The sequence below is a fragment of the Telopea speciosissima genome, chromosome 5, assembly GCF_018873765.1.
Source record: "Telopea speciosissima isolate NSW1024214 ecotype Mountain lineage chromosome 5, Tspe_v1, whole genome shotgun sequence".
Lineage (NCBI taxonomy): Eukaryota > Viridiplantae > Streptophyta > Magnoliopsida > Proteales > Proteaceae > Telopea > Telopea speciosissima.
The window spans coordinates 28,692,990-28,765,078 of NC_057920.1; the positions used below are offsets into that span (position 1 = coordinate 28,692,990).

Consider the following 72,089-nt stretch of genomic DNA (forward strand, 5'->3'; position numbering starts at 1 on the left):
AAGAACATCATAGGAGACTAGTCAGGTGCAAAAAGCCGATAATGTATATATTAACTAAGAGCATAAGCTTTTACATCAGGACTGCAGGAAAAAAAAAAACACAACTGGTAAAAGAAAAAGACAGAAACAAAAACATAAACATAGCTAGCAACTCCAAAAGATCCTAAGCTCTAAGTCTACTCCTAAGGCAGGTCTTGTGCTGATGGCGGTGGATGCGAATCAACTTGAAAACGTGCATCCTAGAAATCAAGCTTCGCTCCATGATACCCAATCTGTCCTCCACTCTTGCGAAGCCCTGATCCATCAGGGTAGATATGTTGGTGAGCCCTGTACCCGCACGTCCTCCCAACCATAAACTCCAACTGGTGGTAAAGGTCCCTGTGATGATGAGACTCCAGCATGAACTCCAATAGTGGCACCCTGATGCGGTCCTCCTTCATCATCACTACCAGCTTTGTTAAATAATTGCATTCTTTTGAGGGTAGCATTGTTGATTGACTCTGTTCCCTCTCCACCTATCGCCTCATCAGTAAAATCAAACCCAAAGCATTGAAATGCTCGTAAATTCTGAATTTCCTGAGATGCTCTGTATTGATCACCGTACCATCCTCCACCTTCTTCACACGATGGGTACCCCATTATTATTTTTTTTTTGAAATTGAGTAATTTAAGAATCGGTCCTCATCAAATTCCCCCATTTTCTCTTACTCCTCTGTAGAAGTAACATATGGCTCATCCTCAGATGATGAGGATGATGATGATGGCTGGGTTGGTGACTCTTGTCGTTGGCGTTTACTAGCCAAAGTCTTCCTTGATGCACTGCCGGCTCTGCTTGAAGATATGGCTACAAGGAAACAATAAGAGATGAACAAAGTTAGACGTTTTACCAAAAATAAATAAATAAAAGAAAAAGAGAAAATTATATGATACACATAAACATCACAAACAAGAATAGCAAAGATAGCATTTAGTTCAGTTGATTATAGCCCCCTGTCGCTGAGGAGTGTGTGGAACACCGGGGTAGGGTTCAGGCTATGATTATCGGAGTCTACCCACGAGGGGATCTGGGGATTACGATCGATGTGGGCTCCATGCAACAATTGAGGTTACGGCTTGGGTTGAGTTGACGGACCCAAGTCTATTTTCCCGAGTTATTGGCGTAGTACCGACTTAGAGACTTAGGCATTGATTGTTAGGTGGAAATTAGATTTAAAATCAATCCATGCATTTAGGATTTTTGTTTTGTATGTGTGAATGCTTGTGTGTGGTGTCTATCCTTTACTTGCTGGGCTCGGTGGAGCTCACTCCTGTGGAATATTTTCTTTTAGATGGTCTTGGAGGTAGATATGATGGTGGAAGAGGGGATTACTTGGAGAACAGGGACTAATGACGAAGTCTTTTCATTTGTTTTCTTTTGGTAAAACTCTACACTTTTTGGCAGATGTATTTCCATTGTAAATATTTTAGTATAGCTTATTTCTGGTCCGATATATGAAACTATGTAAATCCAGGTTGTCAGGGAAAAAGGGGATCTGAATGTAATTAATATATAAATATAAACTTATGAATTGTACTTTCTATACACTCTAATCAATGAAATACTTTTTATCTTGATATGGTGTCATGCTTGTGATATGTATATACTGCATCGGGATCCTGGAGGTCTTCGAATACTTCGGTATTTGGGTCACTAGCCGAATCCTCCCAGGGGGTGGTTTGTGGGTGTGACAACATATCTTCCAGTTCGAAATACTGGTCCATCGCGACTAACTAGTCTAAGTTCCCTATAAATATATTTGCATTCAAGATCGACCTATTTTTAGTGACTAACGAACTATCAGTGATTGATAAAAATGGTTAGTGACTGATGAACTATCAGTGATCGATAAAAATGGTCAGTGACTAGTAAACTATCAATAACTGATAAAAACAATCAGTGACTGATGAGTTGGTAGTGATCAATAAACAGTAAGTGACTGATAAACGGACAATGATTTATGGACGGTTGTTGATCGACAAACGATCAGTGACTAACGAATTGTCAGTGACTGATAAATAGTCAGTAACTGACGAACGGTCAGCAAGGGAGTTATAACCAACCTTTAAGGAAATTGGTAGTTCTATAACTACCTGGTAACTACCAGAAACCACCTGAACTACCAAGAGTGCCTATTAAAGAGAAATTCAGCAACAAAGGAAGTGATCCCCAGATCAACACTACACTCTTTGCACTGCTTGCATTTTACAATCTTTACTTTATATAAAAAAGGCCTTACCCAGTGCACAAGGCTCCCGCGTTTATCAGGGTCTGGAGAGGGTCATATGTTACAATCTTTATTTTATCTTTTTATCTTTTTATATGTAGTTTTTGCTAGAGTTGGATTCCGGTATCTAATGTCTCATTTTAAGAAACATTCATGTAGGTCTTGTTTGGAGAATAACTCTGGCAATATGTCTTTTGGCCCATGTTTCATAAGGCAGTCATTAACATCAAGTTGTAAGCTTCAATAGTTCATGGTTGGTAGAGTTATAAAGGCTTCAACAAATTCATTACTAGAAAGTGAACGATTTGGTCGTAGAGTAATTTAGTGTTAGTGTAATTTAAATACCAAGTTGTAAGGTTCACTAGTTCGAAGTTGGGGAGTTGTAAAGACTTCAACAAAAACGTTACTGCAAGTAAGCAATTTGATTTCAAAGTTCTTCTTCTTCTTGGCATTGCAATTTTACATTTACCTTAGAGAAATCGAGGCAACAGAAAGATCTCACATTTTCTTGATTAAAAGTCGGATACGTCCTTGCAACTCTGGCACGCTTGGGCATCTTGAACTCGTACATCCGATCGCGTCGATGCAAAAAATATTGGTAATTGGATCACAACCAATGCTGATACCGAATCGATGTTACAAAATATTGGGGGGCATAATAGTGAGAAAAAAATTACAATGGTATCAGAATATTGGGGTTAAAATCGTGCGATCAGCTCGATATGTATCTATTTCAGTATTGATTTTAGAATTGACTGATATCCGATCTGATACCATAACTAAATACTTGACAGAGAGTTGCCACCAAGATTAAGGGTTAAGATCCACAAATAAAAATTGACTCCATTCGAACTGGTCTGACCATAAGAACGGGTTTGAATCAGGTTGCTAACCAAGGAAGGTGTTAGGGACCCTGGTTCACCTAGTTAAACCAAAATTTCTATTTATTTGGTATGTTATAGATAATTAATATATTTACCTACAACATATCATGCCATAACATACAGAAGCAAAGTATGAAAATAAAATACAAAAGAAAAAAAAGAGAGAGAGTGTGTGCGAGGGCTTACCTCTATGCATGGGTACAAAACAAAAGTTAGTATGTATACTATGGAAAGGTGTCAATTTTATACCAGAACTTGGAACAAGACCGGAACCAACCCACCCAATAGCTTATTGGTCAGGTTCCAGATTTACCGATAAGTTATTGGTCTGATTCCAGATCTACCAAGTAGGAACCGTTGGAACCAGTAGCATCAGAACAAATTCACATCCTAAACCTATATATTATATAATTTTTAAGACTCAAGGTCATGAGAGCTAAGGTTAAACCTTTTATTTTTTTAGTCTTTCAATTTTGGCTGGTACCATTTGTCTCATATACTATTGAAAAAATTACTTGGACACCCCCTAGACTATGGCCATTTTGCTTATTTTCCCCAATTTTTCAAACAATTACTTGAACACCCCCTATAGTCTACCATTTCTTTCAAGTAGGTCATGTCCATTAGTTTAGTGATGAAGTCATCGGTTAAATTTTTTGTAATGCCTAAACTACCCTTAAGGTGTAGTGAAGTGACAGATTTACCCCCCTTTTCCTCCTTCCTACAACCAAAAAAAAAAAAGGGCAACCATGGCTGCTATTTCAAAAACCATTAGGGCATCCAAGAAGATGGAGAGGATCGTCTTTGACGGTGAACAGAGCCATGATCATGACGGCATCACAGCTTGCGACATATGATTAGGTGAAAGAGATGATACTTGGGAATGGTGTGATGAAAGATGGGCTTGGAACCCATGTGACTGTGAGATTTGCTACTAGATTTGTGGCTGCGGTAGCGTCAAATCCGGTGGATGTGATTAAGACAAGGGTGATGAATATGAAGGTGGAGGCGAGGGCTGAGCCGCCCTATTCCAGGACCATGGATTATGCTTTAAAGATAGTGAGGGGTGAGGGTCCAGTGGCTTTGTATAGGGGTTTTATTCCCATGATATCAAGGCAAGGCCCCTTTACTGTGGTTCTGTTTGTGACGCTTGAGCAGGTTCGGAAGCTGCTCAAAGATTTCTGAAGTCTAAGAATCAAGAACTACGAAGTGGAAACTACTGTAATCATCTCATCAGTTAGCATTTCTTTTATCTCTAATTTTGTTTTTAATTGATATATGGTATTCAAAAAACTAAATGAATCTAGTAGTTTGTGTTTAGAGATTACCCATGCTTGCTGTGATGAACTAGTAGTTTCTTAACCTAGATTGGAGTCTAGGTTAAGAAAATCAAAGTTGATGTTTGCTCAAATTAACTCTAATTCCAATCAAGCAAAAAGAGAAAAACAGGGTTTTAGGGTTGTAGTGTGTGATGGGCACCTGGATTTATGGGATTTGCTGTTCTGAGGGAAATTGCACGTGGGGTCCATCATTTCCAAGGATGTTTTATAATTCTGGACTTTTTGGAGTAGGGTTCATTATTTTGGGTTCCCCATTCTGATGGTGGTGGACATGAAATGCGGCGAGGTCAATGGGAGAGGAAACAAATCAAATAGGTGGTGGGCGCCGACGATGGTGAGGTTGCGAATAGGGACACCTGGTTTGGGCATTACAGTACAAGGTCTGTTCAAGTAATTGTTTGAACAGTCATGCGGCAGATGCAATGCAATAGGGGGTAGGGGTGGTGGGGTTGCAGGAGGAGGAAGAAGAAGAAGAAGGAGGAGGAGAAGGGGGGTACATCTGTCAATTTCACTGTTTTCTATTGAATAGGAGATAAGGGTAAAATGGACATTTCAAATTAAACACTAATAGCAGACTAACACCATCAGATTTCAGGGGGTGTCAAGTAATTGTTTGAAAATTTGGGGATAGTAAGCAAAAGGGTCATAGTCTAGGGGGTGTCCAAGTAATTTTCTATATACTATTTCATCAAAGATTTGGCTGTAAATTTAAATGTCTTTTGGGAATGTTAAGAACATACCTTAAATAATCCTAACATATGAGGGTGCTGGTATTCCTACTTATTAATGTTAGTCAAATAGCAGTCCATGGGATCATGTCTAAAACCTGTGGTTGAATTTATCTGGGTCAGTCCATGGTCTCCCATGGTGACCCTAGGGCAATCAATTATAAACCAGTTAGGTTTTACATCTCCTAGGTTAACCCATGGCTGCCCATGGGTGCCCTATTTTAATTTTAGGGTTGCCCATGGTCACCCATGGGGACCTTGGTGTAACCCAATTAGGGTATGGTACAATAAAACCATTACCCAATCCTTCTCTTTCTTGTCCCATAAAATTATGGGATCCCTACGAGAGAGAAAATTCATCTCTTTTCTATCCCATGGAAAGTGAGATCCATCCTATACCCGAATGGGCAACGGAAAGAGATCGATTCAGATTTCTTTCATATCCCATGAATAATATATAATTAAAACAAAAGGAATTAATAGAAACTTGCTAACCTGATGTGTCTCAAGTGTTGCTCCTCCAATAGATAGTGGTTCTTCCTCCAACAAGCACACCAGGTAAACAGAGCTGAACCTCCAATGGTGCAACCAAGGTTCTCCAAGTCAAAACCAGATCTTCTTCTTCAAATCTTCAAGAGCAATCCTGGGTTTCCAAAACCCTAACTCTCAAAAGCTAGAGAGCAAGAAGAATGAGAGAGAGAGAGAGAGAGAGAGAGAGAGAGAGAGAGAGAGCCAAAATCGTGGAAGAAGGGGGGAGCACCCAAAACGCACAAGGCTGAAAAAGACATGGGGTTCCCCCTTCCACATTATTTTATAGTTTAAATAGATAGGGCTTCTAAAGCTCTGTTTGGATAAATCCCAGTGAGGGTCCATTTCTCTCTCTCATCTTTGACTTAAACCTGTTTAAACCTGGTGGGCTTCTAATTGGTGAAGAAGCAGAATTTAATAGGGAATAGTTTAAATAATTATTTCTTTTATATTTAATAGATAAATAAAAATAGCACCTTACCCAATAAATTAAATAAACAATTAATTAATTAGCAAATTTTAATTATACCCTCACATAATAATTAATCATTATATACCAACCCACCACTAATTAACATCATCAGTATGGAATCTAGGGCATGTACACATGTACTGCCAAACCCCATTTCATAGAACCTGTCCATACAAGAGCGTCTATGTACGTGATCGGATCCCGTAAAACACGATAAAAAATTCTTCAATAAAACTACATATAATCTATCATTTTATGTAAAATAGCTTTTGCAAAAACCATTTCTAAAACTGCACTAGATTTAGATTCCAATCCGACCATCCACAGACAATCTCTATCTTGATGTTCCCCAATCAAGTAGTGGTGACCATGTTGAGTAACTCTCTCACTCATGAAGTGTTTGCGCATTCCCAAAACACCGGCTTTGACCTTCTTGAATCTCAATCATTAATGTCCAAAGAATGCGATCATATTTTACAGTAACGTGGTCCTCTCAGGTGTAGGGTCTCGGTGACACATGTCTATCTCATCCGTAATACATGAGGGAATCGACAAAGAAGATTCTTCTCCAATGCACATCATATTGTGCACTCGCATTTGTACCCCGACATCAACATGTCTAGGCATATCCAATGAGATGATCACATAATAAGGCTGTCCAGTCCTAACCGTAGTCGTGACTACCATTTTAGGTAAAACTTACGGACACATAATGCTTAAAAAGTTTATATCGCATGTGATAATATTAAACCATAATGTATAAAAGGTTCAATACAAAGTAAACCGGACCGAACCAATTTTGATGGACACATAAATCCGACAATCTCCCACTTGTACATCAAAGCCAATTTCCCATACATTTTAAACCCATGCCCTCCATGAGTGTTTCAAACACTGCAGGAGACAAACCCTTTGTCATGGCATCTGACACATTTTCAGTCGTGTCCACTTTGGAGACACTCACGTTGCCCTGCTAGATAATCTCTTTGATGAGGTAATACTTCCACTGCACATGCTTGTTCCTATAATAAGCCCTAGGATCCTTAGCTTGTGCAATGGCCCTTCTGTTGTCACATAACAAGGGAATGGGGCCCTTTACAAGGTCAGAGATTACCTCCAAATCTTATAAGAACTACCTCAGCCAAACACCTTCTTTTGCTGCATCACAAGCTGCAAGGTATTCTGCTTCGACAGTGGAATCGGCTATAGAATTTTATTTTGTACTCCGCCACACAATGGTACCTCCACCCATTAGATATACCATCCTAAACGTGGATTTTCTGTCATCCTTATCAGTCTGGAAATCTGAGTCTGTGTAACCCAGAACTGACAACTGATCATATCCAAAAACCAAGAAATAATCCTTAGTCCTTCTCAGGTACTTTAGGATATTCTTGACAGCAGTCCAATGCTCTCGTCAAGGATTAGACTGGTAATGACTCATAATACCTACTGCACAGCAAATGTCCGGCCTCGTACACAACATAGCATACATAAGGCTCCATATTTCTGAAGCATAGGGAGTCTTCCTCATCTCTTCAATGTCTGTCTGAGACTGAGGACATTGAAATTTCGTAAGACTGACTCCATGTCGGAAAGGGACACTTCCCCATTTGGAGTTCTCTATAGTAAATCTGGTCAGGACTTTGTCTATATAGGTAGCCTATGATAAGCCTAATATCCTTTTCTGGCGATCTCTTACGAGTTTGATCCCAAGGATATAGTTGGACCAAGATCTTTCATCAAAAAAGTAGTGGACAACCACTGCTTTACCGATGAAAGAAACCCTACATCCTTATTGTAGGTCAATCCTACGGTCCATGGGATCATGGTGGTTCACCTTGGTAAACCAATAAAAATTATGTTTCAAGTTTTGTAATTTAGGGACTCCAAGGTTGTCCCTAGGGAACCCTAATCTGGCTTGGGCATCCTATTTTCAATTTTAGGGTTTTTCATGGTTGCCCATGGTGCCCTACTGGAACCCTATTAGGGTTTGGTATGACAAACCAATGCCCAGTCCATCCTTTTGACGTCCCATGAAATTATTGGGATCCATGTCATAGAGAATAATCATTCCCATTCCATCTCATGGATAGAGGGATCCATCCCACACCCGAATGCGCAGTGGAAAATAATCGATTCGGGTTACTTTCACATCCCATGAATAATCAATATAATAAATCAACAGGAATTAACATAGAATTGCTAACCTGATGAGCCTCAAGTGTTACTCCTCCAATAGACAATGGTTCTTCCTCCGATGAGCACTCCAAGCAAATAAATCTGAACCTCCAATGGTGCAGCCAAGGTTCTTCAAGTCAATCATAGATGCTCTTCAGTTCTTAAAGCATAGATCTGGGTTTTCAAAATCCTAACTCTCAACCAAAGTAGAGAGCAAGAAGAAGGAGAAGAAGAGATCATAAGAGAGAGAGGGGAACCAAAAACCATCCAAGAGGGGGGGCAGCAAAAAACGTGGAGCACTGGTGCCCCCGTCTGCGTTTTTTGTGTTTTTATAACACTAGGTTTTCTAAAACCCTAGATGGAAAAAATAAAATTGCAGTGAGAGACTCTCTCTCTCTCCTTGTTTGGCTGTTCTGTTTAAACTCAAAGTGCTTCTAATTGGTAAAGAAGCAGAATCTAATAGGGAATGTTATGATTAATTAATTATTTTAATTTATGGATAATTATAATTAGCACCATATCCATTAATTAAATAAAGAACCAATTATTTTAGCAAATTCTAAATAACTCCCAACATGATAATAAATTATCATGTACAACCCCCCCCCACTAATCAACACCATCATTATGGAATCTAGGGCATGTACACTTGTACTGCCAAATCTCATTCCATAGTACATGTCCATATAAGAGGGTCTGTGTATTTGATCGGGTCCCACAAAACTCGATAAAACACTTTATTCAAATAACTACATATAATCTATTATTTTGTATAAAATAGGTTTTGCAAAAACCATTTCCAAAATGGCACTGGATCTAGATTCCGATCCGACCATACACAGACAACTTAAATCTTGGTGTTCCCTAATCGGGCAGTAGTGACCATGTCGAGTAACCCCTTCACTCACAAAGTGTTTGCGCATTCCCAGAACACCAGCTTTGACTCACTTGAGTCTCAGTCATTGATGAACCAAAGAATGTGATTACACTTTACAGCGACAGGGTTCCCTCAGGTAAAGGGTGTCAATGACACATGTCTATCCCTTCCTACATCTGGCAGTAATACATGAGGAAATCGACAAAGTAGATTCTTTGCTAATACACACATCAATCATGTGAGTACTCGCATGCGTACCCTGACATCACATGTCTAGGCATACCCAATGCGACGATCATATGATAAGGGTGCCCAACCCAAACCCTAGTCGTGACTACCATTTTAAGTAAAACTTACGGACACATAATGCTCAAAAAGTTTATATCGCATGTGATAATATTAAACCAAAATGTATAAAGGTTCAATACAAAGTAAAATCGGATTGAACTGGACCGAATCGGGTTTGATGGACACATAAATCCAACAATCTTTCACTTGTACATTAAAGCCAATTTTTCATACATTTTAAACCCAAGTCCTCCATGTGTTTTTCAAACACTCTAGGAGACAAACCCTTTGTCATGGCATCTGACACATTTTTAGTTGTCGCCACTTTGGAGACACTCACGTTGCCCTGCTAGATAATCTCTCTGATGAGGTGATACTTTCGTTGCATATGCTTGTTCCTCTGATGAGCCCTAGGCTCCTTAGCTTATGCAATGGCCCCTCTGTTGTCACATAACAGGGGAATAGGGCCCTTAACAAGGTCAGGAAAAATCTCCAAATCTGATAGGAATTTCCTCAGCCAAAAACCTTCTTTTGATGCATCCCAAGCTACAAGGTATTCTGCTTCGATAGTGAAATCGGCTGTAGATTTCTGTTTTGCACTTCGCCACAGAATGGCACCTCCACCCATTAGATATACCATCCCAGATGTGAATTTTCTGTCATCCTTGTCAGTTTAGAAATATGAGTCTTTGTATCCCAGAACTGACAACTGATCAGATCCAAAAACCAAGAAATAATCCTTAGTCCTTCTCAGGTACTTAAGGATATTCTTGACAGCACTCCAATGCTCTCGTCCAGGGTTAGGTTGGTAACGACTTACGATATCTATTGCATAGCAAATGTCCGGCCTTGTACACAACATAGCGTACATAAGACTCCCTACTGAGAGGCATAGGGAATCCTCTTCATCTCTTCAATGTCCGTCTGAGACTGAGGACATTGAGATCTGGAAAGACTGGCTCCATGTTGGAAAGGGACACTTTCCCATTTGGAGTTCTCCATGCTAAATCTAGCTAGGACTTTGTCTATATAGGTAGCCCGTGACAAGCCTAGCATCCTTTTTCGGCGATCTCTCACGAGTTTGACCCCAAGGACATAGCTAGCTTCACCAAGGTCTTTCATCAAGAACATTGTGGACAATCACTGTTTCACTGATGAAAGAACCCCACATCGTTACCTATCAGTAATATGTCATCTACATATAAAACAAGAAAACATACTACACTCTCACTGATCTTCTTGTAAACGCATGGTTCATCTATGTTTTGATCAAAACTAAAAGATTTGATTGATTGATCAAACCTGATGTTCCAGCTTCTGAAAGCCTGGTTCAGTCCATAAATGGACCTCTGCAATTTACATACCTTACTTTCTTCCTCCAAGGAAGAGAACCCCTCTAGCTATTGCATGTAGATTTCTTCTTGAAGAAATCCATTCAGAAATGCAATTTGCACATCCATCTGCCAGATCTCATAATCAAAGTATGCAGCGATAGCCAATAAAATCTTGATGGACTTCATCATCGTCACTGGTGAAATGGTTTCCTCATAGTCTATACCCTCTTTCTAGCTATAGCCTTTTGCCACCAGTCTCACTTTGAATCTTTCAACCTTTCCATCCGCACCCTTCTTCCTCTTGAAGAACCATTTACATCCAATCAGCTTAATGCCAAGTGGTGGATCGACCAGAGTCCAGACCTTGTTGGAATGTATCATATCAATTTCAGAGCGCATTGCGTCTAGCCACCTAGTGGCATCAGCATCCTTAAGAGCCTTAGAATATGTTATCGGATCATCATCTGATTCAACCGACACCATGTGGAACTCTTCCATTGTTTGCTACTCTTCGGTAAGAAGAGTAAGCCTAGTGGGTGGTCTAATAGTCCTCCCACTGCGTCGAGGTTCTTGAGGTGTTGGTATTTCAGCGGGTATGTCAATTGGTCTCTCTTGTAGAAGTGAAGTTCCTGAGCTATCCAATAACTCTTTAATGACTACAGGTTCAGACCTCTTGGCCAACATTTCTTCCTCTAGAAATGTGACTGTAGACACCCTAAAATTGCCCACAAAAATATTTCAAAAAATAACAATAAAGAGAAAAATAAAAAAAGTCCTGAGACGTTACAAAAAGAGAGAGAAAACCATTTTTAATAAAGGGTAAAGTACACGTACCCCCTTATAATGCACCCAATATTCCTCGTACCCCCCTAAGTGGCTCAATATTCCACGTACCACCCTTCAATATTCCACGTACCACCCCTGCTTTACACCCCAAATGCCAGATAGGTCTAATCCGTTAAATACCACCGTTAGATATCAAAATTCTGACCATTTTACCCTTTGCTCCATTTTCTTAAATCTAAAAAGACTTAATTACCCTCACTTATTTGTTACCCTAAACTAATTGAAAATGACCACTTTACCCTTTGTTTTATTTTTATAAATGAAAAGACCTAATTGCCCTCATTTATGTATTACCCTAACCTAATTTGAAAAGACTATTTTACCCCTAAATATTTATTCCTAAAAACCCCAAAATGCCCTCATCTTCCCCAAATCATCATCTTCTTTTACATGCCCACCACCATCATCTTCTTCTTCTTCTTCCGCCGCCAACCCTGCTGGTGCACAACCCACCCCACTTCTTATTCTTCTTCTTCCTTATTGGTATCTATCACTTGGTGCAACCCATTCACAGTCCTGCACTTTGTGTTACACCCGCACCCAGGATTATAATTAATTATTATTTCATTCTCGTGCCGTGTAGTTACCGCTGCCATGTATGCTGGTGAGCTGTTCTCATTGGTGGTCAAACCCAGCTACAAAATTATTGACCACAGTACGGGTTTGCCTGTGGAGAAAATTATTTGGAGTCATGAGGGACAAATCATGACAATGGAGAAGTAAGTTCTAGCCCTTGACTTATTTATTTACCCTTTCCTTGATGTCCTCAAAGTGTGGGTCAAGGTTTGAATTGACCGGACTATTTTAGTTGAGTGGGAAATATTTCACTTGTGGGTCCCACATGCCTTGGGGAGACATGTGAAGAGCTTATACCCATATCATGTGACCCCATTCTTTAATAATCTTATTTCCTACTTAGAACTAATGGGTTGACCCATTTAACTTAAAATAACTCATTTGGCTTAATGACCCATCCAACCTTGGTGACCCATTTAACCTGGGTAGCCCATTTAACTTAAGTGACCCATTTAAGTTTATTTGACTCAAGAATGGATTTTATTCTATTTCTTGCCCAACCAATTGGACCCATCCTTTATTGGGTTCTTTTCTATTTAAAACCAGTGGGTCGATCCATTTAGCTCTCATGACCCATTTGACTTAAAGGACCTAAGTCACTTACTATAAATAGCACAAAAGGGGGGGAGAAGCATTCATTTCTCATTACTTCTCCTCCAACCAAAAACGTGGGAAGAAGGGGAGGAAGAAAAAGAAAGAAGAAATGAGAGAAAAAGAAGGAAGGAGAAAAGGAGGAAGGAGAATGGAAAAGCTTGGCTGGAGGCTTGGAACCTCACCTTGTGGAGCCCTCAACGTGGAGCTCATCTACCTTGGGGTAGGTAAGCCATTAAAACCCTCTTCCCTTCTTCTATTTTTGGGTTTTGGGGTTTGAAAAATGGGAAAGACTTGGCCTAGGGTTCCACTTGGAACCCAAGGATTGATTGGAACCTTTATGCTAGACTATTGTGGAGTTCTTTCACTCCATTATTAGCCCTAAGGCTCACAACTTCACTCCATTTGGAAGACCTAGGATTTCTACCCTATTATGCCCTAAATTAGGTTCTCTTTGCTTTTCCCTCTTGAATCCTTTGGGATATACGGACCTAATGAGGTTTTAGGACCCTAATGGGCCGAGGAAGTTTCCTTAGTGTTCCCTTACCTTCAAACCCCTTGAAAATGGAACCCTTGGTGAGAAATCCCTTGAATCTCAGCCCTGTAGGCATGAGGTTTTACATGCGATTTTATGTTCTAAGAAAAACCACCCTTAAAACCGCGCTTGGTAGAGACCTTCTTGAGCCCCTGGTAATCTAGGATTTACATGTGGTTTCAGGAATTGGGCATGAGACCACCCATAAAACCACCCTGCCTCTGAAACCTTATACTTAAAAGGTTTGTGGGATACCTTTTTGGGAGATCTTTTCCTTTACTTATTTAACCCTGTTCTCCCTCTTTATTTAGGTTTAAAATTCCCATCTTGTGGCATATTACTTAATCGCGACGACAACTTATAACTTCGGGACATAACTTATATTGTAAGTGGGTTTGGTTGTTTGGGCTTATTACTAATATTTGCATTATGTATCATGCTATTAGTATAATTTATTAAGCATGTTTGTGCATTTGCATACTTTATTAAATGATAGATATGATAATGTTGTGGTTGCTTTCCATTTTTTATCGGGTTACGGTGTCGGTGAATGTCGGTGCCAGAGCCCTGGATTATATATATAATATCTTTGATTGAATTTCATATTGAACTGTATGCGCCGTGCCATGCTAGTACCCAGATACTAAACCAGATGAAAAGTTGATGCACCTGGAATACCTCTCGGGACGATAGGACTTGCATGTAGTATATCTGCGGCTAGGACTTTGCACCCTTATGCTACGACCCTTGCCAACAGGGGTTTAGGTGTTGGATAACCAGAGCCCGGATTCTGTGGTGTGAGAGAGAGCTAGTCATGGTAGTGATGGTTATCAAGGGGTCTGCCACTGAAAAATTTTGGTGGCTTTATCCGGCGTAGGCCCCCAAGTGACAATTGAGGTTTCATTGTGGTGATGATAGAAGTGACCCATAGTATTGCCCGAGTTGTCATAATAGCATATACCTTTGACTTAGTTGTGATGATAGGTGAAAATTTTATTTAACATATGCATGCATCATTGGACTATGTGACCTGTGTGTTTCTGCATCCCCATCCCCTCACTGGCTCAGTGGAGCTAACCCCCTCGTGTACACACTTTTTAGATTATGATGCAGGTGGTGGAGGAGCACCGTGATCGATGTCCTCGAAATGATGTTGCCTACAGGGCATAATGATGGTTGGGACTTGGTCCCTTTTCTGATTATTTTTGGACTTAAAGCCCATGTATAAATATTTACTGTTATACCCTTATTGATAGTTATTAGATGGTCATGGAAAATGTATTAATTATAGTATTTATCATTTAGCCTTTGAACATCTTGTAACTATTTGATTTTATACGCTTCCGCAAAACTATTGATCTTTCGGAATGTAATATTCCCTTTCCGCACTCTAATATTATATTACTTTAATATTGGTTATGACTATGCGTTGGGACACTGTGTCAGTGATCCGGGCAGCTTAGTAAGATGACACGCGTCGCCCTAGTCACCCCTTATAATGTATTATATTTCTTGTCTGGGATGGGGGTGTGATAAAGTGGTATCAGAGCAATGATGCTCTGCACCGACCACAGTCTCGCGGACTCTTGATTTACTCTCCATAATTAGGTTCTAAACTAAAAATCTTTAAGAACATAAATGATGGTGTGCAAACATAGGAGAAAACTAATTGTGGTGAAACAAGGACTTAGAAGATAATAGGTAACATGAAACTTAGGACTTGAACCATAGGCTGTTAAGCTACAACTGTTTAATTGCTTGGTTGAGTCTTAAGTAGGTCATAAATAGGCAATTATATGTTATAATTCATAAACAATAATGAATCAATTATAACTAAGCACAATTGTCAACAATGATTTAAACAAGAGAGAATTAAGTAAATACATAGAGATATATATAAGATTAATTACAAATATCCAATTATTCTAAATCTTCCTGAAAGGTAACCATATCCTTCTCATTTCAACATTCATGATTTCATCCACTTCAACAAAAAAAAAAACATATGACTCCATCCTGCTTAATAAAAAAGATACAAATCTAACCACCATAATTGTTCCAGATTCTCTACTTCGGCATAACTGTGCCTTTCCCAACTCAAAATGTAAGATATCATCTGTTCCAACTCAAAACATTTGATTCTGTTTATCTCAGATTAAATATACAAGTCCACCATTTCCAAAAGGGAAAAGGAAAAACTAAAAAGAGAAAAGTAAAAGAGCTCCACAAATATCTATCCTAAGACAAGAACTAGAATAACTGATCCGAGATAACTTCAATTTGTTAAGAGAAAGTTGAGATAGTCATTTGCACCACTGCCACCATTGCGACTAAGAAAGGTGTTGATGTCATCTACCCCACTCTCGACACCCTCTAGGAGCCAAGTCTGTTCGGAGAGTTGCTTTGTGACCTCATCAAAGCCATCCACCACTTGCAGGTTCCGCCGCCTAATGGACGTCAGAATTCCACTACCTTCCGCTTGATGAAGGTATAAGGGTTCTTTCACGGCAAGCAATAGGTCTTCGCTTCCCCAATAGACACATTAAGAATCCCCGCTAACTGTACTACTGTGAAGGGTATAAGGACCCCCTTGACATATGAAATAACCCGATAATTTTGTATGCCCAGGTTCTCGATATCCAGATTTGCATAGAAATGTTGGATGAGTTTTGGGTAGTATGGTTCAGGAAGGTTGAGAATGTTGATCCACCCCAATTCCTCAAATCTCTGCTCCATTTTGAAAGCCTTGAGATCATCCAACACTACATCGTGCCCTTCCATTATATTTTTAAAGCGGAAGTAGTCTCAGTAAAGCTCTTGGTCCTCTATCTTTTGAAACCATAGTGGATCTAAGACAGTTGGTGCAACTTGTTCAACACGTGCACGTCGTGTTCTTGGAGCCATTGGATACTCTTAACCTACAACCAAAAGCTAAGTTTGATAACAAATTAGTACCTTGAATGCTAAAGCCTAAGTAGGATGATCAATGTAAATCTATGAGGTTTAAAACCTATCCTTTGATTCTTTTCCCAAAGCAATTAAATTACAGCGGGATTCTTAGGCTAGAAAATTTTGATTTTATCAAATTGTGATCTAAGAAGTTGGAAAAAATGGGAATGCATGACCACTATGTGAATGCAATCATACATGATAGAGGTTGATGGCCATATTATGTCTAGAAAGTAATGCTTTATGCAAAACAGTGACTCTAAGTAAAGCCCTTGTATAGGTTGCTTATGGTGAGAAAATGGTTAAGATTAGATTACAAATAGCCTACTAAGCAAAAATGAAGCAAAAACCCCAAGTTTCCAAATCTGAAATCGTGTTTTGGGGTTTCTCCAAGAGAAAGAAATCGATGGGAGAGAGAGAGATCTTACCTGAATGCGATTGGATGTTGTTGAGGAGTAATTTGGAGCACCAAAATCCACCAAGAAGTGAGGAGAGAGCAAGTACGATCGCGGTTGGAATTTCTCCAGAGCTTTAGAGTTGTGTTTTGAAAGGAGGGAAATGAGTCTTTAAATTGCGGACTTTAAATTTAAAGAAAAAGGCCCAACGATTTTACATACGGTTTCAACCCAGGTAAAAACCACCTAAAAATCCATGCTTAGCCGAGGCTGTTTATTCTGGTTTCAGTCTCAGGTGGATTTACCTACGGTTTCATATTTGAGTAGAACCAGGCATAAAAACTGCCCAAGCCAGAAAGGATTTTTGGCCCTGTTTGGTTTAACCAATCTATTTTGGTGTTTGTTACCTTCATCTGTTATTTCCCTCACCCCCCTTGTGACCTATCTTACCCCGGTAATTTAAGCTTTATGCTTGGCAAATAAAATTATAGAAGTGAAATGTCTACAAGAATTGGGAACTGTATTGTGGCAAGAGCATATAAGGAAAATGAGACATGATAACCATAGGAAGATGTTTGGAGTGAAGAGAAATGAATAAGATCAATGTACATGTAAAAGCTATGTGAGATCCCTAGTGCATGGATGTGAATAATGAGATCAATGTGAACAACATGTGCTTTTGGCTACCTTGTATCCCAACCAATACCAAACAAGCAAGTTATTAGATGAAAATACCCCAACAAGAGACAAGAATTATTTATTTGAGAAAAAGAGGAAAGATTCCAAGGATTTTATCAATAATCATGTATACAAGAGAATATGCTTGAAGATAAGACAATGTGATAATTTTCTATGAGATTATATGACATGCAAAAGAATTAATTTTGAACTTAAAGAGTTTTTCCAAAATATTGTGAATTAAGGATTTTACCACAACCAAAAACCTAGACATAATCTAAGTGAAGTTCAACTAGGCATGACGATATAGCAATAATGTCTTAAGTGCGTGTAGAGACTTGGAAATTTATAAAAGATGCTATAATCAAACAAGGATCCAACAGCTTAGTGCCATCGATCAAATAGGGCTTGGTTTACACCTAAAAACCCTAGTCTCAGTCGATTTGGCATGGATTTGGTGTACATGGCTATGAGATTACAAGCAAAATCAAGACATGATCGCAACTTGAGATGATTCATCCCAAATCCAAGAAAAGAGAAAGTAGAAATGAGAAGAAAGACATATCTTGAACAAGTGAGAGTTGAACCTTGAGGCTTGAGATTACAAGAAAACCACCAAAGGGGAGTTTGAACGGAAGTCCCTGTAGAGCTTTTCCTCCTGCGGTTATGTCCCTTTCTGAGCCAAAAATGAGTTTTAAAACTCGCCGCTCTATTTTGTTAAAATTCTGCGAACAGACGAACGAACGGATCCACTCGTGAATCCGCTACGTACAAAACTTGAAATTATCATTTTAAAACTATGCAGATCAACGAACGGATCCACACTCATGTGTCCGTCTGTAGATCCGTTCGACTTAAATCCTCTCGGTCATTGAGACTTCTAAGACTGGATGAACGAACGGATTCGTATTCCACATCCGCCAGTTAGTCCGCTCCCTATTTTCACGGAGGAGCCACGAATGCACCCGGAGTGCTAATGCCGCTCGCCACTCCGCCCGATTTCTTTTAGGATTCTAAGCCCATATATTTTTTGGAGACCTTTTGACAACACCTATATGTGATGATTATGTGCCTATACCCTAGATCGGACACCCCTATTATGTGACCCATTTGTGTGGACCACTTAAGTCTAGTTAATACCTTGAAATTGAAATAGGTTAGGACTAGTACCCGACTGGGCTAGCTAATAAGAACTAGTAGGCATTGGTGACCGCTGTGACTCCCCTCTTACATAAAAGAAGAAGAGTTACCCTTGAGGATGAAGACCTTAGACCCTGTGAATTTAAAGACCCGAACCTTATGGATAGGGAAACCTAAACCTATACGGGTAGAGACCCTTAATGGGGTGCATAGAATCTAGACCTATGGGTAGGTATTAAGAAAGGAAAGTAATAGGCTGATTTGGATTGGTATCTTTGAGTGAGCCATAAAGATCACGTGTATTTGGAAGTCACTCATAACACCTCAAGCTAGTGACGACTCTATTTGAACTTTACTTGGTTTATCCAAACCTTGTTTAGACTCATAGAGAAAGTCCTACATTGTGATTTGACTTTCCAAAAAAAGACTTAGCGAACCATACCTGAGAACTCTTGTTCTTGTGGATTGATCTAGATGACAGATATATTCATAGGGATGTGAATGTAATTATTAAAGTTATGCGTATGTATTGGTGTGAAAATAAAATATATAAATATATATAGATATCCCATAGAACCTTGGACTTGTGTGACTAGGAGTTTGGGTTTCATTACTCAAAACCCTAGAACGTGACCTTTGAGAGTTCAATCCCTTGAGTTCTCTACGCCCAATGAATTTAATGAAATAACCAGGCCCTAGTGGACCCTAGGACCCCCTTCCCTTGTCCTTAGGGCTTAAAAATCCAAGTGGGACAAATTGGGTTAAAGAACACCTTCAAAATTTGTGACATGCCATGATCGAATGCAAGGGCAGATGCAAGACCCTGCCTACAACTGTGTTTGCATCTGATGCTGCCCTAAAGGCCGGCAACCTATGTAATTTATGGTACTATAAGTATAACCTTACCTCGACCTTGCTGTGTAACTAATTGGAGCCCTAACCTTGGTTGACCAAACTTTAGGGTAATGAATAATGAATTTAATGACCAAGTAGGTTAAATTATTGAGACTTGTTTAAAGAGTTGACTTGGACAAAAGCCAGTAAAGGTTGTTGGTCCTTGAAAGAGGACTGATGTGGACTCTTCCCTATGGGATAACTGTGTAGTAGGTTTAAAGATTGTAAAAGCTGAAACTGAATGATGTGACAAGACCTTCTCCAATGATAGATATGAATGGGGTAATGGATCACCAAATGTGTTTCCTCCGTATTGGGAGTGAACAATAGGAGATTCCATTAATATTTTAAATCATTCTAAAGTTGGGTTAGGTAATGAGACAACCAGATGTGAAAGCCTTCAGAATGTAAACCCTATGTTGGAAAATGGACAGGTTAAATCCTGTAACCCAAGAATGACCTAAGTAGTGAAGGCTAGAGTGGTATCACCTGATCTGGAAGACCTAGGGAGATTTTGTTCCTTGTGGCTTAGTTTAGTGTGTAAAGCCTTATGTTACCTCTAGAGTGTTGTAACCACTAACCCTTAACCCAATGGAACCTGGGGTTATTGTGAACCACACCCTTGTGGTAATGTAATCCTATAAGAAAAAAAAGAGAATTGTAGAACCTGACTTGTTGTGCCATGTAGGCACTGCCTCATCTTGATCCGACCTTTGACTTCGCTTAAGATGTGGGTGATTGGGATGTTGTTATTCAACAGTCCTTATCTCTTGAGACCCTAGCTGCCTCAAATTTCGGGGACGAAACTTCTTGTAAGGTGGGGGGTGTTACACCCACACCCGGGATTATAATTAATTATTATTTCTTTCCTATGACGTGTAATTATCGCTGCTATATATGCTGGTGAGCTGTTCTCACTGATGGTCAAACCCAGCTACAAAATTATTGACCACAGTACGGGTTTGCCTATGGAGAAAACTATTCGGGGTCATGGGGGACAAACCATGACAATGGAGAAGTAAGTTCTAGCCCTTGACTTATTTATTTATCCTTTTTCTTGATGTCCTCGAAGTGCGGATCAAGGTTTGAACCGCCCGAGCTATTTTAGTTGAGTGGGAAATATTTCACTTGTGGGTCCCACATGCCTTGGGGAGACATGTGAAGAGCTTATACCCATATCATGTGACCCCATTCTTTAATAATCTTATTTCCTACTTAGAACTAATGGGTTGACCCATTTAACTTAAAATAGCCCATTTGGCTTAATGACCCATCCAACCTTGGTGACCCATTTAACCTGGGTGGTCCATTTAACTTAAGTGGTCCATTTAAGTTTATTTGACCCAAGAATGGGTTTTATTCTATTTCTTGCCCAACCAATTAGACCCATCCTTTATTGGGTTCTTTTCTATTTAAAACCAGTGGATCGACCCATTTAGCTCTCATGACCCATTTGACTTAAAGGACCCAAATCACTTACTATAAATAAGACAAAAGGGGGGGAGAAGCATTCATTTCTCATTACTTCTCCTCCTACCAAAAACGTGGGAAGAAGGGGAAGAAGAGAAAGAAAGAAGAAAGGAGAGGAAAATAAGGAAGGAGAATAGAAAAGCTTGGCTGGAGGCTTGGAACCTCACCTTATGGAGCCCTCAACGTGGAGCTTCTCTACCTTGGGGTAGGTAAGCCATTAAAACTCTCTTCCCTTCTTCTATTTTTGGCTTTTGGGGTTTGGAAAATGGGAAAGACTTGGCCTAGGATTCCACTTGGAACCCAAGGATTGATTGGAACCTTTATGCTAGACTATTGTGGAGTTCTTTCACTCCATTATTAGCCCTAAGGCTCACTACTTCACTGCCCTAAATTAGGTTCTCTTTGCTTTTTTCTCTTGAATCCTTTGGGATATACGGACCTAATGAGGTCTTAGGACCCTAATGGGCCAAGGAGGAAGTTTCCTTGGTGTTTCCTTGCCTTCAAACCCCTTAAAAATGGAACCCTTGGTGAGAAATCCCTTGAATCTCAGACCTGCAGGTATGAGGTTTTACATGCGGTTTCATATTCTAAGAAAAATCACCCTTAAAATCGCGCTTGGTAGAGACCTTCCTGAGCCCCTGGTAATCTAGGATTTACATGTAGTTTTAGGAATTGGGCATGAGACCACCCATAAAACCGTCCTACCTTTGGAACCTTATACTTAAAAGGTTTGTGGGATACCTTTTTGAGGATCTTTTCCTTTACTTATTTAACCCTGTTCTCCCTCTTTATTTAGGTTTAAAATTCTCATCTTGTGGCATATTACTTGATCGCGGCGATAACTTGTAACTTTGGGACATAACTTATATTGTGAGTGGGTTTGATTGTTTGAGCTTGTTACTAATCTTTGCATTGTGTATCATGCTATTAGTATAATTTATTAAGCATATTTGTGCATTTGCATACTTTATTAAATGATTGATATGATAATATTGTGGTTGCTTTCCATTTCTTATCGGGTTGCGGTGTCGGTGAATGCCGGTGCCGGAACCCTGGATTATATATATAATATCTTTGATTGAATTTCATATTGAACTATATGCGCCGTGCTGTGCTGGTACCCGGGTGCTAAACCAGATGAAAAGTTGATGCGCCCGGAATACCTCTCGGGACGATAGGGCTTGCATGTAGTATATCTGCGGCTAGGACTTTGCACCCTTATGCTATGACCCTTGCCAACAGGGGTTTAGGTGTTGGATAACCAGAGCCCGGATTCTGTGGTATGAGAGAAAGCCAGTCATGGTAGTGATGGTTATCAAGGGGTCTGCCACTGGGAAATTTTGGTGGCTTTGTCCGGCGTAGGCCCCCAAGTGACAATTGAGGTTTCATTGTGGCGATGATAGAAGTGACCCACAGTATTGCCCAAGTTGTCACAGTAGCATATACCTTTGACTTAGTTGTGATGATAGGTGAAAATTTTATTTAACATATGCATGCATCATTAGACTATGTGATTTGTGTGTTTGTGCATCCCCATCCCCTCACTGGCTTAGTGGAGCTAACCCCCTCGTGTACACACTTTTTAGATTATGATGCTAGTGGCGAAGGAGCACCGTGATCAATGTCCTTGAAATGATGTTGCCTACAGGGCATAATGATGGTTGGGACTTTGTCCCTTTTTTGATTATTTTAGGGCTTAAAGCCCATGTATAAACATTTACTTTTATACCCTTGTTGATAGTTATTAGATGGTCATGAAAAATATATTAATTACAGTATTTATCATTTAGCCTTTGAACATCTTGTAACTATTTGATTTTATACGCTTCCGCAAAACTATTGATCTTTTGGAATGTAATATTCCCTTTCCGCACTCTGATATTATATTTCTTTAATATTGGCTATGATTGTGCATTGGGACACTGTGTTAGTGATCCGGGCAGCTTAGTATGATGACACGTGTCATCCTAGTCACCCCTTATAATGTATTATATTCCTTGTCTAGGATGGAGGTGTGATACTCTGCCTAGGAAACCTGACAGAAAAAATTGAACTAGAAGTAGAAGATTGCAAAAAACAACTAGATCATTCAGCAGCCCAGATGAAAGTATTTCATCAGATATGAGAGGAATCCTGACAAAAAGAAATAAATGGCGATGGAACACAGTTGGAGTTTGAGCAGCTTGTAATAGAGTCAATAATCCAATAGAGGAAGAGAAAAATGGATTCTCTATTGCATTATTTGTCCGTTCTTGGTTCTCCCATTTCCTCCAAAAAACAGATCAATATCACGTTTTTTTTTATAGAAAATCAGAAATTTGTGGAAACCCAATTGGTTTTACCTGAAACCCAACTGGAATTAATGATCAGATTAATATAAACCTAATTGTATTTTTTGAGAACGACTGGCTGCTTTAGTTCTGCAATTTCCAACATAGACCAGCAAACAGGGGAAGTTCTACCTTTGCTTCTCATTTGCAGAACTTCAGCTCGCTGTTTCAAAGGCTTTCATGGGTATTGGTCGTATGCTCACTCGCCGTCGAGGGACTGACCGTCAGAAAGAGTAAAGCCCTAATTAAGTTTATATTTTCCATTGCTGTTTGAGCGATTCGCCTACAACAAATCTTTGGGTCTCTCAAGAACCGTCTCACCCCTAATCGAATGGTTGAGATCCTTCCCACCACAAAACTTCTCATCCCCGCCGCTGACTTCCGATACTCCATCTTCACCGACCATTTCGATACTCGATTTCTTCTCCGCAACAATGATGGCACTTTTCCTCGCATTTGTCTTAGAACCCAAAGCCAATGGTGGGTGGTGGTGGTGGTGGTGGGTATGTAAAAGAAGATGATGATTTGGGGAAGATGAGGGCATTTTGGGGTTTTTGGGAAAAAATATTTAGGGGTAAAATAGTCTTTTCAAATTAGGTTAGGGTAATACATAAATGAAGGTAATTAGGTCTTTTCATTTATAAAAATAAAACAAAGGGTAAAATGGTCATTTTCAATTAGTTTAGGACAACAAATAAGTGAGGGTAATTAAGTCTTTTCAGATTTAAGAAAATGGAGCAAAGGGTAAAATGGTCAAAATTTTGGCATCTAACGATGGTATTTAGTGGATTTGACCTATCTGGCATTTGTGGTGTAAAGCAGGGGTGGTACGTAGAATATTGAAAGGTGGTACGTGGAATATTGAACCGCTTTGGGGGGTACAAGGAATATTGGGTGCATTATAGGGGATACGTGTACTTTACCCTTTAATAAAAGAAAGAGGGGTATTTTAGGAATCAAAGGAGAAAATCATTCTTAGAAAGAGGGGTAGTTCAGGAAGAAGAATAAAAAGCCAAAAAAAAAGAGGGCAAAAAGAGAAATCTTAGGTACTTAAGGGGTATTTTGGAGAAAATTAGAAAAAAGCAAAACAAACAAAATAAGAGAAAAAGAGACAAAAGACAAAAAGAATAAAAATATATATAAAGCAAATCAAAACCGTAAAGGTTCTCGCTCTCTCATTTTTTCGATTTCTTTATTCTAAAAGGGGGGGAGGGCTTTTGGGAGAGATTTTTCTTTTAGGTTTCTCACTTCTTCGTTCCAGAAAGAGAGAAAAACGGAGAGTAAGAGAAAAACAGAGAGAAATTAGGGTTTCTAAAAAAAGAAAACGGAGAGGAGAAATAGGGATCGGAGATCTTGACCTGAATTTTCGGCTATTATCACGGCGTTTCAGCTATCGATCATCTACTTCGCCAGAGATTGGAACATCTGAAGCAGTGACCGATCTGAATCTCAGTCAAAGATCTTGATATCTCCCACTATTTTTCTTGTTTTGATCTCTGTAATCCTCTTTTGTAATTCTATTTTCTTTCATTTCAAAGTTTGTAATAATGAATCCCCATCCCTTTGTGCCTTGATCGATTGCTGGGAATCGAAGAGAGCAATCACTGAGCAACCACTGAGAGTGATCGAAACTCTTGCAGTCTTGCCGGATTTCAGGTATAATTCTTTAGACCTCTCTTTAAAATTCTTTGATTTGATCTGATTGAATCTTTCCTCGTCAAATCGGTAAAGCATAATCGATCTATATGGATAAATGTCTCTGTATGTGTTCTACGATCTCTGATTCCTTGAATTTCTTCCTTTGCCGAATTGATAAATCATGATCGATATGCTCTATTTTTTTAGAAATTACTTTGAAAACTTTAATGTTGATTTTGTGTTTCTCCAAGAATTCGATGAATTTTGATTTCTGTTGTCCATCTTCTTAGTCAATTCATTGGATATAATATAAGTTCATGGTTCTTATAACCTCTGTTTCTTGATTTCTTGGATTCAATGTGAATATGAAAATCTTTTAGATCTCTATTTCTTGATTCGGCCAATATTACGTTTACTTTAGTATTTTTAAGTCTCTGAATGTATATTCTCCATGATCTCTGTCTTGATTAAACTAGAGATTGCATATATCAGTGGTATTCTTGGCCAAATTTTTTAGATCTACAAAGAAATGTGCAACTGTTTGCTTCTCATAACCTCTGTGAAAGTCCATTCTTAATATCTTGATCTTATATCTCTGAAAATGATGGATATCCCCAATCTGTGGATAATGAGTATATGTTTTATTTCAAGAAATATATCCCTGTGCTATGTTCCATGGAATAAAACCTATATTTCCTTTCTTTTTAATTGGATATATCATCATTCTATGAGTTACAATATGCATCTCTACTACATTCCATTTATCTCATGAATCAGAATCCATTTTTTTTATATATATCTGAGTGGATATAATATGCTCTATTCCCTTTGATTTCTAAATTCATCTCTCTCCCGTATGATCTATGTGATGAATGGAATGAAGTTGATCCCTTTTATTCTTAATCCATATTCTTGTAAGCCCATATAGCCGTATCCAATTCCAAGATTTTGGATCTATATTACTAAGGCGTATCATGGCCCATTTGAAATCCTTTTATAGCTCATTAGGGAGCAGTCCCTAAAGTGTTTCGGTTCGGTCAGGCCCAATCAGATTTATTGGTACCCATATCACGGCATACGATATCTCATCCCTAGGCCAGATTTATCTCCATTCGATTGAAACCCAATTAGGCCTACTGATGGTTTTTAGTATATTTCTGTTTGATCCATTCCAAATGGATACATTATAAATTGTTAAGGCCTGACCGTATCAATTCACAAAAATTTTCTAAAGCCCATAAGATTTCAAGATTACATCAATTTTGGTCATTAAGGATTAATCAAGCCCATCAATATTTTGCACCACTAGATACCTTCCTACTTAAACCAAATAGGTTCCATATAGTCAGGCCTATGGCATTAGAGCCCATCGACAAATTTGGATACATTTAACATTCATATAACCAGGCCCATCATATTTGAATTAAATGGTTAGGGCCCATTATATGAATAGATCTCAACACCAAATGGATTAATTCAATTAGGCCCGTCAGAAGCTCGTTATGACCCATAGAGAAAAATAACTCCTAGGTCAGTTCATCATGTTTAGTTAAGGCCCAGTCAGGTTTATGTTGCATTCACTTGGGAATCACTCCCTAGCTCCATTCCTATTCTAGTCTAGGTCTAGTCAGACCCACTTAAAAAATAAAATTTTGGGTTTTGCCTTTTATCTTTTTTTTTTCTTTTATATTTGATTTTCTATGACTTTTTTTTTCCTTTTGATTTAAAAAAATGGTTTTTCATTGCCATAGACAGACGGTTTGGACCTAATCATGGTCGTTAACCCAAGTCACTTGGCATACATTAACCGGCCCTAGGAAACCATTCTTTAATCGATCGCATCTTGAGTTAAGCCCGTTGGACCTTGGGATTCCATATCCCTAAGACATGCATATGGGCTCTCAATCAAAACCCACCGTCTACAGTGGCGACTTCACTGGGGACCGAACCCCTGTAGAGACAACAGAGGTCTCTCGGGTCCAGGATGATTGGACCGAGATCGAACCGTATGGTCATACACGGTGTATAAATGGGATGGTCTAATCAATGAGTAACACTGATGCCATGAGAAGACTCATTGAACCAAAAAGGAAGTCGCCACCTAGGTGAAGGGCCTAGGACCCAAAAGTATTTCTCCTCTTTTAGAGGAACAGATATCTAGACTCCAATCGTTGGATAAGGCATCAGACTTTTCCTAAGATTCTGAGTGGGTGTCACTTTACAAATCAGGAAGGTGTTAGGCACCTGATCTGCCCAATCAAAGAGATTGGTCTCCCTAAACCCTAAACAATTCTCTACAATGGTCACTTTCCTATGCTAGGCAGATACTACGGCATGTGTCATCCTAAGTCAAATTCCTATGTTTACTGTTATGATGACAATGACGTATTCGAATAGTAATGAATAAACAAATAACTGAATAAGAAATTCAAGACATAAATAATAATGGATAATTGAACACGAGAGTATAGGCCAGATATATCGATCACAAAATCCAATTTGATTGATTAGGAAAGGTTGATCGAAACTTATTCTATGCCTATTGTGAATCTCGATATTGGGTTATAAATTAATGCCCAGGATCCTATGAGGTATTACCATTTTGACCTCTTGGTTTATTTTGGATGCAGACTCAAGAAGAGTGATTGAAACTTAAAAATAGATATTAGATAAAATATTTGCAGATAGGAATCCCAACTTGCATTGACAAGTTGGGAATGTACGGCCCTAGGGATACCCATATACCGGACTAGCTGATATAGAGTGTTTCGATATGCAAGAAAAGTGACTCATATATGTAGCTCGTCACATGGACCACCACCAAATGATGTGCTTTAGGGAGGAAGCTTAGGGAGGAGGCTTGTGAAGAAGTAAAGACCTAATTGTGTTCGGATTCGAACCCATTTATTTGATAGGCTTTATACAAAAGCCAAGTGATTGGGAGGGGATTGGGATGATATACTGACGGTGGGTTTTGATTGAAAACTCATATGCATGTCTTAGAGATATGGAATCCCAAGGTCCAACGGGCTTAACTCAAGATGCGATCGATTAAAGAATGGTTTCCTAGGGCCGGTTAATGTATGCCAAGTGACTTGGGTTAAAGACCATGATTAGGTCCAAACCGTCTGTCTATGGCAATGAAAAACCATTTTTTGAAATCAAAAGGAAAAAAAAAGTTTTAAAAAATCAAATATAAAAGAAAAATAAAAGATAAAAGGCAAAACCCAAAATTTTATTTTTTAAGTGGGCTGGACTAGGCCTAGCCTAGACTAGAATAGGAATGGAGCTAGGGATTGATTCCCACGTGAATGCAATATAGACCTGACTGGGCCTTAACTAAACATGATGAAATGGCCTAGGAGTTGTTCTTCTTTATAGTTCATAACGAGCTTCTGACGGGCCTAATTGGATTAAATCATTTGGTGTTAAGGTCTATTCATATAATGGGTCCTAACCAATTAATTCAAATAAGATGGGCCTGGTTATATGAATGTTAAATGTATCCAAATCTGTCGATGGGCTGTAATGCCATAGGCCTGACTATATGGAACCTAATCGGTTTAAGTAGGAAGGGATCTAGTGGTGCAAAATATTGATGGGCTTGGTTAATCCTTAATGACCAAAATTGATGTAATCTTGAAATCTTATGGGCTTTAGTAAATTTTTGTGAATTGATTCAGTCGGGCCTTAACAATTTATAATGTATCCATTTGGAATGGATCAAAGAGAAATATACTAAAAACCATCAGTAGGCCTAATTGGGTTTTAATCGAATGGAGATAAATCTGGCCTAGGGATGAGATATCGTATGCCATGATACGGGTCCCAATAAATCTGATTGGGGCCTGACCGAACCGAAACACTTTAGGGACTGCTCCCTAATGGGTTATAAAAGGATTTCAAATGGGCCATGATAGGCCTTAGTAATATAGATCCAAAATCTTGGAATTGGATACGGCTATATGGGCTTACAAGAATATGGGTTAAGAATTAAAGGAATCAACTTCATTCCATTCATCACATAGATCATACGGGAGACGGATGAATTTAGAAATCAAAGGGAATAGAGCATGTTATATCCACTCAGATATATATAAAAAAAAATGGATTCTGATTCATGAGATAAATGGAATGTAGTAGAGATGCATGTTGTAACTCATAGAATGATGATATATCCAATTAAAAAGAAAGGAAAAATAGGTTTTATTCCATGGAACATAGCACAGGGATATATTTCTTGAAATAAAACATATACTCATTATCCACAAATTGGGGATATCCATCATTCTCAGAGATATAAGATCAAGATATTAAGAATGGACCTTCACAGAGGTTATGAGAAACAAACAGTTACACATTTCTTTGTAGATCTAAAAAATTTGGCCAAGAATACCACTGATATATGCAATCTCTAGTTTAATCAAGATAGAGATCATGGAGAATATACATTCAGAGACTTAAAAGTACTAAAGTAAACGTAATATTGGTCGAATCAAGAAACAGAAATCTAAAAGATTTTCATATTCACATTGAATCCAAGAAATCAAGAAACAGAGGTTATAAGGACCATGAACTTATATTATATGTAATGGATTGACTAAGAAGATGGAGAACAGAAATCAAAATTCATCAAATTCTTGGAGAAACACAAAATCAACATTAAAGTTTTCAAAGTAGTTTCCAAAAAAATAGAGCATATCGATCATGATTTATCAATTCGGCAAAGGAAGAAATTCAAAGAATCAGAGATCGTAAAACACATACAGAGACATTTATCCATATAGATCGATTATGCTTAACCGATTTGACGAGGAAAGATTCAATCAGATCAAATCAAAGAACTTTAAAGAGAAGTCTAAAGAATCATACCTAAAATCCGGCAAGACTGCAAGAGTTTCGATCACTCTCGGTGATTGCTCTCTTCGATTCCCAGCAATCGATCAAGGCACAAAGGGATGGAGATTCATTATTACAGACTTTGAAATGAAAGAAAATAGAATTACAAAAGAGGATTACAGAGATCAAAACAAGAAAAAAAATGGGAGATATCACGATCTTCGACTAAGATTTCGATCGGTCACTGCTTCAGATGTTCCGATCTCTGGCGAAGTAGATGATCGCTAGCCGAAACGCCATGATAATCGTCGAAAATTCAGGTCAGGATCTCCGGTCCCTATTTCTCCTCTCCGTTTTCCTTTTTTTTTAGAAACCCTAATTTCTCTTTGATTTTCAATTTCTTATTCTAAAAAGGGGGAATGCTTTTGGGAGAGAGATTTTCTTTTTGGTTTCTCATTTCTATCATCCCGGACCCGAGAGACCCCTGTTGTCTCTACAGTGATGTGTTTACTTACAATGACCTTCTGGTCAACCAGGTCATAGAAGTAGTAACCTATCGTGCCTTTAGAATAGCCTAAGAAAAAGCATCTTGAAATCCTGGATTCCAACTTGTCTGTCTGTTGTTTTTGCACATGTGCTATGCAACCCCATACCCTAAGGTGTTGAATGCTGGACTTACGCCCTTTCCACAACTCAAAGGGTGTCTTAGCTGCAGACTTGGATGGAACCCTGTTCAAGATATAAATAACCGTTTTTAAAGCGTACCCCCAGAAAGAAAGAGGTAGCTCACTATAAGTGAGCATTGTCCGGACCATATCCAATAGAGTCCGATTGCATCGTTCGGATACACCATTTTATTGTAGTGTTCCTGGATTAGTTAGTTGACTAACTATCCCTTGCGATATGAGATATTCTTTAAATTCATCCGATAGATACTCCCTTTCACGATCTGATCGTAAGGACTTGACGTGTTTATCGAGCTGTCTTTCGACCTAGGCTTGGAACTCATTGAATTTATCAAAGGCTTTCGATTTTCTACGCATCAAGTGTATGTATCTATATCTAGAGTAATCATGGGTGAAATTTATGAAATACTCATATCCATACCTTGCTTGTATATTTATGGGCCCACACACGTCAGTGTGTATTAACTCTAACAGATCTGTGGTTCTAGTACTTTTATTGCTAAAGGATTTCTTGGTCATTTTGTCTTGAAAGCATGACTCACAGGTAGGGAATGGTTCCACCCTCAGATACTCTAAGGGCCCATCCCTTACCAATCTACTGATTCGGTCCAAATTAATGTGACCTAATCTTAGATGCCATAGATCTGTTGAGTTCACTGGAGCTGCTTTTCATTTCAAATCAACATTCGAAACAATATTCATTCTAATAGGGCAATCTAGGAAATACAATCCACTTTATATGTATCCAGGGGCCACAAAAGAATTATTAAAATGAATAATCAATTTAGAATTAAAGGAAAAACTATACCCGTCCAAAACGAGTTTTGAAACTGAAATAATCTTCCTCTTAAAAGAGGGTACATAATAACAATCCTTTAAAACCAAATTAACTGAACTAAAATTTAAAATAAAAGTTCCTACAGCCATCACCATGGTTTCAGCTCCAGTGCCCATTCAAAGACGCACCTCATTTCTTTGCAGATTCCTTGTCTCCTTGAACCCCTACAAATCATTGCAAATGTGAATAGTGAAACCACTATCCACCAACCAAGAATTGGTCGGTTCAAAAGATAAATTAGACTCATAAAGAACGTAAACATCACATGTACCTTCTTTAGCAACCTCAGTAGTATCTGACTTTTTGTCTTTCACAGTAGCCGGGAATGCACGACAATTTTTCAGTGACCCTCCTTCTTGCAAAAGAAGCACTTGCCTTTAGCTTTCTTATTACTAGACTTCCCACCCTTGGGTTTCAGGGGTTTACCCTTATTTCTCTTTTTCTTCTTCTTCCCATTTGAAGAAGGCTTCATATCAGTAGCATGGACCTCAGCCTTATCCTTTTTCAAGGTTGCCTCCGCTTCAACCAGTGCATTAGCAAGCTCTGTGAACTCCAGTTCCTTATCTGACATCTTGTAAGACATCTTAAAGGATGCATAGGCGGAGGTGAGTGATGCTAAGATCAGATCAATTTTATACCGCAGCTCAAACTTGGTCCCCATAGATTCTAATTTCTCGAATAGATTAATCATTTTCATAACATGGTCCATCACTGGAGTCCCCTGGGACATCTTGCAGTTATGGATCTGACTCACTACATCAGAGTGTGCATGTGTTAGCTGCCTGTTGAACAATTTAGCAAGCTTATCCATTTTACTGCCTAAGGTAGGTATATCCTTGACTGAGTCCAATACTGACTTCTCCAATGATCCTAGGATATAAAGTGATGCCTTGGAGCCCCTCTTAAGAAAATCCTGCATCTCCTCATATGCCTCAAAATCATTCGGGTCGGGTTGAGGAGGAACTTGTTCATCAAGAACTGTGTATAGTCCTTCTGCAGTCAGGAGCAATTTAATGCTCTGGTACCAATCGACATAATTTGTACCATTTAGCTTGTATTCGCTAATGAGTGTTAACAGGTTGGAATTAAAGGCAGCCATTGAGTAATAATCTACACATGTACAAGTAAAAACACATGCATGTTAATAACCATTGGTAAAAAATGAGCATACACATCAATGGTCATATGATTTATGTTTGCCTCATGACCCAAAAAAAGAATTGGATACCTACAACCCTTGTATGAATAACTTATCCTGTCGGGAGTCATTAAACATACCGTGGAAGTGTGGACTAAACTGTCCGCCTTATGGGCTTCCAATATTTTGACCACCTGGGTGTCATGCCCATATCCTATCGGCTGACATACACCCAAGTTATGCATTTACCTATTGCATTAGTTAGAATCATGGAATCATGAAAGATGGCTCATTGTCGTAGTGCCCTCTCACTATCCATACCCTAACGTATCTAGATAGAGGTAAATATAGATAATCATGTGATAACAAGACTGGTAATGTCCTGCCGGCGTATGCGGGGTCATATCACACAATCTCTACATTTATCTTCAATTGGAGGCCATAGACATGTCTACTAACTTAGACTAGTCCATATCATACATGTATTATAATAAAAGAGTGATTAAGCAATTCTCACATACATATCATGGATGGAATCAAATAACATAATTAATCAACATTAATTAAAAGTGATTATGAGATAACGGCATTTTTATCAGAAGCAATTAAAGAACCCTCCCAATAAAAAAAAAAACTAATAACTTTCTTTTAATTATGGGTGCATCAATCATGCCATGGATGCCACGCCTCGATCATCTCCTCCGCCCGATCACGTCTTCAAAGTAGGTGACTTGCATCTCCATAAGCTTTAAGCGTCACATGTGGATCATCATCAACATGCTCTAGGAGTCCTAACTCCTTTAAAATTACAATGGAAATCTAGAAAAAATATTCTATACACTTTCCTTTCCATAATAAAGAAACCCCGCATGGAGAAACCCACCATTTTGGGCTGCCCGGTGGGTTTTGGGTTGCCTATGGGGTGGAGTACATTTGTTTATAAAAAAGAAAAGGGGAAAGAGAGAAAGAGAGAGAAGCATCACATCCACCCATAATCCCAATGCATTACATACATCAAATTACCATCCACATTATTAGATAGCCAATCCCATAATCACATAGATAATGTAACATTATATATGGGGCCCACAATCACATGCATCATTCCAAAAATAAAACATCACATCTCATGTGAAACCATGTACCCAAATTCACAATGGAATCCAATTTATTCCCAAGTGTGTGTAGAGAAGAATCTCTTCACCCATCTTCTCCCTCCAACCCATAAAACAATAAAACAAATAAAAAAAAAACTGTTTTGCAATATAATTTTTTTTTTTATTTTGGAGGGAAAAACACTACCAAACATACTGGGCAGCAGTTGCACAAGGCACCATGGGCAGCAGCTGCATGGAACCATGGCCGCGGCCCTACTATAGCTGCATGCCATGTGCGCGCCAAGCGCAGGCAACGGGTGTGCAGGGGCAGCAAGGTGTGCACAGGGAATTTAGGGTACAAAAATTTATTTTTTTTAATAAATCTGGAATAATGGGTTTTAAACCCTATGATAGAAGAAAAATAAAAATATTACAAAAATAAAATTCCATCATCTTACATGGACAAGGTTGTTACAACAATTATAACCACCCATGTGCACATGGTAAGGTTGTTATATGAATAACTACCTTGTAACCACCCATGTGCATATGGAAAGATTGCTACAACCATTATAACAGTCATGTGCAAAAACATCCATCCATATTCTACCATGAATATTTAAATAAAAAGATTGCATCCCATATACAATAATTGCATCTAATTAATTATATGATATCCATTGAGAAAGGTGGCTCTGATACCACACTGTAGGTCGATCCTATGGTCCATGGGATCATAGTGGTTCACCTTGGTAAACCAATAAAAATTATGTTTTGAGTTCCCTAATTTAGGGAACTCCAGGGTTGTCCCTAGGGAACCCTAGGATTGCCCTAGGGCACCCTAATCTGACTTGAGCATCCTATTTTCAATTTTAGGGTTTTTCATGGTCGCCCATGGTGCCCTACTGGAACCCTATTAGGGTTTGGTATGACAAACCAATGCCCAGTCCATCTCTTTGACGTCCCATGAAATCATTGGGATCCATGTCATAAAGAATAATCATCCCTATTCCATCTCATGGATAGAGGAATCTATCCCACACCCGAATGCACAGTGGAAAATAATCGGTTCGAGTTACTTTCACATCTCATGAATAATCAATATAATAAATCAATAGGAATTAACATAGAATTGCTAACCTGATGAACCTCAAGTGTTGCTCCTCCAATAGACAATGGTTCTTCCTTAGATGAGTACTCCAAGCAAACAGATCTGAACCTCCGATGGTGCAGCCAAGGTTCTTCAAGCCAATCCTAGATGCTCTTCAGTTCTTCAAGCATAGATCTGGGTTCCAAAACCCTAACTCTCAAACAAAGTAGAGAGCAAGAAGAAGGAGAAAAAGAAATTACAAGAGAGAGAGAGAAACCAAAAACCATCCAAGAGGGGGGGCAGCAAAAAACGTGGAGTACTGGTGCCCCCCTCTGCGTTTTTTGTGTTTTTATAACAGTAGGGTTTCTAAAATCCTAGATGGGAAAAATAAAATCCCAGTGAGTCAGACTCTCTCTCTCCTTGTTTGGCTGTTCTGTTTAAACTCAAAGTGCTTCTAATTAGTGAAGAAGCAGAATCTAATAGGGAATGTTATAATTAATTAATTATTTTAATTTATGAATAATTACAATTAGCATCATATCCATTTATTAAATAAAGAACCAATTATTTTAGCAAATTCCAAATAACTACCTACATGATAATAAATTATCATGTACAACCCCCCCTTCACTAATCAACACCATCATTATGGAATCTAGGGCATGTACACTTGTACTGTCAAATCCCATTCCATAGTACATGTCCATATAAGAGTGTCTGTGTATTTGATCGGGTCCCGCAAAACTCGATAAAACAATTTATTCAAATAACTACATATAATCTATTATTTTATGTAAAATAGGTTTTGCAAAAACCATTTCCAAAATGCCACTGGATCCAGATTTCGATCCAACCATACACAGACAACTTCAATCTTGGTGTTCCCCAATCAGGCAGTAGTGACCATGTTGAGTAACCCCTTCACTCACAAAGTGTTCGCGCATTCTTAGAGCATCGGCTTTGACTCACTTGAATCTCAGTCATTGATGAACCAAAGAATGCGATCACACTTTGCAACGACAGGGTTCCCACAGGTAAAGGGTGTTGGTGACACATGTCTATCCCTTCCTACATCTGGCAGTAATACATGAGGGAATCGATAAAGTAGATTCTTCGCCAATACACACATCGATCATATGAGTACTCGCATTCATACTCTGACATCATATGTTTAGGCATACCCAATGCGATGACCATATGATAAGGGTACCCAGCCCAAACCCTAGTCGTGACTACCATTTAAGTAAAACTTATGGACACATAATGCTCAAAAAGTTATATCGCATGTGATAATATTAAACCAAAATGTATAAAGGTTCAATACAAAGTAAAATCGGATTGCACCGGATTGAACCGAGTTTGATGGACATATAAATCCAACAGTTACCACAAGTAATATGTCATCTAGGTATAAAACAAGAAAACATACTGCACTCCCACCGATCTTCTTGTAAACGCATGGCTCATCCATATTTTGATCAAAATCAAATGACTTGATTGATTAATTAAATTTGATGTTCTAGCTTCTGGAAGCCCGCTTCAATCCATAAATGGACCTCTGCAATTTGCATACTTTCTTCTTCCTCCAGTCTTGCTTTGAATCGTTCAACCATTTCCATAATCATAGTATGTTGCCCAAAAATTCTATTGATTTCATTTGAAAATCCATTTGCACCCAATGGGCTTACCAATGGGCTTAACCCTAAGTGGTGGATCAATTAGAGTCCAGTCCTTGTTGGAATGCATCAAATCGATTTCATAGCGCATTGCCTCCAGCCACCTAGTGGCATCAACATCTTTAAGTGCCTCTGAGGAAGTTATCGGATCATCATCTGACTCAACTGACACCATGTGAAACTTTTCAACTATTTTCTCTTCTACGGTGAGAAGAGTAAACTTGGTGGGTGGTCCGATAGTCCTCCCACTACGTTGAGGTTCTTGAGGTGTTTGATCTTTAGTGGGTATGTTGATTGGTCTCAATTCTGGAAGTAAAGTTTTTGAGTTATCCGATAACTCTTCAATAACTACAGGTTCAATTTTCTTGATCAACATCTCTTCCTCCAAAAATGTAATATGTTCACTAACGATGACCTCTTGGTCAACTGGGTCATAGAAATAGTAACCATTCGTGCCTTTAGGATAGCCTAAGAAATAGCACATTGAAGTTCTGGATTCCAATTGTCCATCTATTGCTTTCACACGTATGCTATGCAACCCCATACCCTAAGGTGTTGTATACTAGGTTTACGCTTTTTCCACAACTCAAAGGGTGTCTTAGCTACAAACTTAGTTGGAACCTTATTCAAGATATAGATAGTTGTTTCCAAGGTGAACCCCCAGAAAGAAAGAGGTAGTTCACTATAGGTGAGTATCGTCTGGACCACACCCAATAAAGTCTGATTGCGTCGTTTGAATACATCATTTTGTTGTGGTGTTCCTAGATTATTTAATTGATTAACTATCCCTTCTAAAGTGAGATATTCCCTAAATGCATCCGACAGATACTCTTCTCCATGATCCGATCATAAGGTCTTGATGCACTTATTCAACTATCTTTTGACCTCGGCTTGGAATTCTTTGAATTTATCAAAGGCCTCCGATTTTTTACATATCAAGTAGATATAACCATATCTAGATTAATCATAGGTGGATGTTATGAAATACTCAAATTCATACCTTGCTAGTATATTTATGGGTCCACACACATCAATATGTATCAACTCTAATAGATCCGTGGCTCTAGTACCTTTATTGCTAAAGGGTTTTTTGGTCATCTTGCCTTAAAGGCATGACTCACAGGTAAGGAATGGTTTGACCTTTAAACTCTCTAAAGGCCCAGCCCTTACCAATCTACTGATTCGGTCCAAGTTAATGTGACCTAATCTTAGATGTCACAGATATGTTGAGTTCACTGGAGCTGTTTTACATTTCAAATTAATATTCGCAACCACATTCGTTCTAACAGGGCAATCTAGAAAATACAATCCACTTTGCAAATATCCAGATGTCATAAAGGAATTATTAAAATGAATAACTAATTTAGAATTAAAGGAAAAACTATATCCATCCAAAACAAGTTTTGAAACCGAATGATCTTCCTCTTAAAAAAGGGTACATAGTAACAATCCTTTAAAACTAAATCAAATGAACTAAAACTTAAAGTAAAAGTTCCTGCAACCAATGTCATGGCTTCAGCTCCAATGCCCACCCGAAGACGTGTCTCATTGCTTTTCAGTTTCTTTGTCCCCTTGAACCCCTATTACAAATGTAAATAGTGGAACCACTATCCATCAACCAAGAGTCGGTCGATTTAAAGGATAAATTAGACTCATAAAGAAAGTTAACATTACATGTACCTTCTTTAGCAGCCTCTAAATCATCTGGCTTCTTGTCTTTCACAGTGGCCAGGAATGCACAATAGTTTCTTTTCCAATGACCCTCCTTGCAATAGAAGCGCTTGCTTTTAGTCTTCTTATTGTCAGACTTCCCACCCTTGGGTTTTAGGGTTTTACCCTTACTTCCTTTTTTCTTCCTCTTCCCATTTGAAGAAGGTTTCACATCAGTTGCATTGACCTCAACCTTATCCTTTTACAAGGTAGTCCACTTCTACTAGTGCATTAACAAGCTTGGTGAGCTCTAGTTCCTTATCTGACATCTTATAAGACATCTAAAAGGGTGCATAGGCAGAAGTCAGTGATGACAAGATCACATTGGTCTTGTACCTCAAGTCAAACTTGATCCCCAAAGATTCTAGTTTTTTAAATAGAATCATTTTCATGACATGGTCCATTACTAGAGTCCCTTGGGCCATTTTGGGATTATGGATCTTACTTACTACATTTTAGTGTACATGTGTCAGCTGCCTGTTGAACAATTCAACAAGGTTATCCATTTTCTCTCTTAAAGTACGTATATCCTTGACTGAGTCTAATACTGACTTTTCCAATGATCGTAGGATGTAGAGTGATGCTTTGAAATCTATCATAAGGAAATCTTGTGTTATCTCTTGTACCTCAAAATCATCATGGTGGGGTTCAGGAGGAACTAGTTCATCAAGAACCATAAAAAGTCCTTCTGCAATCAGGAGCAATTTAATGCTCCAGTACCAATCAATATAATTCATTTTATTTAATTTGTAATCGTTAATGAGTGCTAATAGGTTGAAATTAATGACAGTCTTTTAATAAGAATCTGCACATGTACAAGTAAACCACACGCATATTAATAACCATTGATAAAATTTGAGCATACATATCAATAGTCTCTCCCCAAAAAAATGAATTGGATACCTACAACCCTTGCATGCATAACTTACTCTGTTGGGAATCATTATACACACAATAGTAGTGTGGACTAATCTCTTCGACTCATGGGCTTCTAATATTTTCGGCCACCTGGGTGTCATGTCCAGATGCTGTCAGCTGACATACACCCAAATCATATATATACCTATTGCATTAGTTGGAATTATGGACTCATGAAAGATGAACCATTGTCGCAATGCCCTCTCACTATCTTCAGGTTGTTATGCTTTGTGATTAATGAAACTTATTGTTTGTGTTTGGTTCTCATTTGCTTAAAGCTGATGTAGTGTTGGATGATGCAGGTCACTTATGAAGTGAGCAAAAATTGGGGAATATCAAGCAACTCTCAACAATTTCTTTTGGTCTATATTTTTCTTTTGGTTATTAAAGTACTTTTGCAAATATTTCTTTTGGTTATTTAAGGGCAGTTTTTGGCTCTATTATTCTTTGGTTTAAGACTTTAAGATAATGGTTGTTGTTTGTTTAAGACTTTAAGGGCAGTTTTTTGCTTTATTTTTCTTTGGTTTAAGATAACGGTTGTTGTTTGTTTAAGACTTAAGGGCAGTTTTTGGCTCTATTTTTCTTTTGTTTAAGATAATGGTTGTTGTTTGTTGCATAGTCATATACTCTTATCACATATGGCATCACATCTATAGGAAATTGTCTAGAAGATCTATTTTAGTTCAATCTCAGCTTTATCTCAAGCAGCATTTTGATTTTTGATGTTGCATTATGTTCTCATTCAAAATGCTTGATTGGGAAAGAGAGAAGTCTCTTATTGCTGTTGGCATGTTGCATTGATTTTTCCCCTCAAATCTCAATGCCTTAGGTCGCCTAGATGTTGTGGTAATTATGTTATTGGTTTGATGACTATCCAGCTTCGTTGAGTTCAATTGTGAGATAGTATATAATGTTTTCTGCCAGCATTATTCTAATAATAAGAGTTAAAAAATGTGTTAGTAAACACTTCTTTTAATTGAAAGATAAGTGTCACATAGAAAAGATAAAAACTTAAAAATGGACACTCAGTGGCTCGGTCCATCACCCTCCTAGCCCATCTTGTTTTTTGTTGAAAAGATAAAAAAAAAGGAGCCTAGTCCATGGGTAAGTGTAAAGACGTAAAATGGAACCCAGCCAGCCAGCCCATTTGATAAGCCCCCTGGGCCCTAACCCATATCCATGACCATATGGCATATAAAATTTGGTCTAAAAACGGGCTGGTAACGGTTTTGGATCAGCTTAAAAACTGATCCAAACCGTTCCACACCCGTTACCGCAAATCGAACTTGGACCAAGATCAACTCGAATCGAAACCGAAACAACCTTATTGGTTTGGTATCGGATTCAGCCATTTTCACACTGAAACCAAAAAACCCAAATCGAAATCGGCCCGACCCAACTGTTTGACACCCCTACAATGTTCTATCGGCGTATGCGGGGTCATATCACACAACCTCTACACTTACCTTCAATAGGAGGCCATGGATATGTTTATTAACCTAGACTAATTTATATCATACATGTATTGTAATCAAAGAGGATAGTGATAAACTCTCACATAATATCATGGATGGCAATACATATAACATTTAATCCACATTAATTAAAGTGATTATGGGATGACATCATTTTAATAGAAGTGATAAATTGATTCTCTCCCATTAAAAAATTTAAATCTAATAATCTTCATGGACGCATCATCATGCTAAGGATGTCACATGCTTCAACTCGATCATCTCCTCCATCCGATCTTCCTTCAAAGTTGGCGATCATCATCTCCATGAACTTTCAACACATGCGGATTATCATCAATATGCACTAGGAAATCTCATATCCTCTAAAATTACAATGGAAACCTAGGAAAAATTCTATGCACTTTCTTTTCCATCATAAAGAAACCCCTCATGGAGAAACCAACCCACCATTTGGACTACCCATGGGGTGGAGTACATTTTGTAAAAAAGATAGGGGGAGACAGATAGAGAGAATCATCACATCCACCCATTAATCCCATGAAATTAATTCATGTAAAAAATAATCATCCACATTATTAGATAGTCAATCCCATAATCACATAGCCAACGCAAATCATGTATGGGCATAACCATGCAAGTACAGAAACACATATTGATTTCATCAAATATTGAACCACCACATCACATGTGATAACATGTACCCATGGTCATAAAAATTTAAATCCAATTTTAATTTCAGGTGGGTGGAGAGAAGTATCTCTTCACCCATCTTCTTCCTCCAACCACAAAACTAATGTTTAAAAACAAATTTCTATTTTGTAAATTTTTTTTAATGCTAGACGGACAAATACTGCAGGAAAAAATAAATTCTACCAACCGCACACTGGCACAGGCCGTAGTCATGGGTTATGGGCAGGGTCTAAGGGAGGAGCGTGTAGGGGTGCTTGGCAGCGTGCGCTCCACCCCCACATCCAAAAATTTTAAAAATAATTATTTTTCTTCTCTAATTGGGTACAATTTTCAATAATTGAAATTAAACATGATTTTTACAAAAACCTAAGATTAACCATAACCAACACACATGAGCAAGTTGTTAAAGAATAACAACCTTATAACTACCCATGTTCACATAGGATGGTTGTGACAATAACCAAATAACTACCCATGTGCATCCATAACAAACTTAACAAAAATTTAACAACTTGCATCCCATAGATAATATTTGCATCGAAATTTAATTATGTGATATCCATAGGTGAGAAAGGTATCTCTAATACCACACTGTTAGTCAAATAACAATCCATGGGATCATCTCCATGATGATCATGGCTAAAACCTATGGTTGAATTTATCTGGGTTAGCCCATGGTCTCCCATGGTGACCCTAGGGAAATCAATTATAAATCTATTAGGGTTTTACACCTCCTGGGTTAACCCATGGCTGGCCTATTTTAATTTTGGGTTGCCCATGGTCGCCCATCGGAACCCTGGTGTAACCCAATTAGGGTATGGTATAATAAACCATTAACCAATTCTTCTCTCTCTTGTCCCATAAAATTATGGGATCTCTAAGAGAGAGAAATATCACCTCTTTTCCATCTCATGGAAAGAGGGATCCATCCCATACCCGAATGTGCAGGAAAAAGAGATCGATTCGAGTTTCTTTCACATCCCATGAATAATCATATAATTAAAACATGAGGAATTAATAGAAACTTGCTAACCTTATGTGCCTCAAGTGTTACTCCTCCAATAGACAATGGTTCTTCCTCCAACGAGCACACCAGGTAAACAGATTTGAACCTCCAATGGTGCAGCCAAGGTTATCCAAGTCAAAACTAGATCTTCTTCTTCAAATCTTCAAGAGCAATCCTGAGTTTCCAAAACCCTAACTCTCAAAATCTAGAGAGCAAGAAGTATGAGAGAGAAGAGATCAAGAGAGAGAGAGAGATAGAGAGCCAAAATCGTGTAAGAAGGGGGGAGCACCCAAAACGCGCAAGGCTGGAAAAAACGTGGGGTTCCTCCTTCCACATTTTTTTATAGTTTAAATAGATAGGGCTTCTTAAGCCCTGTTTGGATAAATCCCAGTGAGAGTCCATTTCTCTCTCTCCTCTTTGACTAGAACATGTTTAAACCTGGTGGGCTTCTAATTGGTGAAGAAGCAAAACCTAATAGGGATTAGTTTAATTAATTAATTATTTTATATTTAATGGATAAATAAAAATAGTACATTATCCAATAAATTAAATAAAAAGTAATTAATTAGCAAATTCTAATTATACCCTCACATAATAATTAATCATTATGTACCAACCCACCACTAATCAACATCATCATTACGAAATCTAGGGCATGTACACGTGCTGCCAAACCCCATTCCATAGAACATGTCCATATGACAGCGTCTGTGTACGTGATCGGTCCAACCCTCTTCGTCACAAACTAAGTCTCAACTTTTTCTCCCTTCGGATCATGCCACCAAATATGCCGGGTCGGGTCGGATCCGCATCGTACTCACATCCTTGGAATACAAGGTATACTCAATAAATCTCCACCTTGACTTGAATTCCAAAGTTGTTGAATCAAACGCCTCCTTCAACACCCCTAAGCCTACATGAGCTAACTTGGTGTAGGAAACAAGGGATGATCCTGAAGAAGATGCCAACACCAACAACAACGACGAAACTTTTTTCGCTCTTCAATAAGGTCCTAAGGGACCAACAAATCAAATGGTGCGAACACCAACCAAGCTCAGGCAATGCTTGAACTTGATCAAAGGAACAATCTTAGTCAACATATCTGCAACATTGTCTTCAGTACCAATCTTCTGAACCATGACAATCTCATCTTCAACAACATCTCGAATGAAACCTATGATTCTTGATCAGATGTATAACACTTTGACTATCACAATTCACTACTTTGGTTTGCTGCAACAAACCCAAATCAGAAACCAAACCCTTCAACCAAATAGCTTCCTTCATTGCTTCCGTGGTTGCCATATACTCTACCTCTGTAGTAGATAGAGCAACAATAGACTGTAAAGTCGACTTCCAACTAATGGCACACCCTAAAAGTGTGAAGATATAGCCTATCATAGATCTCCTTCTGTCGAAATCACCAGCAAAGTCAGAATCCACGGAGCCAAGAACTGAGGAGCTTGAGTCACTCCCTTTAGCAAAGACTAGACCAACATCTGTTGTACCTTTGAGATACCTAAGTATCCCCTTTACTGCTTCCCAATGTACCTTCCTTGGGTTAGCCATATACCTGCTCACAACACTGATAGCTTGGGCAATATCGAGCGAGTACAAACCATAGCATATATAATGCTACCGACAGCACTAGAATATGGAACTCGTGACATGTGCTCCACCTCCTTCTCAGTTTGAGGTGACATCAAAATAAAGAGTTTGAAATGGGGCACCAAAGGAGTACTCACTGACTTGCAAGCCTTTATACTGAATCATTCAAGTACTTTCTCAATGTATCTCTTTTGAGATAAGTACACCTTTCCTGCTTCTTGGAGGATCTCCATCCCTAAAATCTTCTTGGCCGTACTTAAATCTTTCATATCAAATTCCATATTTAGCATCCTCTTCAAAGTGTCTATCTCAGACTTGCTCTTTACAACAATGAGCATGTCATCCACATAAAGCAACAAGTAGATGTGAGAACCATCAGACAATTTCCTATGATACACACAGCTATCAAAAGCACTTCTGGAATAGCCATTCCCAGTTATAAAAGCGTCAAACCGCTTGAACCACTATCTTGGGGGCTATTTTAAACCGTACAAAGATTTCTTCAATTGGAAAACATAGTCTTCCTTTCTTTCAACAATAAACCCATCTAATTGACTCATATAGATTGTCTCCTCAAGCTCACCATGCAGAAACGCTGTCTTGATATCGAGTTATTGAAGCTCTAAGTCAAACTGAGCAACAATGGCAAGCAACATGGGAATGGAGCTACACTTTACAACTGGAGAGAAGATCTCATTGTGGTCGACTCCCTACTTTTTACTATAACCCTAAGAAACTAAGTGTGCCTTGAATCTAGCATCTTCAACCCCTGGAATTCCTTCTTTTTTCCTGAATACCCAGTTGCAGCCATCAATCCTCCATTCTTTTGGCAGTTTTACCAATCCCATGTCTGATTTTTATGAAGAGACTCAATCTCTTCAGTCATGGCCAGATGTCATTGAGCAGATTCATTACTGGTACTAGCCTCTGTATAGGTGGATGGTTTTAGATCCTTGATCTCTTCCGCTACAGTAGCCAGCGCATATGCAACCAGATTTGAAAACCCATATTTCTGGGGTGGTCTAACCTACCTCCTCTCTCTTCCTGTTGCAATACTGTACTATTGTTGAACCTCTGCTACTACTTCATTATCATTTTCTTGATCTGCTTCATCTTCTAACTCAGAATGGTTCTAAGTAGCTTGATCCTGTGTTTGTGAAGTCTCCACCTGAAACTTGACCTTCTCGTTGACATTCTCCTATTTTCCTATAGACTCAACAGAAACCTTTCTAGGATCAAGCATAAATGACTCACAAAAAAATAACATCCCTACCAATTATAAACTTGGGTGGTTGAGGATCAAGACCCGACAATCTATATCCCTTTACTCCACTAGCATATCCCAATATCCCATAAACAAACACTTTTTAGCCCTCGGCTCAAGTTTTCCATCACTAACATGGTAATATGCAGGACAACCAAATATTTTTAAATCAGAATAATCAGAGGGTTTACTTGACCATACCTCATTTGGAGTCTTAAAATCTATTGCTAATGCAGGAGAGCGATTTACCAGAAAACAAGCAGTATTAACTACTTCAACCCAAAAATCCTTAGGCAATCCAGCATTAGAGAGCATGCAACGAGCTTTCTCCAGAAGAATCTTGTTCATCCTTTTTGCTACACCATTCTGCTGTGGTGTTTTCTTGATAGTTCTGTGACTCAAGATTCCTTCATCCGAACAGAAACTATTGAACTCTTCATTACAGAATTCTAAACCATTGTCAGTTCTAAGACATTTGATTTTCTTCCTGGTCAGGTTTTCAATTAGTGACTTCCAATCCTTGAAAGTTTTGAGGACGTCACTCTTCAGCTTTAGGAAATACACCCAAACCTTTCTGGAGAAATCAAATGAAAGTCAAAAGATACTGTGTTCCACCCTTAGATGGACCCCAAAGATCTAAATGTATATAATCCAAAGTACTCTGAATTATGTGACTTGTTGTGCCAAAACTCACTCTGCGTTGTTTTCCGAAGACGCAATGCTCACAAAACTCAAGTGCACCAGTCTTCTCACCTTTGAGTAAATTTCGGTTGCTTAACAAAGTCATTCCTTGTTCACTCATATGACCCAATCGCATGTGCCATAATCTTGTAGTATCGACATCTGAATGCTTGGAGGATGACACACTAGCAGAACCTAAATAGTACTGCCTAACAAAATATAAAGGCCATTAACCAGTTTGGCCTTTAGTATCACCAATGAGCCCTTAGCTACTTTGAAAATTCTGTCTTCACCCGAGTATCAATACCCGAGTGAATCCAATATACTCAGAGAGATCAAGTTCTTCTTCAAATCTGGAACATGGCAAACATTAGTTAAGGTCCTAACTGCCCCATCGTGACAACAGACACGAATAGAAACAATGCCAGTAACATTACATGTTGCATTGTTCCCCATCAGGACAATGCCATGCTTCGTCTCATAGGTTGAAAACCATTCTCTATTATAGCACATGTGGAAAGTACAACCTGAGTCCATAATCCAATCATCCTTCTAACGATCACTTGAGCAAGAGGCTATGAGAACATAATCACCATCATCAGATTTGTGACCTTCCTCAATAGTAAAAGCACTTGGAGTCTCTTTCTGTGATTTCTTTCCTTTCTTTTCCAAAGCTGGACACTCACTATTGTAGTGTCCCTTCTTATGACAGTACTAACATTCAACTTGACTCTTACCAGCGCCTCTAGACTGAGACCATCCTTTGGACTTGCCTTTTCCTTTTCCAAAATCCTTCTTCATAGGCCTTCCTCTCACGGACAAACCATCTCCTTGGTCTTCCTTTTCCTTGCCTTTCAACTTTGTTCTCATCTCAGCAGAATTCAAAGAAGACTTGATGTCTTCTAGACTAATGGATTCCCTTCCATACAAAATCGAATTAATAAAGTTATCATAAGACACCGGTAAAGAACACAATAATACTAGGGCTAAATCTTCATCATCTGTCTTTATCCCAGAGTTTGTCATATCCATAACAATTTTATTGAACTCATCCAAATGCTCATATAAAGACTTACCTTCCCACATCTTCAAAGTGAACAAACGCTGATTTAAATACAAACGAGTCGTGAGGGACTTCTTCATATAAATTGCTTCAAGTTTCTCCTAAAGCTTGGCAGCCGTTTTCTCAGTACCGACTTCACATAGCACTTCATCGGACAAGGATAGCATGATTATGCTATACGCCTTCTTCTCTATGTTCGCCTTATTAGCTGCTGATGTACCCTCTGGAAATGAATCATCCAAAGCATATTCAGATCTCTCATGTCATAGCAAAGCCAACATCTTAATTCTCCAAAGGCCGAAGTTATTCCACCCATCACACGCTGCAACTTTGAACTTCATAGAAGCCATCGAATGAAGAACCCTAGAAACCCTAGGCTCTAATACCACTTGTTAAAACCAGAATCACACAAGATGGCCAAGTATGGGATCAAAGAAAGCAACAATGAAGACAATCGCAAACACAAAGAGATTTACGTGGTTTGGTTTCGCGAGAAATCTATGTCCATGGGAAGAGCAACGGCAAACTTTTCACTAAGCAAAAATTGAAGATACAAGTTATTTCGTCTAACCCTAGAATGAGAGAAAAGTGCCTTATATACAGCCCGACCCTCCGTGTCACGAACTAAATCTCAACTTTTTCTCCCTTCGGGTCGCGCTACAAAATATGTCGGGTCAGGTTGGATATGCATCGCACTCGGATCCTTGGAATATAAGACATACTCAACAGAATAGTTTAATTAATTAATTATTTTATAGTAATGGATAAATAAAAATAGCATCTTATCCAATAAATTAATTAATTAACAAATTCCAATTATACCCTCACATAATAATTAGTCACTATGTACCAACCCACCACTAATCAACATCATCATTATGGAATATAGGGCATGTACATGTACTGCCAAACCCCATTCCATAGAACATGTCCATACGAGAGCGTCTGTGTACGTGATCGGATTCCGCAAAACACGATAAAAAATTTTCAAATAAAACTACATATAATCTATCATTTTATGTAAAATAGGTTTTGCAAAAACCATTTCTAAAATGGCACTGGATCGAGATTTTGATCCGACCATCCACAGATAATCTCTATCTTGAAGTTCCCCAATCGGGCAGTGGTGACCATGTTGAGTAACTCTCTCACTCACAAAATATTCACGGATTCCCAGAACACTGGCTTTGACTCTCTTGAATCTCAGTCATTGATGATCCAAAGAATGCGGTCACATTTCGGAGTGACGAGGTCCTCTCAGGTACAGAGTCTCGGTGACACATGTCTATCCCATCCTACATCTGGCAGTAATACATGAGGGAATCGACAAAGTAGATTCTTTACCAATGCACATCATAATGTGCACTCGCATTCGTACCCTGACATTAACATGTCTAGGCATACCCAATGTGATGAGCATATGATAAGGGTGCCCAGTCCAAACCCTAGTCGTGACTACCATTTTAAGTAAAACTTACAGACACAATGCTCAAAAAGTTTATATCATGTGTGATAATATTAAACAAAATGTATAAGGATTCAATACAAAGTAAATCGGACCGAACCGGGTTTGATGGACTCATAAATCCAACAATTAATTAATACAAAACAAGAAGTAATATAGACAAGTTAATTCTGTGATTTGAGAAAAAAAAATGAAGCATATCTCATGTGATTGAAATTAGTGTCTTATTATAATATTATTAAATAGGGCAAAAGATTTGTACCATGCTAGCTTAATTTCAAAATTAAATGTAGGCACTCCTCATAGGACTTAGATAACTGTAGCACCACCCCATGTAAAATGTCTCATATGCCCCCTTTTTTTAGTATTTTCCCATAATGCCCCTCCTGCAAGGCAAGTTGCACACTGTCTGTGTAGCAAATCCTCTCCCTATTAAATAATGTAAGCATGTATTAGGGGATTGTTTTTAAAATTTTGGACTGCTTGGAACCGTTTAAGAATAGGAACAGGCCCACCCATTAGTTAATGGTCCTAAATCTCAAGTTTGGAACCAATTAGCTTATTGGTCCATTCTGGTCTTGACCGCTGAGGTTGGAACCGTTAAGGAACCAGACCGATTGCCCAAAACCGGACCAATTGACAACCCAATCAAGGTGCCCACCTATGTCTATCACTCTTCCCTCCCCATGGAAAAGAACCACCATGCCTCTCCCAGTCCACTCCTCACATTAGGCAAGGCCGCCTAATACTGGAGCGGATGGTGTGCCCAACCCTCTCCCATATAATATAACCGAATCAAATAAATCATTGCATATCATAATCATGTGAAATCAATTAACCTAAGTTATTATTTATCAATAAATAAAAAAATAACTAAATTACTGGTACATGACATTTACAATTATGCCGTAATAATAGAGAAATAAAAGTTTGCATTAAAACAATAAAAATGAAAAATATGTTACACACAGATATCAGAATTTTTGTTTTTTGTTAAAAGACATCTATTCATTGAAACGTGTGAAACACATGGAGGTTGAGTTACAAGTCTCAACAAGCCATGGAGTGGATAATGGCCAGTTTGTCGTACACATTATGGACAAGTCCTTCCTGGCTAGAGTGTCTGCTAGAACATTAACATCTCTAGAAATATAGGAGAAAGTGTAAGCTTGAAAACAAGAAGCAAGGGACAAGATGTCTTCAATGATGGTCTAAATGTGTATGGGACACGGTCTTGAAAGATTAAGGATAAGCTGGATAAACCTTTCATAGTCTGATTCAACAAGAAGATCATCAATGAAGAGACTGATAGCTTCAAGGAGACCTGATCGGATGGCCAAAGCTTCCCCAATCATAATATTGTCAAACGAATAAACCACCGATTTTCCACTGGATATAGCCCCTTGATAATCACAAATTACAAAGCCAAACCGATCTTCTCATGATTTGCAGCCAACTATGCATCACAATTTAGTTTTTTGAAAGACTGGCATGGAGGAGACCAAACCTTTGGGTTTGCTGGGGTAGATTGGGCATTGGGGTACTGCATATGAGATTGGGCTTCCACAAATTGGGAGAGTGCCAGTTGGGCTGAACTAATAACTTCTTGAGGAGTCCACTGACGAGGCCCAAAGATCAGATAATTCTGAACCCTCCTTAGGGTCCAGAAGATAAAACTGCATAAACTCAGGAACATCTTTCGGTCTTTCTTGGACGATTTTTTTTTTTTATGAAACTGAACTTTATTAAAAAAACTAAAATGAGTACAAAGTAGACAGATAGATGGCACCGTCCCCTGAGGAGGATATTGTGCATGCAAAGTTTGCAAGATGATGAGGTAATGAAGTGGCAGATTTATCTATCAAAAAGTATTCCAGAGATCTCCCATGGCCAAGGCTGATTGTATTTGAGATAGTCCACTAGGTTTGTTGAACCCGTCCAAATTTCTATCGCTAGTTCTTGTCTTTCCATAGAAATTGCACTTATGAGTCCTTACAAGATGCCTCTGGATTCTGTTTCCTCTGCTGGTCCTGCTACATCAAAGTTCATACAGGCAATATTGATGCCCAGGCTCCATGTTTAGATGATGGGTCATAATTGCTATCTAAGATGATGATTAGTTTGTCTTTAGTTTGATGGCCGCTACAGGTTCTTCCGAGGTAGGGAAGAGCTTGAGGTTGTGTTCCCATCTCATAATAAGATTGAGGATTTTGTTTGGATCATGCGACGAACTTTTGATTAGTGTTTGGTTGTGGGTCTACTAGATGAAGTACGTAATGATGCATGCAAGACTCAAGATATTGTTCTTTTGAGTTGAAGAGAGGTTTTTGGTCATTATAAGTGTTCGGGTTTTGGGTTTAGGAACAAGGTTGTTTAAATCAATACATCCTACATATCAAGTTTGGAATAATACAGGTTGCTGCCTCCAGCTAGTATTTATAGGAAAGACTGGGGTTTTAGGTTAGATGGGCTCTATCCAGTGGGGCCCACCACAGCCTGATTCCTTATTCAAGTAGACTTATATTAGAACATATAAAAAGGTATAGAATATACCCAACAATCTCCTCTTATGTTCTACATATAGTCGACACCAAGAATAGATAAACATTGTTCAAACGAAATATTGAATCAAATAAACAAAGTGTTTAAAACTTTAACGGATCACAAAGTAAACTTCAAGAAATAAAAACTTTTGAGTTATAGATTGAATCTAAACCCAAACATCTAGAAGTTCCACATGCAAGTAAACTAATTAAAAAATATATATAAAGATCCTTGCAATCCTTAATGACTTTACTCATCAAGTAAGTCACCATCATTGAGATCCAGATTTAAACGTTCTCCTCCATCTTCGCCATCCTCTGTAATTTATCAAATATGAATTTCATAAGAAAAATGAATCCAATCATTTGCATAAAGATATAAGAGTATCTAGTTTGACAAGAAGAATTTAGTACAATTCATATAATGGTTGAAAATCAATAAAAAATAATAATAAGCATTATCGTCAAGTTTCTATACAAGAACAAGATCCTATATAGTTTCTTTCATAAGGACCATAACATGTTTCCATTTGGAATATTATAATTGTCATAACAATCACAGATATATGTTGTATCATCAAGTTTGGAATGACACATTATACTAAGAAGGACTGGAAGACAAGCATAATATCAATGAAACATATCAAAGCAATATCCATATTTCTTTGTGAAAAAACAAAGTAAAGAAACGTCATATAGAAATTTACTACACCATCAGATTTGGAATGGTTTCACAAACCTCCATACTTTGTAATCTTACCAAATAATCTGAATATATAAATTATCACGAATACTTATTATGGCTAGATGAGATTCAAATAATTCAAAATAACATAAGATTAGATTAAGACCTGTCTAAAAGGTCTTTGATCCCATTTCCCCCGTAATTTTAAATGTTCAATCTTTGTTCAGTCCCTTTATAAGAGCATCTGCCATATTATCCTTCGATCGCACATCGATCAAAGTGATGATTCCAAGTTTTGTCAGATAATTCAGTATGACCTGTTTCAGTCTGATATGCCTCCTCTTTCCATTAAAGAGTGTGTTATTAACTATCATTTTTATGGCTTGATTATCACAGAATATAGATAGAGAGTTTAACTTCAAACTTCTCAATGGAATATCCATAATCAGATCTTTTATCCACTTTGCTTCATCTCCTACAGAAGCTAGAGCAACAAGTTTCGATTCCATAGATGATAGAACAATACAAGTCTGTCTCTTGGATTTTCATGCAACAGCTGCCTCACCCAGTGTAAAGACATATCCACTGGTAGATTTACTATCTCCCAAATCTGAGTACCAAGATGCATCAGAATATCCTTCCAAAATTGAAGGATGTCCAGTATAGTATAAGGCATACCGTAGAGTACCCTTAAGGTATCTCATGAGCCTCGTCAGAGCATCCTAATGCTCTTTACCAGGGTTACTAGTGAATCGACTCAGCATGCCTACCTTAAAGGCTATGTTTGGTCTAGTACAACTCACATACATGAAACTACCAATCAGTTTAGAATAATCCAACTGATTCACGGTGTCACCTACATTAGGTTTCAGCCATTTGTTATAGTCATAATGTGTCTCAATCAGTTTGCAATCACTGTATCCACATGTGGAAAGTAGTTTCTCAATGTAATGAGTTTGGCTAAGAGTCATCCCTTGCCTATCAAAACTTACTTGTATACCAAGAATGATGTCTACTACACCAAGATTTTTCATGTCGAATTCTTTGGATAAGGTTGCTTTAATGTCACTCACTACAGAATGATCATAACCAAGAATCAACATATCGTCTACATATAAGAAAATAATCGTAACCTTATTTGACACAAAATGAAAGTAAAGGCATTTATCTGAGTTACTAGTATGAAAACCAAAGCTCTTTACTGTTCTGTCAAACTTTTCATGTCAAACCCTGCCCCTGACTGGCTGGAATTTTGGATTGAAGGACAGGAACCTCTGACATGGCATCCAAGCACACTGTGGAGTATCACCCCAGTGATTGAATTTAATGGAGAACCCCCAAGGATGTCCTCCTACATACCTGTCAGAAGATAGATTGCTGATCCTTGCAGTTGCACTGCCCAAAGCATAATGTACTGCTTGGACTCCAGGTACTCTCTCTCCTCTCCATGAATGTGGGTCCCACACCTAAAAAATAGGTGCAAAAGGTCCTGAGTGACATGTGGGTACAAGGCCCTAAGCTTGGGTCAAACCCCTATGCAAGCCCAAAGAGAATCAGCCTTGCTGAAATCTCTGGACGATGCAGACATCGCCCAGAGTGGAAAAATATAATACTTTAATGATCAGATGTGTGGGGACCACCCATATTGGACATGGGCACCCTCCATAGGTTGAGGGGAGTCTGCGGGACCACCTCATATCCTTAGACCCCTGTGGACCCCACCTGAGTACCCAGAATGGCAGAGAATCAGGTTAAAAACACATTCTCAAAAGGGGCTTAGACAGCCAAACAGGCCTCAGTGTGAGGCTGGCCTATAAATAGGGGGCCTTAGGCTCATTTTAGAACCCTTGGCACTATTGAAACCGTGGAGGGAAGGAGAAGAAAGAAAAAAGATAAAAGAGAAGGAGAAGAAGGAGGGGGTCTCACCTTGGCTCAGATCTGCTACTAGACCTGCTACAAGGTATAAGGACCATGTTTCTTATACTACTATGCTGCTGTTCTCTATTCATTTTCATAAATCTCTGTGTTCTTGAGGTCTTTCAGGCCATTGGTAGCCCAGAACAGCTGGGGGCTGCCATGGATCATCTCGGATCTAACATGCAAGCATGATGCATGGAGGATCTAAGCATTTTGACCATGTTTTGGCTGCTGTTCATCACCTGAGACCGAAACCCAGTTGGTGCTAGACTGCACTGCACTATTACACCAAGAACAGGTAGTCTGGGCTTAGATCTGTGTGCCCTGGCTGGATGCAGCCTAGCCCTGAGTTGTAACAGCCCTAGATCACTGTATTATACGTGAATCAACCTTTGTATGAAGCCAAATCCATTGTCTGCAGCTGAAGATATGCTGGGTTACTATTTACTAGGCTGTCTGGGCAGCTCCTGGCAGCTAAGTGGTGGGCCTAGGTGAAAATCCATGAAGACCAGTGCAAGGTACACCCCTGGGGGTCCATGATGACCTAACATGCATGGGGGGATGACAAGGGCACTGCCCATGGTGCAAAACCTAGGAATCTCAGCATGTTCACGTGTTAAGCAGGCTCTGGGCGATGCAGACATCACCCAGAGAATGAAAATTGGCAGTTTTGCTAATCTGTCTTGGGGATCTTCACCCATGGACCATAAATCAGTGTAGGGAGGTGGTAAATGACCAAAATATCTCTCCCCATATCTGTCCATAAATGTGAATACCTTGGGTACCCAAGTGGGCCCCGCAGGGCTTGGAAACCCTGTCTGTGTTGGTCCTGCAGCACTGCTAAGTTGGAATCAGTGTTGTGAGGTTATTAGGACCTAGAACCATGTACTACTATGGTAAATGACCACTCTGCCCTTAAGTCACAATCTCTGGATGATGCACCGAGACGTAGGCCTTAGTGCAAGGCCCAGAGAATTCCAAGTGATGTTCAATTGTGCACCGAGTCAACCCAGTAAGCCTAGGTCAACCCTAGGACATCCAAAAATAGTTTGGAATATTAAATAACGTATTTTTTATTTATATCTAGGGTTTGATCCTGCGCTCGAGGCCTACTGCCAGACTACAACCGAAATTGAAACTACAACTGAATTCCTAGAACCAGACCCAGATGAGTGAAATGTTATCGTGTATGTACTTGTAACAATATTCTTATGCCTACAATTAAAATTCTTTAATTATAATGTTGTGTTACTTATTCAATTGCAATTTCTCAAATATTATACATCGTATGACTATTGATCAACTCTGCTCGAATATGTCATGATGATTATGATTGATAGACTAGATGTTGTAGTCGGCTTGGAAATGAGGCTTGTGGCAGCCCGTAGAATGGGATACGGTTGACACTGCCTGACTCATACGATGCCATATAAACATGGGGCTAGAGTTTCATCACCCCTACTACGCACCCTTGCCAACAGGGGTTAAGGTGTTGGATAAATGTGAGGACTACCGTAAAACCTTGGGCGTTTACATCGGGAAGCCTTGGCTATATGCTGGGATGCCCCAGGGCAAATATGCCGGGAAGCCTCGAGCAACAAGCTTGGTGTTTGAGTTAAAATAAAACCGCAAGCGTATGGGTCAATCGTAGCTACGGGTCGAACACGAGGAGATATACGCCACTCTATTTAACTAACTTAAAAGTAATGCAAAGTGAACCAAATTAAAGTGTTAAATTAAATTAATTAAACTAACGAAAATCAATGCATCCTAACTCATAAGCATCTAACAAAATTAAGGGATTAAATCAGCGTCCTAACACATGAGCATCTAACCTATCAAATTAAAGCAAATTGAAAGGAATAAAAATGCAGCCACACATACTAACCACATAAAAAGAAATAAGGGAATAAAAATGCAACCATAAATCACAACCATATAAAATTAAAATAAAAGAAATAGAGGGGGAAGAAGAAGAAGATAGAGAGAGATAGAGGAGATGGAGAATGAGATTAAGAGTTTAGATAGTAAAACCTGGATGTGCTTGTATGAATGTAATTGAAAAGCTTGAACACTTGCATAAACTTACCATGGCCTCCTCTTCTAAATCTTCAAGTCTTGTCATCAACTTAAGAACTTAGACTAGAAGGCTTAAAACCTAAACTAGAATTAAGAAATTACAACCCAATTGAAGACTTAAATTGAAATTAAAGCATAAACAAAACCTATTATAACCATTAACTAAAAATCATAAAAGCAAACTAGAACTTAGAAAAGCCAAAAATCACAAATTAGAAGGAGAAGAAGAGAAGAAATTTCACTAAGTGAATGAATAATTTTTTACAAGAGAGGTAGGGGGTATTTATAGGGGGAAGAGAGGAGAAGAGAGAAGAGGGAAGTGTAGGAGAAATATTCCCTAAGAAAGAGAATATTCTCTTCTCCTTCCTCTTTTTCAATGCCTGAATCCCAAGAAAAAAAGAAAAAATAGAAAGAGGGAGAGAATAGAATATTGGTTACATAGACTTTCTATTTCTAGAAAAGTAAATTTCTAATTCTGACTTGTGCTTCCTTTTCTTTGTAGGTATCTTCTCCAAGCAATAAAATCAAAGCATCTTTGATTTTTCAACCTTCCATAGATGAGAAAATATCTTTTAAAATAAATCTGTCCCAAGTGAAGTTCCAGGAGTGCCCTTGAAAAGTTGGAGGGGAGAGAGAGAGAGTGATGACTAGGATTCCACTCATAATTAATGAAATGCCAAATCTATTCTTAAAAAAATGTGGAGCATGGGGTGGTTATATAGGCCTCACCATTGTGTTCCTTGCAAAAAATCACCAAAAATAGACCCAAATTTCGTCCAATTTGGAGTACTGGAGCCCAAGATATCTTAAGTTGAAGTTGGACTGTCCAGAGCCCTCCAAATGGAATCTCTCGGCTAAAAGAAAAACTTCTCAAAATTTCGCTACAACCCCTAGAATCCAAACTTTCGCTTTACTTTGTCCCCGGCCGATGGTCAATAATTACAAATAAACTCCTGCAAACCATTTTCGTGCGTCGTTACGGAAACGGCCATAACTTCTTCGTTTCAACTCGGAATCAAGTGCCGTTTGAACCGTTACGAAGCTGACTCGATAGGCTATGCATTCATACTATTAACACCTCTAAAAAGCTTAAAAACATCTCCTTAGCATCATCTCCTCCATTTTCACAATAATTCACCTAAACCCTGAAAAGCACAAGAAAGCATCGAATAACTCTATCCAATGTGGTAAAATGTATGCTTTATACCCTAAGATTTCACACATAAATGTGCTCATCAGATTCCCCCACACTTAAACGTTACTTGTCCTCAAGTAAAGCAAAAGATAAACTAACCTAGAATGCAAAAAAATCCTAACTCACTTTCGTAGGAATCACGGTTGCACTTAGCATGTGCAACAAGCCTTTCAACCCCTAGGTTACCCCTAGTGGACGAGTTGTGTCTCGTGGGTGTTTGCAGTGAATATACACCCAAAATTCAATAAATCAAAAAGAATGATGTAAATTTTTCTCATGGCATAAGTAACATAGGGCACACAATCTCAAAGAAATACTCAACTAAAGATTAAGGAGCCAAAGGTTCCCCCACATTTGAATTTTATCACCCCACATCAATTCAAGTAACAAGCATGCATCAAGGTCAAGGGATCTCCTCATATTTTCTGAACACTACTCACCTTCAAGTAAACCACCCATAGCACTGATGGAACCAAAGACTTAGGCATTGAGTATTTTTTACCATACTTTCTTTTTCAGGCATTAAGGCAAAAGCTTTTCTTTTTCTTTTTTTCTTTTTTTTTTCTTTTTTTTTCTTTCTCAACAATAAACTCTTTTTCTACTCTACTACTGTTCTCTAAATGACATGGTGGAGCATACATCAGACACCCAAAAACTTGGTAGCTTTGCTTTTTGCATGTATCCATAAGACATTGAAACATTGATGCAAGAGTTTTTTTTTTTTTTTTTTTTGAGTTTCCTTCCAAGGAATTTTGATCAAGTCACCTTGCTTTATGAGGCACAGTGCCCTGTCTAGTCCCAAGGAATTCTACTTTTCTTTCTGTTTCTCTCTTTTTTTTTTCATTCACTTTCACTTTCATGCATTGTCACAAACAAATTGGTCTCAACTACAAGCCAAAAGATCAAAGGGGTCCATAAACATATAGAGGAATCTAACCATCACATGAGTAGCACTCATATTTTCAAACTCAATCCCCATCATCGGATACAAACCAACTACCATCCTTGAAAAGGGATTTTTTATTATTTCGCATGCTAGGGCACCTAATTCCTTTCACTCTCGCTTGCAAATCGAAGAGACTTATGCACATAACCAAAACTCCGCCACAATCAAAATTCACAATTAAAGTCCAACACACTCCCCACACTTAATTCATGCGTGTCCTCAATGCATGCGTAAAAGAAAGAATAAGGACAAGGGAGGGGATACATACCAGATATCGGGGTCAAGGTAAAGAGGCCCATGGAGATCCATGACCTCTTCTTCAACTGAGTAGGCATCTCTATGTACCGCTTCAATATTTGACCATTGACCTTGAAAGTAACTCATGTACTTGGATTGAGGACTTCAACAACCCCATGAGGATAAGCTTTTTGAACAATATAGGGGCCATCCCATCTAGAACGCAACTTACCAGAAAAGATATGCAAACGAAAATTGTACAACAAAACTTTCTAGCCTACCTTAAAAGATTTTCTCAAAATGTGCTTATCATGGAAAACCTTGGTTTTTTCCTTGTAAATCCGGGCATTCTCATATGCCTCATTCCTAAGTTCTTCCAACTCAGATAGTTGGAGTTTCCTATGGGCACCTGCAGTGGGTAGGTTAAAGTTAAGCTTCTTGATAGCCCAAAAGGCCTTGTGCTCAATCTCTACAGGTAAGTGGCAGGCATTTTCATACACCAGATGGTACAGAGATTGACCAAGATCGATCTTGAAGGCTGTCTTATGGGCCCACAACACATCTACCAACCGGTTAGACCAATCCTTGCGGTTCGGGTTAATGATTTTCTCAAGAATTTGCTTGATCTGCCTATTTGAAACCTCAACCTGGCCACTGGTCTAAGGATGGTAGGGCGTGGCCAACTTATGGACGACACCATACCTGCTTATGAGGGCCTCAAAAGGCCGATTACAAAAATACTTGCCCCGATCACTAATGATAGCCCGGGGAGTACCAAAACGGGAGAAGATGTTCTCCTTTAGAAATTTCACAACCACCTTATGGTCATTGGTCTTACAAGCAACTGCCTCAATCCATTTGGACACATAATCCACAGCAAGTAATATGTATAGGTTACCAAAAGAGTTAGGGAAAGGCCCCATGAAATCAATACCCCATATATCAAACACCTCAACCACCAGAATTGGGTTGAGGGGCATCATATTTCTCTTAGTAAGATGCCCTAAGGATTGGCATGAAGAACATGCCCTGCAATAAGTAAAAATGTCTTTAAATAGACTAGGCCAATAAAATCCACATTATAAAACCTTGGCCGCAGTCTTATTAGGCCCAAAATGGCCTCCCCAAGCCTGATCATGGCAAAAAGATAAGACAGATTGTTGCTCATGATTAGGGACACATCTCCGAATTACTTAATCTGGGCAGGTCTTAAAAAGATAAGGATCATCCCAAAAGAAATACTTAACTTGTGAAAAGAAACAATTCTTATCTTGGGTGAACCAATGTGCAGGTGTCACACCCGTAACCAGATAATTAACAATGTCAACAAACCAAGGTTCATTAGACACTGCCATCAGTTACTCATCAGGAAAATTCTCGTTGACTGGAGAATCAACAGTCAAGGAATTAGACAGCCGGGATAGATGGTCTGTAACCAAATTTTCACACCCTTTCTTATCCCTAATTTCAAGATCAAATTCTTGTAACAAAAACACCCACCTAATGAGGCGAGCCTTGGCATCTTTCTTCTGCACAAGATATTTGATAGCTGCAAGGTCAGTATAAACAATCACTTGTGATCCAACCAAGTAGAGCCTAAACTTCTCTAAAGTAAACACAACAGCTAAAAATTCTTTCTTAGTGGTAGTATAATTAAGCTGTGCATCATTAAGAGTCTAACTTGCATAATAAATCACATGGGGCAATTTGTTGATTCCTTGCCCAAGAATAGCCCCTATAGTAAAATCAGAGGCATCACACATAAGCTCCAATGAAACTGTCCAATTTGGAGCTTGAATAATGGGGGCTGAGGTCAAAGCTCTTTTCAATTGCTCAAAACTATCATGACACTCAGAAGAGAAATCAAATGGGTAGTCCTTTGCCAAAAGAGAAGTGAGAGGTCTAGCTATCTGGCTGAAGTCCTTGATGAATCTCCTGTAAAAACCTGCATGGCCAAGAAAAGATCTAATGCCCTTCACACTCTTGGGTGGTTGTAAATTGGCAATAAGGTCCACCTTAGATCTATCAACCTTGATCCCTTCTTTGGACACAATGTGACCAAGAACTATGCCTTGCTTTACCATGAAGTGGCACTTCTCCCAATTCAGGACCAAGTTCTTTTCTATATATCTTTTAAGAACCAAAGAGAGATGATGCAAGCAATTAGAAAAAGTAGAGCCGTGAATAGGAAAATCATTCATAAACAACTCTAGGAAGTGCTCTACCATATCAGAAAAGATACTCATCATGCATCTTTGGTATGTAGTAGGGGCATTGCAAAGCCTAAAAGGCATACGCCTGTAAGCAAAGGTTCCATAAGGGCATGTGAAAGTGGTCTTGTGTTGGTCCTCTAGAGCAATAGAAATTTGGTTATAGCCTGCATAACCATCAAGAAAATAATAATATTCATGGCCAGCTAGTCTCTCTAACATCCGATCAATAAAAGGCAAGGGGAAGTGGTCCTTCCAAGTTGCCACAGTCAATTTCCTATAGTCAATGCACACTCTCCATCCTGTTTGGATATGAGTTGGAATCAACTCATTATTGGCATTCTCAACTACAGTGACTCCTCCTTTCTTAGGCACAACCTGCACAAGACTCACCCATTGACTATCAGAAATAGGATAAATGATGTCATGATCCAAGCATTTTAGGATATCTTTCTTGATTGCTTCTTTCATCACAGGATTAGCCTTCCTTTGGGGTTCCCTAGAAGGTTTGAAAATCTCCATCAGATGTATATGATGTTGAACAATGGAAGGGCTAATACCTTTAATGTCAGACATGGTCCAACCTATGGCTTCCTTATGGTCCTTTAGAAGCTTAATCAACTCTTCTTCCTGAATAGAAGTCAAATCAGAAGCAATAATAACAGGAAAAGTATGATCATGTCCTAAGAAGGCATACTTGAGGTTGGAGGGCAATGCCTTCAACTCTAATGTGGGGGGCTCAATAATAGAGGATTTGGGAATGGAAGTGGATAGGGGTCCAAAGGGCTCCAAAGGTGGTTGGATGCTCCAGACCTCAGATAAGGGGGTTTCATCAACACCCTCCAATTTCTGCATACATTCTTGAAATCCCGAATCAAAATCAATCTCAAAGAACGTATCAATATCATTAGGAAATCCTTGAAGCATATGCACCTCGTCATTCATATCAGGCTGCTTGCCCAACCTAAACACATTGAAGTCAACAGAAGTATTGCCAAAAGATAATTTCATGAGACTATTTTTGCAATTGATTAAAGCATTACTAGTAGCTAGGAATGGCCTGCCCAAGATGATAGGGATTTGGTCCTTGAAATTGGCAGTAGGTTGGGTATCTAAAACAATAAAGTCCATAGGAAAAATAAATTCTCCAACCTTCAACAGGACATCATCAATCATTCCCTTAAGAACTTTAACCGACTGATCTACAAGCTGAAGAGTGATTTTGGTGGGTTTCAGTTCTCCCAATCTCAGTTGTTGGTAGACATAAAAGGGTAAGAGGTTCACACTTGCACCAAGGTCCATTAAGGCATAATCAATAGTAGTATTGTCTATAGTGCAAGAGATGGTGGGGCTGTCAGGATCCTTATGTTTGGCTGCTACTGACTGCGAGATGAGAGAACTGATGTTAGCAGCCAAGAATGCCTTTTTGGGTACATTGGTGATCCGCTTTTGGGTGCATAAGTTTTTGAGGACTTTAGCATAAGCGGGGATCTGGGCAATGACATCCAACAAAGGGATATTCACCTGAACCTATTTGAACACATCCAATATTTTCTCCATAGAAGGAGATTTCTTGCTAACCAACCTATTTGGGAAAGGGGCAGGTGGGGTATAAATTCTTTTAGGGTTGGGCTTTTTAACTTCCTCAACAGAATCATCTTTTGTTTTCTCAACCGAATCATTTGGAATATTTTCAGGTTCATTAGACGAACCTGGAACAGTAGGCACTTCAATGGCCTTTTTAGAAGGGGGAGAGTCAACAGGAGTATGAGATGGTAAAGACTGAGGTGCACTAGCCTGTTGATACTCACGGCCACTCCTTAAAACATAAACAACATTTACCTATCTGGAGGGCCCTTGGTATTGTTGGTCTTGTGCAACATTGGTTGGAGGAGCTTGGGTACCTTGCTGAATATGAACCTGATGCCTAGGATTTGGCTTAGGTTGGCTAGGTAACTGCCCTGTTTCCCTCTCATGCAGGATTGTGACAAGCTGGGTGAGTTGTTTCTCCATGTTATTATGGCTTGTCATGAAAAGAGCTATCTTGTTATCCATCTCATTCAGTCTTGTTGTCTCTCCTGTATTGGTAAACCCTGGGGGTTGCTGATAAGGTGCAAGGAGAGGAGGCCTAGCAGAATTAATAGAAGGTTCTAGATGAAGACGAGGGGGGAAAGGGTTATGAGACAGCCCTTGATTTTGTGATGCAAAGTTGGGCCTTTGGACACCAGGCTGGCCTTGATGGTTAAAGTTGGATGGGCCTGTTTGGTTTCCTTGATTCCAGGAGAAATTTGGTTGATTTCTCCATCCTGGATTGTAAGTATTGCTATATGGGTTATTTTGGTAGAGAGCACTTACATTCTCAATACTGAAATTGCCCACCAAGGTGTTGGGGCATTCCTCAGAAAGGTGTCCAGGGGTTTGGCACCAACTGCATACTGATACATGGTTGACCTGATTAACTGGTAGACTCTTTAAGAACTATGGACTCCAACCGTTTTATGAGGCTGTCAAGTTTGGCCTCCTTGGCTAGCATACCCTCAATGAGATACCCCTTAGTGGTCCTTTCAGCCTCTTGGGAAGATTCCCATTCCCTAGTCTTATCAGCCAAGTTGGTTAAGAATGTCCATGCATCCTTCTCCTTAGAAAAAGAAGTAAAGCCTGCTGGACACATGGACTCTACAAGTTGCTTGGTCTGATAATCAATACCCTCAAAAATAATTTGGCATAGCTGCCACAAGTCAAAACCATGGTGAGGGCATTCTAAGAGGAGGCCCTTGAATCTTTCCATGAATTTAGAAAAGGACTCATGTGGTTTCTGCCTGAACTGGAGGATGTCACTTTTAAGCTTATTGGTCTTGTGAAGAGGGAAGAATTTTCTCAAAAAGACAATGGTGAACTCATCCCATGTATTAATGGTGTTTGTTGGCAGTCCATAGAGCCACTTCTTGGCCTGGTCTTTCAAGGCAAAGAGTATAAACCTAAGCCTAACTGCATCATCAGTCAAATTCTGGACCTTAATTAGAACACAGACCTCCTCAAATTCCCTAAGGAAGAGATATGCATCCTCATTAGTCATCCCATGGAAATGGAGTAGCATGCTGATGAAGTTATTCTTGAGTTCATGGTTATTCCCTGTAACAACAGGCAGACTAATGCATGAGGGCTGTGCAGCCCTAGTGGGGTAAAACTTATCCTTAAGAGTCTTGGGTTGTTGGTCACCCATGGTCAAAGGTGGTAGAGAAGGTGGTCTTCTAATAAGACGATTACTTGAATCACGAGTCCACACCTTAGCCACCTAAACAGATATGAGGTCTCCTTTAGAAAAATTAAAGAAAAATAAAACACTTAAAAAAAAAAAAAAAAAAAACAAGAGGGAGCCCAAGGTAGATAGTGCATCTCCATCCCTCAAAAAGTGAAACAATGATTCAAAAGCTGTAAGGATGCCATATAGGTTGACAGCAAGGGAACCGTATAGTCTTCTATAGTCACCTACGTGCGACTCTAATATGGATTCTAATGTCGAATGGATGTCTACTATACGTTTATGTTTCCAACACTCTCACTATGTCGCTTTCCTGTTATCAAGAGTGGTCACCTCCAAAGATAAGTCACATGTCAATCCACCCAACCAAGTCAAGATGTAGCGCCATAGGTAACTTAATCCTATGAGGGACACCAAAAGATGGAGGGTTGAAGCATATGAAGGAATTTAGAGTGGGCGCATACTATTTGAAACAGAAGAGAAACAAGAAGAGGTTTTCAAAAACTGATTTTTTTTTTTTTTAAAAAAAAGAAGAGAAAATAATAAACTTAAACACTTCGAACTACTTAAAAATCAGACAAATAAAATGACCAAGAATCTCCCCAGCAACGGCGCCAAAAACTTGTTTGAGTTAAAATAAAACCGCAAGCGTACGGGTCAATCGTAGCTATGGGTCGAACACGAGGAGATATACGTCACTCTATTTAACTAACTTAAAAGTAATGCAAAGTGAACCAAATTAAAGTGTTAAATTAAACTAATTAAACTAAGAAAAATCAATGCATCCTAACTCATAAGCATCTAACAAAATTAAGGGATTAAATCGGCATCCTAACACATGAGCATCTAACCTATCAAACTAAAGCGAATTGAAAGGAATAAAAATACAGCCACACATACTAACCACATAAAAAGAAATAAGGGAATAAAAATGCATCCATAAACCACAATCATATAAAATTAAAATGAAAGAAATAGAGGGGGAAGAAGAAGAAGAAGATAGAGAGAGATAGAGGAGATGGAGAATGAGATTGAGAGTTTAGATAGTAAAACCTGGATGTGCTTGTATGAATGTACTTGAAAAGCTTGAATACTTGCATAAACTTACCATGACCTTCTCTTCTAAATCTTCAAGTCTTGTCATCAACTTAAGAACTTAGACTAGAAAGCTTAAAACCTAAACTAGAATTAAGAAATTACAACCCAATTGAAGACTTAAATTGAAATTAAAGCATAAACAAAACCTATTATAACCATTAACTAAAAATCATAAAAGCAAACTAGAACTTAGAAAAGCCAAAAATCACAAATTAGAAGGAGAAGAAGAGAAGAAATTTTACTAAGTGAATGAACAATTTTTTACAAGAGAGGGAGGGGGTATTTATAGGGGGAAGAGAGGAGAAGACAGAAGAGGGAAGTGTATTCTCTTCTCCTTCCTCTTTTACAATGCCTTGAATCCCAAGAAAAAAAGAAAAAATAGAAAGAGGGAGAGAATAGAATATTGGTTACATAAACTTTCTATTTCTAGAAAAGTAAATTTCTAATTCTGACTTGTGCTTCCTTTTCTTTGTAGATATCTTCTCCAAGCAATAAAATCAAAGCATCTTTGATTTTTCAACCTTCCATAGATGAGAAAATATCTTTCAAAATAAATCTGTCTCAAGTGAAGTTCCAGGAGTGCCCTTGAAAAGTTGGAGGGGAGAGAGAGAGAGTGATGACTAGGATTCCACTCATAATTAATGAAATACCAAATCTGTCTTTCAAAAAACTTGGAGCATGGGGTGGTTATATAGGCCTCACCATTGTGTTCCTTGTGAAAAATCACTCAAAATAGACCCAAATTTCGTCCAATTTGGAGTTCGGGAGCCCAAGATATCTTAAGTTGAAGTTGGACTGTCCAGAGCCCTCCAAATGGAATCTCTCAGCTAGCAGAAAAACTTCTCAAAATTGAGGTAAAGTCCCTAGAATCCGAACTTCCGCTTTATTTTATCCCAAGCCGACTGTCAATAATTATAAATAAACCCCTGCAGACCATTTTCGAGCGTCGTTACGAAAACGACCATAACTTCTTCGTTTCAACTCGGAATCAAGTGTCGTTTGAACCGTTACAAATCTAACTCGATGGGCTATGCATCCATACTATTAACACCTCTAAAAAACTTAAAAACATCTCCTTAGCATCATCTCCGTTTTCTCAATAATTCACCTAAACCCTGAAAAGCACAAGAAAGCACCGAATAACTCTGTCCAATGTGGTAAAATGTATGCTTTATGCCCTAAGATTTCACACATAAATGTGCTCATCACTTGGGAAGCATCGATAGGTGAATCATGGCTATATGCCAAATAAAGTTTATCCTCGAATTACATGTCGAGAAGCACCGGAAAGGTGAATTTTATATTAAGTCGGTTATCTCACAAGTTCAATCACAGAGGGCCGGTCGGACTGTCCAAGGATTAGTGCGCTTGAGCTGACTAGTCCTCTCCAACAACTCAATGGGTATATCGCGTGAAAGGGTAACCAAGCCCACACCAGGGATACATGTATTGGGGATTGTAGTAGCACTAACCTGCTTTAGTTGTATTATTAGGTGGCTAATAATTAATCTGGACTTGCATATCATGTAGGATCATATGGAATGTTGTTACATATGCATGCATAATGATATGTTTTACTCACGGGCTCAGTGGGGCTCACACTCTATTATATATGCTTTCTATTAAATGATTCTGCAGGTGGATGCCGCTGTGGCATGGAGGCTCATTACGAGGATGAGAGCCCTTGTGATTATGATGATATTGGTGTGGACCCCGACGGAGGTTGTACTGATGATGCAAGCGTTCTCAGTGGTTATTGATGAAGACCAGTGAGGGGCGCTTTTGATGCTTTTTGTTTTGGGGACTCCTTTTTATTTTTTTATAGGAGTTTATCCTCGTTCCTGTTTCTTGTTTAGTTTCGTCTTTTCTTTTGGGGTTGAGTTATCTCGCCCTATATATATAAATGTACTTTTATTTTTGCTTATGTATTAGTCAGCTTTCACTTTTCAGTTTGTGGGTTGTATTGGGGAATGGAACAATCATATATATGTATATCACAAATATTTCCCGTATCGCTACGCTTTCTCTCTCTTTTTATAATTGTAGATTATCTGCAGCACTCTGATCTTACTTGTGGTAATATTATGGAAGTGTGTGTCCATGAATGTATTAACTGCTTCTAGATCCATGGGATTTGGCAGATTGTCATTTTGCAATTCGGGTCACCTACTTAATCCTCCCAGGGGGTGGTTTGGGGTGTGACAAAGCTTGGTATCAGAGCGTGAGACTCTTCTTACATTCATGGGATGCAGAATAGGAATAATAAGCTACCAATAGTAAAACATGTCTTAAGTAAAAGCTACAGGGGAGGTAGATGTAATTAAAAGATAAGATGCACAATTACATTAATATGAAGATAATTGTGGCTGAGCCACTACAAGAAGTTTGATTGAAAGTACTACTTTCAATTTACATAAGTTGACCAAAAAAAAAAAAAAGTACATACACTACAAACAAAAGAAAATACATAAACTATATAAAAAAAAAAAGATAAGACAAAGAGTCACAACTACATCATGTCAGGTCAAAATAAATAGAAATTGGCTGGGATGCTACTCTGTCGGAGACAAGTCACTCGGTGGAGGCTGAAACTGGCGTGAGTCAACACAATAGAATGTGTCCCAAAAGTCCAGGCGTCGCCCTACAGATCCCACTCTGCTCTCAAGGGACGAGAAGCCTCGATCCATCCTGGTAGACAACTCGGTGAGCTGGGGTGCTGAGGCCCTGAAACTAAGACATCATCTAAGACCACTCAAAGGACTCTGGCACCTGTGAGCTGGTGGCACCGATCGCCTCATATGGGGGGAAATCAGTGAACTGTGCTCCAACTCCCTAGAAGTCACCCTCCTCTCCTTGCACATCTCCCTGTATCTCTCCCTGCTCATCACCCTGCTCCATCTGATCTCCCTCCTCAGGATCACTCCCTGGCTCCCCTGGCACCTTCATCTTCAGGATCGAGGTCTTGTTAATGGGCCTAGACCTGTCTCTCTCCATATACTCACCGCCCAAGGGAACCTCAAAGTGTCTGAAGACCAAAGTTAGGAACTTCCCATATGGAAGGTTCCCATCAGAATGGTTTTGGGCGTGATACAACATAGCCTGAAGTAGTAGTTATGGGAGGTTTATAACTGGACCCCCTTGCCCGCTCCCAGTTGACAGTAGGTAATGTAGGCTCTCAACATAGAACTACTGCCTCTGTTCTCGCCCTTCGAGTAGATGTTATATGAGACACATCTATTAATGATCCGAGCACTAGGCTTATAGGAAGCCTCGGACCTAGGAGTATTCTCTAAACCGGTCAGTGCTTTGAAGACCCTCCTCCTAGTCTCCAAAGAGAACATATCTGAAATATCAATCCTGGGCTTATAATAGCGCCTCTCGCCTGTGTTAGGCAGCCCTAGGATCCCTGCTAAGGTGGCAGTGGTAAGTCTGATGTCCACTCCCTTAACCCTACTCTCTAACCCGAATTCTTGTGCCCCAGATGGCACTAGGTTACAGTAAAAATAACGAACCAAGTTGGGGTAACATGGCTCGGTGGGTGATAACATAGAGGCCCAACCTAGAATGTTGAACCTAGTAAATAGGTTGTATTGATGGAAGTCGTCCACCTGTACCATCCTCCCATTCACAATCTTTAGGGACCTAAATTTGTCCCAATCCCTAGAGTGCTCATACCTAGAGAATAGGAACCGATCAAACTCTGGCTCCTCTGATGATGAATCCTCTCTCGGTGAGGTAGGTGGCACTGAGGAAGATGAGGAATGCTCGCTCTAGGACCGTAGCCTCTTGCGTGCTATGGATTTCCTCGTCGTTCTGTGGCTAGTAGACATTGGGCTGCAAAAAGGGAAGAGAAGAAATAGTTAGGGCAAGAGAAATTGATAAAACCCTAGACAAAATAAGGAAAACAAGGAAAATGACCTAAAGTAAGGAAAAGGTTAAAGAATCTTACCTAAGAGTGCGTAGAATCGTGGGAGACCCGTGAAAATGGAAGGAAACGGTGTGGGAGAGGTCATACTAGGCACCAAAGCTTTGCCCTAGGTGTTTAGGAAGCTTTAGAAAAGAAATGAGATGAAATGGACCCTCTCAGACTGTTATAGCTGGGCCCCGATTCTCTAGGCGATAGCACTGGGCGATGCATCTAACGCCCAGAGACATCGCCCAGTGAATAGAATTTTACTGTTTTTGCATAAGATTTCATGAATTTGTGGGTTTTACCGAGAAATGACCTAACAAACATAAAAAAAAATATGAATTTTACAAATATATGGGTATAAATAAAACAATGGAAAAAAATATATTTAATTAATATTACACCTATGACTAGAAAAAGTAGTGTTGGGGGCTGTCATGGTAAAGTTGATGCATAGAGAATTTAAGGAGTTTCTTTCCTTGTTTAGGATAACCGGTAGTAAATAAATATGCCTATAGTTATATGTATGTAGTGTGTACATAAATAATTACTGTTATGTGCCTAGTACTATGCGTGTATGAACTAAGTGGATTGATGCTATGCAAACTTGAACATAGATATCTAGGTATGTTGTAATATGTATTTATTAGATCTAAGGAAACATAGATTTCACCTTACCCCCAACCTAGGTCAACCAAGAATAGGATCCGATAGGTTGTCCAGTCAAGTTGAACCCTATAGATGCTAAGATGCCTCAAGCCAACCTATTTGTTCCTCCTGCTCGTGATTACTTAAATTCCTATAACCATGTACTTAATTCTTTTAATTAAGTATTTATAGTGACTTGATGCCTAGAACCTCTTCATGACAGGACCTTGCTACCTTATTCAAGCCTGGAGACCCCAGCAACATGATCTGTATTAGGCAACTAAGGAGAAGGCTGATTAGGATACAAGAGATATTGTCTCGTGTAGAGAACCGCTTGGTTTTCTTCTTGGGACTTGCAGCAAATAGTGGACCGGAGGACCGAGTTATTTACTTATCTTTGGCTAACAAAGTTAGGAGTGACATAGAACACCTGCACGTACTAAAATTTATGCTTGGGAAGAGGCTGGAACCACTTGCCTGTTAGACTCAGGTACATAATTAAAAGATTTTTGTTAAAAATTTAAAGTTATTATTTAGTGTCATGCATAGCGAAACATCGCATAAAATACCTAAAGGATAAGAGCACAAGTAAAAGAAACACTTCATAATAAAAAAAATTTATATATATATATATACATAACAATACACCTTGTTGGGATGACAACATAAATTCACTGGAACTGTGGAATGGGTATGTACATGTCTTAGTTAGGAATTTTTCTTTTCTGTTGACCTCAAAAAGGAGTGTTGGATTATTGAACATGTTGCTCTTTTTAGAAAAGCAACCATGGTCAACACAAGAAGTTCTCGAGGTGGTCGTAAAGGAAAACACCCTCATGTTATACCGGAGGTTGAACTGCCAAATGGAACCGAGGCCATAAGTTCTGAAGCATCAGCTGCTTCATCAGGGGCACCAACGGCTGCTCAAGCCACTGCTGCGGCACCTTAGCCGGGTATAGCAGTCGGTGAGGTAACTGCATTCTTGACTACTATAATGCGGACCATGCAACAACAACAGGAACTTCTGGGCCAAATGTCTATGCAATTTACGACCTTGATGCATGAGTGCGTAGCACCATCTCCACCACCCAACCGGCCCGTACTTTTCCCACCACCTGTGCCTCAACACTTGGCGGAACACTCTACCGCTAAGGTAATGGAGATATTCAAGAAACTCCAACCACTTGTGTTTTCCAAGTTCAATTTCTAGGCAATACAGCCGGAACAATGGATTAGCGCCTTAAAGAAGGCATTTGACGTGCTCGAGTGTTCGGATGCACAAAAGCTGATATGTGTTGGTTATCAGCTACAGAATACGACTGAAGCCTGGTGGAAGGCTACTAAGCCAAATCTTGAAACCACTCCTCCGAATCCCACGTGGGAGCAGTTGAAAAAAGTCTTTTTCAAGAACTACTTCCTGAAGAGTTTTAGGGACAGGAAAGAAGCTGAGTTCTCTGCACTGGTACAAGGAACCAAGTCAGTGCTGGACTATCAACAATGATTTGAAGATCTGTTCCATTTTGCTCCAGAGCACCTGAAAGGGGAAGTCAGTAAGACGAAGAAGTTCGAGAAGGGACTTAAACCTGAGATCGGGTCAATTCTATCAATAATGGACATTTGGGATTATGCTTAGATGGTTGATAAGGCGAAGACCATGGAGGATAGATTGAAGGACAAAGAAAAAGAAAAGGCCACGATGTCGCCCGGGTTGGGCAAAAGGCCAAAAAATTTTTAGACTTTTGGATGGCCAAACAAGGTTTTTCGAGGAACATGTTCAAGTCCCAATCCGACTCCGTTCCGTAAGCCGAACGTGGGTCAGAATCCTTTCCACCACACTTTCAATCGACCTACTCAACCGGCTACGAGTCAAGCGACAACAACAGCTTCGCTAACCCGACCACCCACAAGCTAAGTGAGCCAAGCCTCAACACCAGCTGTCCCACCTTATAAGTGTTTCATGTGCAACAAAGAAGGTCACATGGCCAAAGAATACAGACAGCGTGGGTACAACAATAACTTGCCAAGTCAGTCCTATGCTAGACCTTTTCAGCCACGGGACAATCGGACGCGAGGAAAGGTGTTTGCATTAACTAATGAAGAAGCTGAGGGTATTGACAAGTAAGTCCACTGAACACTACAATGTTATAAAAATAACTAGTCTATGTGTGTGGTCTAAACTATATACGAACCCTAGGTACCCTGAGTGTCTCAACCATTCCTGCACGAGTGTTTTTCGACTCGGGCGCATCCCACTCTTTTGTTTCTACCACCTTTGCGAGTAGGATGAAGGATCAACCGAGAGACATCGGGCACGACTTAGTGGTTAGCACACCAACGGGTAGTGTCGTGAGCTTGAAGGAAGTCTATGACCCCTGTCAGGTAGAAATTTATGGGAGAAACTTGACCGCACGATTAATAAAGTTCGATATGAAGGACTTTGACGTGATATTAAGCATGGATTGGTTATCCGCCTACGGAGCAAATGTTATGTGTGCGGAGAAAAAAATAGTATTCAAATTGAAGGATGGGTCCGATTTCACCTATCAGAGTGAACCAGTGAGGAAGCCCAAAAGGATAACCATATCCACCCTCCAGGCGCGAAGGTTGCTGGATGAAGGATGTCAAGGCTTTTTGGCCACTGTGATGGACACTGAGGCAAAGATAAATCCCTTGGAGGAACTTGACGTCGTCATAGAATTTCCTGATGTTTTTCCAAAAGATCTGACCCAGCTACCGCCTGATCGTGAGATAGAGTTCGTAATTGATCTAATTCCTGGTGCAGCACTGGTATCCAAGGCACCATACCGCATGGCACCTATCGAATTAAAGGAATTACAGGTCCAGTTACAAGACCTATTGAAGAAAGGTTCTATACAACCCAACATGTCTCCCTGGGGAGCACCCATGCTATTTATGAAGAAGAAGCATGGTAGCATACGACTGTGTATTGACTACCGTGAGCTGAATAAGCTGACCATCAAGAATCGATACCCGTTGTCGCGCATTGACGACCTATTTGACCAACTACAAGGAGCAAGAGTCTTCTCCAAGATTGATCTTAGGTCCGGATACCATCAGTTGAAGCTCAAGAGCGGTGATATTCATAAAATGGCGTTTAGAACTCGATACAGACATTATGAGTTCCTAGTCTTATCGTTCGGGTTCACTATCGCCCCG

General features: G+C 39.1%; 1 long non-coding RNA gene and 1 other non-coding gene across 2 annotated transcripts; one reads left to right on the forward strand and one right to left on the reverse strand.

The window, feature by feature from the left end:
- Positions 1-4,223: 4,223 nt before the first annotated feature.
- LOC122660782 lies at positions 4,224-28,290 on the reverse strand. The gene is made up of 4 exons (XR_006332787.1): positions 28,279-28,290; positions 23,374-23,375; positions 6,598-6,604; positions 4,224-4,336 (listed from the first exon to the last, which is right to left on the reverse strand). It is a non-coding gene; the product is annotated as an uncharacterized LOC122660782 (long non-coding RNA).
- A 34,445-nt stretch (positions 28,291-62,735) lies between these two features.
- On the forward strand, positions 62,736-62,842 carry LOC122663448. The gene has a single exon (XR_006333120.1). It is a non-coding gene; the product is annotated as a small nucleolar RNA R71 (small nucleolar RNA).
- The last annotated feature ends 9,247 nt before the right edge of the window (positions 62,843-72,089 follow it).